At 37.4% G+C, this 72,089-nt stretch overlaps 1 pseudogene; it reads right to left on the minus strand.

Annotated features, from left to right (window-relative positions):
• Positions 1–31,670: 31,670 nt before the first annotated feature.
• Positions 31,671–32,549, minus strand: LOC103351999 (succinate--CoA ligase [GDP-forming] subunit beta, mitochondrial pseudogene; annotated as a pseudogene).
• Between the last annotated feature and the right edge of the window lie 39,540 nt (positions 32,550–72,089).

Below are 72,089 nucleotides of genomic sequence, written 5' to 3' on the forward strand. Positions count from 1 at the left end.
TCTGACCTACCCATGGACTCAGCATATAAGGCTTAAAACATATAATTTAAACAATAATTTTATGTATTTTAGAGACTGAGAGAGAGAGAGAACTCCTATCCTCTGGTTCAATTCCATGATGCCTGTAACAGCTGAACTAGGGGCCAAAGCAAGGAGTTGGGAGCTCAACCCAGGTCTCCCAGGTGGGAGGCACGGACTCAAGTGTTTGAGCCATCATTGCTGCCTCCTAGGGTCTGCATTAGCAAGAAGCTGGAGTTGGGAGCTGGAAGTGGGAATTGAATCCAGGTACTACCATATGGGATGCAAAAGTCTTAATGGACATCTAACCCTAGGTTAATGCCCACCTGTTAAACGGCTTTTTAAATCCCACTTTTTACAAACTTTTTGAATCACTCTTATGTGTCAGATAGTAGGAGGCTCAGGAAACCATCTCAGTACTTGGGCAATTGGTTCTCACAGATGGCTGAAGAGATTATATTTGGGATACTGTGCAACCCTAGTGTACCCTAAGAAGCTCTACTAGTAAATAACTCTTTAAAAATCTTTATTTATTTATTTGAAAGGCAGAGTTACCAAGAGAGAGAAAAGGAGAGACAGAGAGAGATCTTCCATCCACTGGTTCGCTCCACAAATGGCCACAATAGCCAAGGCTGGGCCACACTGAAGCCAGCAGCTTCATCCTGGACTCCACGTGGGTGTAGAGGCCCAAGCACTTGGGCCATCTTCCGCTGCTGTCCCAGGCCATAGCAGAGAGCTGGATTGGAAGTGGAGCAGCTGGGACTCAAACCAGCACCCATATGGGATACCAGCACTGGCAGCTGGGGCTTTAGCCCACTGAGACACAGCACAGACCCCAGTAAATAATTCTCATGATCAGGTTCTGCCTTTCGCTTTTACTTTCTCCTGCCATGATTCTATTTTTATTGTTGCTAAATGCTATCAGCTCTCAGCTTTGTGGCTTTCTGCTGCCTTGTGGATTCTGCTCCTGCCTATTCTTCATGTATCTTTCAGACTCTATCTGTGCTGTCTCTTGACCCTTTCCTCGGTATTTGGAATTTCAAATCTCCAGGTAAGAGAATGGCGTCATCTCAGATCTGAACCGTTGATGGTGCCATCTGTCCAACACAAAACTCTCCTGATCTGCCAAGCTGTCTTGGTACTTGTCAATAGGCTGCTAGTCTCTCTGGAAGTCCAGCTGCTTCTGGGTCAGGGTCATGATCTGTTTAATCAGTGTGGTCGGGTTGCAGTGTGATACAACACAAAACATGGAGGTTTGTTCAGAGGAAATTTCCTCTGGCAGTTTTGTTCAGAAGAAGCTGGCATGTAGCAGATACTTTAGAATATCAGACCAGAAAGGCTGGGAGTGGGGGTCAGCAGTTAAGAGACATATGATATGCCCCCATCCCACACCAGAGTGCCTTATTGAGTCATGGCTTTACTGCTTCTGATCCAGATTTCTGCTAATGTGCACCCTGTGAGGCATTAAGTAATGGCTCAAGTAGTTCTGTCCCTATCACCCATGCAGGAGACACAGATTGGCTTTGGTCTGACTCAGCCCCGGCTTTTGCAGACATCTGGGAAATGAAGTAAAGATTTTTTCTCTCTCTCTCCCTTTCTCTCTTTCTCTCTCTGCCTTTCAAATAAAATGAAAAGATAACTAAGTAAAAAAACAAAACAAAACAAAAAAAGCCTTAACAAAAATGAGACCAGCAAATGTGACTCAGGATTATTCCCTTCCCCTGTCCCTTCACCTCTCTTAGAAGTACTCATTCATGATATGGTGTCATGCTTTCTTCTTCTCCCTGTACTACTTCCTCTTGGATTTTCCTGTTTCAGCTGACCATCCAACCCTATACATGTCAAGCAATGAGGTTACCCATACCCTCCTCCCTATCTATATAGTATGATTAGCTGCCATTCCATTGTTTCCATTTTCACTCCCTGATCATGACCACTCGTATTCTGTAGGCTAAATATGCCCAAAGGGGAAGTATGACCAATCACTGAAAATTGTTATAGGTGCACTAATATTTGGGGAAGATCTAATGCTTATTTAGTAATGACTGTGTGCCAGGCATTGTACCAGGTGCTTTATGTGGTAGGAAAACAGCTATCATGTTTGTCCAGTTTTTCTGTGAAAAAGTGATCACGCTGAGCATTTCAGCAAGATTTTTTATGATTATTATTATGATTATTTTTGTTTTTTTGTGTTTATAAATAGGATTCATTTCTCTTAGGAGCAGTAAAAACATTTTCAGAATGATACTACTATGATATTACAGTTATCTGCTTTCCTAGTCACTTTGGACACTGAATTTTTTATTCCTGTTGTTTAAAAATGAGGGAGAAGGCCGGCGCCGCGGCTCACTAGGCTAATCCTCCGCCTAGCGGCGCCGGCACACCGGGTTCTAGTCCCGGTCGGGGCGCCGGATTCTGTCCCGGTTGCCCCCCTTCCAGGCCAGCCCTCTGCTGTGGCCAGGGAGTGCAGTGGAGGATGGCCCAGGTGCTTGGGCCCTGCACCCCATGGGAGACCAGGAAAAGCACCTGGCTCCTGGCTCCTGCCATCGGATCAGCGCGGTGCGCCGGCCGCAGCACACCGGCCGTGGCAGCCATTGGAGGGTGAACCAACGGCAGAAGGAAGACCTTTCTCTCTGTCTCTCTCTCTCACTGTCCACTCTGCCTGTCAAAAAAAAAAAAAAATGAGGGAGAAAAGAGAGAAATCAAGGTAAATAGTCTTAGTGTAGTTATTTTTCCTGCTACCTTCTCTGATTTAGTTTCTGATAACATCGTGAATGTACAAGGTGCTGAAATGAACATGCATTTTCTAGAGGAGTTATATTGTGAAGTAATTAAAACATCCAATTTTACAATTTAAAAAAATTGTTTACAGTGCTATAAAGGCTAATTTCCGGACAGAAATTGGTTGAAGAAAATTTACTTTTAGAAAATAAGAAAAAAGCTCCATCCCAGGAAGAAGGTAGGTATTCTCATGCTGATTGGTAAGACAAAGGAAAGAGGATGGAGATAAGACAATTTATAAGTAAAGCAGTATTTGTCTCAAGGCGATTTTAAAATAACTACACAATTCATTTCTAGTTTTATGTCTGACTGTCTATTTTTCATTCTACTGTATTATGGTATCTGTCACTAAGACAGAGATATAAACCTGAAATTGCATTATTGAAGTTGCTTTTTCAATTATCTTTCTAAGATAATTACCTTTGTACTAGAGAGCTTTAAAAATCAATAGCATGTTCTTGGCAATATTCAGTAAGAGTTAATTAATAATACAACTCATGTTAACAAACATTTATTCTGCTTAGCAAAAATAACTGTGCTTTTAATGTCTTCAACTAGTAAGAAAATAATCTAGAATAAAGTATATTTCTTTTTTTAAAGAAGAGACAGAGAGAGAGAGAGCAATCTTCCATCTGCTGGTTCACTCCCCAGATGACCACAATGGCCGGACCTGCACTGATCTAAAGCCAGGAGTCAGGAGCTTCTTTGAGGTCTCCCACGTGGGTGCAGGGGGCCAAGGACTTGGGCCAACTTCCACTGCTTTCCCAGGCCATAGCAGAGAGCTGGATCAGAAGTGGAGCAGCTGGGACTTGAACCAATACCCATATGGGATGCTGGCACTGTAGGTGGGGGCCTTACCTGTTATACCACAGTGCCGGACCCTAAAGTTTATTTCTTTTTGAGGGATATAATTTTAAAAGACTGCTCATTCTTGTAGAATTGAGAGTAGTTTCCATAAATGCCAGAGATTTCAACTTAAGGTAACAATGAACAATCATTAATTATTTTAGTTTTTTATTAGATTATTTGTTTTTATTGACACAAAATAATTGTACACATTTATGGGGTACAATTTAAGATCTTGATACATGCTTACATTTTAATGATCAAATTAGGATAATTGGCATCCATCACTTCATATATTCAAGATTTCTTTGTAGTTTGAACATTCAGAAGTCTTTCTTCTAGCTATTTAGAAATGTACAATATGTTATAGTTAACTATTTTTACCCTACTGTGCAATAGAACACCAGAAAGATTATTTTTACAATGAGAAAAAAATACTTAATTCAATAAAATTAAACCTTTCTGAGGTTTTTTTTTTTCTTTTTAAGCATTCTTTTTTTTTCTGAGAACCTTAATTAATTTTGAAGAGGAATCCAAGAATGGTGCATCTTTTGCAAACACTTAGACATTTCTATAGCTGATGAGGCATAAAAATATTCTCCACTTAATACATTAAAATGAGGTAAATCTTTGTGAAAAAGTTTTACTGTTAATTCACATAATCCAACTCCAACTCTTTGAGGACTTTGCATGGGAACTTAGTACACAGTGACTCCTGTTGTTAATTTAACAATTAAGGGGGCTGGCGCCGTGGCTCACTTGGTTAATCCTCTGCCTGCGGCACCGGTGTCCCATGTAGGCACTGGGTTCTAGTCCCAGTTGCTTCTCTTCCAGTCCAGCTCTCTGCTGTGTCCCGGGAAGGCAGTGGAAGATAGCCCAGGTGCTTGGGCCCCTGCACCAACGTGGGAGACCAGGAGGAGGCACCTGGCTCCTGGTTTTGGATTGGCACAGTGCCGGCTGTGGCGGCCATTTGGGGAGTGAACGAATGGAAGGAAGACCTTTCTCTCTCTCTCACTGTTTAACTCTGTCAAATAAAAAAAAAATCATAATAATAAAAATAAAAATAAAAAATAAAAAACAATTAACACTCTTATGTATGGTATCAGTGATCACCTGAGGCTCTGTTCAAGTCATTGCTTCTCAAAGTGTCAATTTCACTGCTACAGATTGCCTTTAAGTGCTCTATTAGTTATCACAGGGCAGGGAGAACATATGGTGTTTGTCCCTTTGGAACTGACTTATTTCACTAAGCATGATGTTTTCCATTTTCATCCATTTTTTTGTGATTGACTGGATTTCAGGTTTTTTTTTACTGCTTTGTAGTATTCCATGATGTACATATCCCATAATTTCTTTATAAACACTTCAGCTGATAGACATTTTGGTTGATCCCATGTCTTAGCTATTGTGAATTGAGCTGAAATAAACATGCTGGTACAGATAACTCTTGCATATGCTGAATTCATTTCCTTTGGGTAAATTCCCAAGAGGGATAGCTGGGTCATTTGGTAGGTCTATATTCATATTTCTGAAGTATCTCCATACTGTCTTCCACAGTGGCTAGAACAGTTAACATTACCACCAACAGAGGATTAGGATACCTTTCCCCCCAACATCCTCACCAGCATCTGTAGTTTGTTGATTTCTGTATGACAGCTATTCTAAGGAGTGTGAGGTGAACCTCACTGTGACTTTGATTTGCATTTCCATGATGGCTAGTGGTCCTGAGCATTTTTTCTAGTGTCTGTTGGCCATTTGAATTCCCTCTTTTGATAAATGTCTGTTTAAGTCCTTTGTCCATTTCTTAAGTGAGTAGTTTGTTTTGTTGTTGTTGAGGTTTTTTTTTTATCTCTTTATATATTCTGGTTATTAATCCTTTATCAGTTTTATAGTTTGCAAATAATTTCTCCCATTCTATAGGTTGCCTCTTCACCTTGCTATGTTTCTTTTGTACTGCAGAAGCTTCTCAGCTTGATGTAATCCCATTTGACAATTTTGGCTTTGATTGCCTGTGCCTCTGGGGTCTTTCCCAAGAACTCTTTGTCTATGTTAATGTCTTGCAGACACCACAAACTCGGGCGGCATTGGCTACTTGATGAGAGACATTGCATAGGAATCTGAGCTTACACTGAGGACTACACAGATACTTTGTGTGGTGCTTGGGACAGAGTAGATGACTATTATACCCAAGGGGGTTAGCGCTCAGGCAGTGATTGCCATCAAGGAGAAGAGCTCAGCTGAAAGGAATTACTTCCCTTTTGAATAAAAAAAGAGAGAAAGAAGATGTACCATGCCAATCCTGGATGTGCCACATTTGGCAGACCCTTAACGCTGAAGAACTGAATAGAGCTCTCTGGCCACACCCATCACAAGCCTCTAGAGATTCACCAAAAGCAGGCAATCCACTTAATATAGAGTCATAGTATAACAAGAAAAGCCACCACAGAGAGAAAAAAAAAAAGGAAGAATCCAAAGAATATCTCCACAATGACAAACAACAAATGCAAAATCCGAGGAAACAAGAACAAGGAAGAAATCATGATGCTCCCAAATGAACATGACACTCCATGATGAGATAGAAGAAATGCAAGATATGAAATTCAAAAATATTATGATAAGAACATTTAGAAGTTCTCAAAAACAAATGCATGAACTACAGAAATCCATTTAGGACAGGACAGAAAATCTCTCTTATGAAAATGAAATCTTAAGGAGGAATCAAAATGAAATGAAACAACTAGTAGAACATGAAATTGAGATATTAAAGAGAAATCAAAATGAAATGAAGAACTCAATAGAGAAAAGAAAAGCATATTTGAGAGCCTTAAAAACAGAATCTGTGAGGTAGAAGAGAGACTATCGGACTTAGAAGACAGAGCACAGGAAACTATACAGTCAAACCAAAGAAAAGAAGGGGAAATTAGAAATCTGAAAAATGTTGTTGAGAATTTACAGGATACAATTAAAAAACCCAAGATTCAGGTTCTAGGAGCTCTGAAAGCATGGAGAGAGAGAAAGGATTAGAAGGCCTTTTTAGTGATATACTAGCAGAAAACTTCCCAGGTTTGGAGAAGGAAAGAGACATCCAAGTACAGGAAACACATAGAACCCAAATAAACATAACCAAAAGAGATCCTCACCACGACATATTGTAATCAAACTCACCACAGTGAAACATAAAGAAAAGATTCTAAAATGTGCGAGAAACGTCAGATTACTCTCAGAGGATCTCCAATTAGACTCACAGCAGACTTCTCATCAGAAACCCTACAGGCTAGGAGGGAATGGCGAGATATAGCCTAGGTACTAAGAGAGAAAAACTGCCAGCCCAGAATATCATATCCTGCAAAGCTCTCATTTGTGAATGAAGGTGAAATAAAGACCTTTCATAGCAAACAGAAATTGAGAGAATTTGTCGCCACTTGTCCAGCCCTGCAAAAGATGCTTAAAGATGTGTTACACACAGAAACACAGAAACACGGTCATCAATATGAAAGAAGGTAAAGGAAGAAAAACTCCCAGTAAAAGATCACAGGAATTTCAAAGTATATACTATAAAATATCTTTGGGAAAATGGCAGGGAAAAGTTACTACTTCTCCTCCAATTTTTTTTTTTTTTTTTACAAGCAGAGTGGACAGTGAGAGAGAGAGACAGAGAGAAAGGTCTTCCTTTTACATTGGTTCATCTCCCAATGGCCGCTGTGGCCGGCACACTGCACTGATTCGAAGCCAGGAGCCAGGTGCCTCTCCTGGTCTCCCATGCAGGTGCAGGGCCCAAGGACTTGGGCCATCCTCCACTGCACTCCCGGGCCACAGCAGAGAGCTGGACAGGAAGAGGAGCAACCAGGACAGATTCCAGCGCCCTGACCAGGACTAGAATCCGGTGTGCCTGCACCGTAGGTGGAGGATTAGTCTGTTGAGCCACAGTGCCAGCCAAAGTTACTACTTATCAATAGTCACATTGAACTTTAATGGCCTCAACTCTCCAGTTAAAAGACACAGACGGGTTGAATGGAATAAGGAACAAAACTCATCTATTTGTTACTTACAAGAAACACATCTTTCCAACAATGATGCATGCAGACTGAAAGTGAAAGTTTGGAAAAAGATATTCCAAACCAACAGAAACCAAAAAAAAAGAGCTGGTATATCCCCAAACAGGGAATTCTATCAGAAATGGATAGATTCCTGGACACATGCAACCTACCTAAATTGAACCAGGAAGACATAGAAAACCTAAACAGACCCATAACTGAGACAGAAATTGAAATGATAATAAAGGCCCTCCAAACAAAGAAAAGCACAGGACTGGATGGATTCACTGATGAATTCTACCAGACATTTAAAGAAGAACTGACTCCAATTCTTCTCATACTCTTTAGAACAATCAAAATAGAGGGAATCATCCCAAATTCTTTCTATGAAGCCAGCATCACATTAACCCCTAAGCCTAAAAAGGATGCAGCATTGAAAGAAAATTACAGACCAATATCCCTGATGAACATAGATGCAAAAATCCTCAATAAAATTCTGTCCAATAGAATGCAACAATACATCAGAAAGATCATCCACCCAGACCAAGTGAAATATATCCCTGATATTAAGGGATGGTTCGATGTTCACAAATCAATCAATGTGATAAACCACATTAACAAACTGCAGAAGAAAAATTATATGATTATCTCAATAGATGCAGACAAAGCATTCGATAAAATACAGCACCCTTTCATGGTGAAAACTCTAAGCAAATTGGGTATAGAAGGAACATTCCTCAATACAATCAAAGCAATTTATGAAAAACCCACGGCCAGCATCCTATTGAATGGGGAAAAGTTGGAAGCATTTCCACTGAGATCTGGCACCAGACAGGGATGCCCACTCTCACCACTGCTATTCAATATAGTTCTGGAATTTTTATCCAGAGCCACTAGGCAAGAAAAAGAAATTAAAGGGATACATATTGGGAAGGAAGAAGTCAAACTATCCCTCTTTGCAGACGATATGATTCTTTATTTAGGGGATCCAAAGAACTCTACTAAGAGACTATTGGAACTCATAGAAGAGTTTGGCAAAGTAGCAGGATATAAAATCAGTGCACAAAAATCAATAGCCTTTGTATACACAGGCAATGCCACAGCTGAGAAAGAACTTCTAAGATCAATCCCATTCACAATAGCCACAAAAACAATCAAAAACCTTGGAATAAACTTAACCAAGGACGTTAAAGATCTCTATGATGAGAATTACAAAATCTTAAAGAAAGAAATAGAAGAGGATACCAAAAAATGGCAAAATTTTCCATGCCCATGGGCTGGAATAATCAATATCATCAAAATGTCCATTCTCCAAAAAGCAATTTATAGATTCAATGCAATACCAATCAAAATACCAAAGACATTCTTCTCAGATCTGGAAAAAATGATGCTGAAATCCATATGGAGACACAGGAGACCTCGAATAGCTAAAGCAATCTTGTACAACAAAAACAAAGCTGGAGGCATCACAATACCAGATTTCAGGACATACTACAGGGCAGTTGTTATCAAAACAGCATGGTACTGGTACAGAAACAGATGGATAGACCAATGGAACAGAATGGAAACACCAGAAATCAATCCAAACAGCTACAGCCAACTTATATTTGATCAAGGATCCAAAACCAGTTCCTGGAGTAAGGACAGTCTATTCAATAAATGGTGCTGGGAAAACTGGATTTCCACATGTAGAAGCATGAGGCAAGACCCCTACGCTACACCTTCACAAAAATCCACTCAACATGGATTAAAGATCTAAATCTGTGACCTGACAGCATCAAATTATTAGAGAACATTGGAGAAACCCTTCCAGATATAGGCACAGGCAAACACTTCTTGGAAAAGACCCTGCAGGCACGGGAAGTCAAAGCCAGAATTAACTGTTGGGATTGCATCAAATTGAGAAGTTTCTGTACTGCAAAAGAAACATCAGGAAAGTGAAACGGCAACCGATAGAATGGGAAAAAATATTTGCAAACTATGCAACAGATAAAGGATTAATAACTAGAATATACAATGAGATCAAGAAACTCCACAACAACAAAACAAACAACCCAATTAAGAGATGGGCCAAGGATCTCAATAGACATTTTTTCAAAAGAGGAAATCCAAATGACTAACAGACACATGAAAAAATGTTCAAGATCACTAGCAATCAGGGAAATGCAAATTAAAACCACAATGAGGTTTCACCTCACCCCGATTAGAATGGCTCACATAGTGAAAACAACCAACCACAGATGCTGGTGAGGATGTGGGGAAAAAGGGACACTAACCCACTTTTGGTGGGAATGCAAATTGGTAAAGCCACTATGGAAGTCCGTTTGGAGATTCCTCAGAAACCTGAATATAGCCCTACCATATGACCCAGCCATCGCACTCCTTGGAATTTACCCAAAGGAAATTAAATTGGCAAACAAAAATGCGGTCTGCACCTTAATGTTTATTGCAGCTCAATTCACAATAGCTAAGACCTGGAACCAACCCAAATGCCCATCAACAGAAGATAAAGATATTATAGGATATATACTCTATAGAATACTATATAGCAGTAAAGAATAATGAAATCTGGTCATTTGCAACAAAATGAAGGAATCTGGAACACATCATGCTGAGTGAAATAAGCCAGTCCCAAAGGAACAGATATCATATGTGCTCCTTGATCAGTGACAACTAACCTAGCACCAAAAAGGAAACCTGTTGAAGTGAAATGGACACTATGAGAAACAATGACCTGATCAGTCCTTGTCCTAACTGTCGAGGAACAACTTACTGCTTTATTCCTTTTAGTATTTTTTGTTCTACTTAATACCATTGGTTGAACTCTTTAATTAACACACAATTATTCTTAGGTGTTTAAATTTAACTGAAAAGTTATCTCTGTTAAATATAAGAGTGGGAATAAGAGAGGGAGAAGATGTACAATTTGGGACTTGCGCAAGCTGACTTACCCCTAATGGTAGAGATAGAAACATGCCAGGGGATTCCAATACAATCCCATCAAGGTGGCATGTACCAATGCCATCTCACTCGTTCAATGATCAGTTTCAGTTCATAATTGACAAAAAAGATAGGATTAAGAGTCAAAGGGATCACATAAACAAGACTAGTGTCTGCTAATACTAACTGATAGAATTAAAAAGGAGAGAAGGTTCCAACACGGGAAGCAGGATACACAGCAGACTCATAGAATGGCAGATGTCCTAAACAGCATTCTGGCCTCAGAATCAGCCCTTAAGGCATTCGGATCTGGCTGAAGAGCCCATGAGAGTATTTCAGGCATGAAAAACATTGTGGCAGAAAAAAAAACACCTAAATGAAAGATCTCTGTGAGTGAGATCCCAGCAGAAAGAATGGGCCATCAAAGAAGGAGGTACCATTCTCTGAAGGGAGGAGAGAACTTCCACTTTGACTATGACCTTGTCTGAGTAAAATCAGAGTTGGCGAACTCAAGAAGTTTCCATAGCCCTGGCAGCTCATGACAAGAGCCTCGGGTGATTACTAATATCATAAATAAGAGTGTCAATTGTTAAGTCAACAACAGGAGTCACTGTGCAACTACTCCCCATGTAGGATCTCTGTCCTTAATATGTTGTACTATGTGAATTAATGGTATAACCAGTACTCAAACAGTACTTTACATTTTGTGTTTCTGTGTGGGTGTAAACTGTTGAAATCTTTACTTAGTATATACTAAATTGATCTTCTGTATATAAAGATAATTGAAAATGAATTTTGATGAAGAATGGGATGGGAGAGGGAGCGGGAGATGGGATGGTTGCAGTTGGGAGGAAGGTTATGGAGGGAAAAAGCCGCTATAATCCAAAAGTTGTACTTTGGATATTTATTAAATAAAAGGTAAAAAGAAACCACAAAAATTATATAAGTAAACTTGATGGAATTGCAAATACCACTTCCCAACTTATGTTGGTTTAAGATTTTGTACTGCACAATGGTATGAATGCAATATGTACTCATCCAATACAATCATACGATCATACTTCAGCTTTTTAAAAATTGTCCTTGCAGTTGTGTTTTTAAAGATTTGCCTTATTTATTTGAAAGGCAGAGTTTGGAGGGGCAGAGGGAGAGAGAGAGAAATCTTCCATCTGCTGGTTCACCCCCCTTTGGCTACAATAGCCAGGGCTGGGCTAGACCAAATCAAGCAGCCAAGAGCTTATTCTTGGTCTGGCATGTGGGTGTAGGGGTCCAATGATTTTGGCCATCCTCTGTGCTTTCTCGGGTGCATTAGCAGGGAGCTGGATTGGAAGAGGAGCAGCCAGGATTTGAACTGGCACCCATATGAGATGCTGACATTGTAGACAGCTGCTTTACCTACTATGCCACAACGCTCAAATTTTGATCTTTTTCCATGCTAGGGATATGTGGTAAAATCCTGTCTCAAGATACTGGGTAGTGACAGTTAGCAGAGCTTCCAGTAAACCATGAGATCATGAGGAGGAAATATTTAATATCTTTTTTTTTTGACAGGCAGAGTGGACAGTGAGAGAGAGAGAGAGAGACCGAGAGGTCTTCCTTTGCCGTTGGTTCACCCTCCAAAGGCTGCCGCAGCCAGCGCACCGCGCTGATCCGATGGCAGGAGCCAGGTGCTTCTCCTGGTCTCCCATGGGGTGCAGGGCCCAAGCACTTGGGCCATCCTCCACTGCACTCCCGGGCCATAACAGAGAGCTAGCCTGGAAGAGGGGCAACCGGGACAGAATCTGGCGCCCTGACTGGGACTAGAACCCGGTGTGCCGGCGCCATAATGCCGAGGATTAGCCTAGTGAGCCGCAGCGCCGGCCAAAATATTTAGTATCTTACAATGTGCTGTATTGTCAGTGTTTTTTTGGGTATTGTGTTTTTGTAAACTATTATGTATGTAAAATTCTTTTTTATGTCTGTACATGAGTTATTCAACATTTTATTGTAAAAATAGGCTTTGTGTTAGATGATTTTTCCCTCCTGGAGTCTAATGGAAATATCCTGAGCATTTTCAAAATAGGATAGGCTAAGCTATAATGTTCAGTAGATTAGCTGTAATAAATACATTTTCAACTGAAAATATTTTTAACTTGAATAAATTTATTGGGATTTATCCCAATCATAAGTCAGGGAGCATCTGTAATGTCATTGTACCATTTATAATGATATAAATAACCATTTCAAGTCTTCTGAGTCTTCTTAGTAGTAATTATCTGATAATAAATGGTCCAAAGATGTCTATATGTAATTTATCTAAAGTTTTTCAAATCCAGAGTAGAGGTAGATGCTGAAAAATATTATTTAGATTGATATATGGAATAACTGAATTACTCAGAAGTTTGCAAATATGAACATTCTGTGATTGATATTAATAATGATTTTAGATAGACACTCATAATTGTACCTTTGGATGAATATTTTGTGGGTTGATTCCTCCTTTATATCAGAGTTTGCTCAAACCTTTTCAAAACAGCTCCCTGTTCATTGACATCTTTAGTTCTATTTGACAGAAAGAGTCAAAACCTTTCCTTCAACAAAGTGTTCAGTAACCTTCACCAAATAACCATCAATTAAGCAATTAAAGTAAATTTAAGGAAAAAACAATTTTGAAAGGAGAATAGAATTAACTCAAAAGGTAGTTTAAAAATAGTTTATAGCACTTCAGTCATTATTGACCAAAAACTTCCTAGGGGATATTAACAATGTATTTGATAGTTGCCAAGGAAACCTTAACCTTTCCTGAGAATGTCTGCCCTTCTGCATTGTACCTGATTGTCAGCATAACTTCAGCAACTGATTATAACTGAGCCATTTTCACCATCAGGCTTTTTCTTGTCAATCCCTTTTCAAAGTACAAGCTCAAGTATTCAGGATATCATGCTCTGCATCTGTATTTATGTTCCGGAGGATTTGTACTTCAAATATGGATGTTCTTTATAATAATTTCGCCAATCAGTCCTCACCAGCATATGAGATAAATCAATCCTAATTTAGAGACAAAGAAACTGAGACACCACAGTATATTTATTGCGTGAGAATGTTTTTATCATAAAGCTTGTTAGCTTCTTTTGTTCAGAGCACAGCAACTAAACAGGTATCCATTACTCTTGAAAAGCCTATGTTTTCATGTATGACCATAAGCCAGGACTATGAATATCTGTGGTGGTTGAAAATCACAAGATAGGGGGTCAAAAACTTCGTTATATCAGTTAGCATGTGCGATCTTTGCCATGCTAATTAATCTTTCAGTTGTTTCATCTTTTAAATTGCCATACTATCAATCTCAACAGGATGTTGGAAGAATTAAATGATATAGTGTGTGCAGAGCATATGGCATGGTTAATGTACTAAGCATTCAAAACCTAGTTCCTATTATTATGATTATTATTATTACTTAAAGAATATATGCTGTATTAGTACATACTTGTTTTCTGAATACCAACTTGAGGATTATGACCTAATGAAATGTTTTTTGGGGTTAGGAGAACAGCATATTTAATATTGGAATCATACTGGAAATGACAAGATATATGACCATCACAGACTTAACACTGCATGGGCAGGATGGGAAGTGATTATTATTTCCTTATTTAGAGCACCAGACACTGTGCATTCGATTATCTCATTAAGTCCTCACAACCTAATGAGTTAGGTGGTGTTATTATCTCCACACACGTAACATTAGTAGGCTTGAAAACAAGAAAGGAAGGGAGCACAAATGTATTCTTTTGGGGAAACTGGCAGAATTAGTTTCCTTGGTAATAGAGCAAATTAACAATTTATATCCATGCAAATTTTGCAAATCCCTGTATAAGTGCACACATGAGGTGGTTAATAACAATGGGGAAAGAAAAGTAGGGAGAAGTGATAAAAGTACGTGGATCATTGCTTTGTATGTTTGTGAAGATTCAAGATGAGATGAAAGCATTTCCTCATCTTCAATATTTTGGGAAGGTGGGGATAGATTGGTGTTAACTTTTCTTTACATGTTTGAGAGAATTTATGAGTTAAGTTATCTGGTCCAAGGCCTTAATTTGTTGGGTGGTTTGTGATTACTAATTAAATCTCCTTATTAGTTATAGGTATATGCATATTTTTCATTTCTTCATGATTTAGTCTTGACAAATCATATATAAATTGGGGATTTGTCCATTTCATCTAGGTTATCCAATTTGTTGGCATACAATTGTTCGTAGTACTCTTTTAGACTCTTTTTTGTTATTTTTGTAAAATTTGTAGGAATAGCTCCTCTTTTTTGATTTTAGTATTTGAAGTCTCTTTTTTTCTTAGTCAAACTAGGTAACAATTTGTGTACTTTATTGATCTTTTGAAACAACCAATTTTTGAGTGCCTTAATTTTCTCTACTTTCCTATTCTCTTTTAAATTTATCTCTGTTCTTTATTATTTCCATCCTTCTGCTAGTTTAGTTTTAGTTTGTTGTTTTTCTACATCTAGTGGTTTAAATTTGGTTTGTTGTTTTGAGATCTTTCTTCTTTTTAGTGTGTTTATAGCTATAAATTGCCTTTTTAGCACTTCTTTCTCTCTTTTTAAAAAACTTTTATTTAATGAATACATTTTTCATAGGTACAACGTTAGGAATATAGTGATTCTCTCCCCCATACCCCCCCTCCCACCGCACTCCCATTCCCATCTCACCTCCTACTTCCTCTCCCATCCCCTTCTTCATTATGGTTCCTTTTTAGTTTGATTTTATATACAGAGGACCAACTCTATGTTAAGTACAGATTTCAACAGTTTGCACACACACACACATGCACACAACAAATAGAGTTCAGTTTGAGAGCAAATTTTGCAGTTAATTCTCCTAGTAAAACTCATTAAGGATGGAGGTCCTACATGGGGAGCAAGTGCACAGTGACTTCTGTCGTTCCTTTAACAATTAACACTCTTATTTATGATGTCAGTGATCACCCGAGGTTCTTGCCATGGGCTGCCAAGGCTATGGTAGCATTGCTTTCACTGCATACCATATGCTTTGGTATGTTGTATTTTCATTTTAATTTGTTTCAAGGTATTTCATAACTTCCCCTGTGATTTTTTTTTAACCTTTGATTGTTTAAGAGTGTGTTGTTCAAGAGCATTTCAGGCATGGAAAGCCAAGACACTGTGGCAAAAGATGTTCTACCTGAAGGATCTTGTGGATGAGACCTTAGTGGAAAGAAGGGGTCATCAAAGAAGGATGTACTTTTCTCTGAAGGGAGGAGAGAGCTTCCATTTGCTTATGGCCTTGTCTAAATACTGATGGAGTTTGTGGATTCAAAAGGCTTCGATAGCCTAGACAGCTCATATCAAGAGCCTCGGGTGATCACTGACATCATACATAAGAGTGTTAATTGTTAAATTAACAACAGAAGTCACTGTGCACTAACTCCCCATGCAGGACCTCTGTCCTCAATGAGTTGTATTATAATTATGTCTAAGTGCTTGCAAAAGATGTATCATTCTTAGGGGCTTGTTTAAAATTGATTAAGTTTCTAAAAATGAAGTGAAATTAACTTCAAGATGCAATGACTGAGCAGCCCTTGTATTGACTGTTGAGGAACAGGTTTTTTTTTTTTTTTTTTTTTTTTTTTTTTTTTTTTTGGTGCAAATTGTTGAACTCTTTACTTAGTATAGAGTTGGTCTTCTGTGTATAAAATTAATTGAAAATGAATCTTAATGGAGAATGGGACTGGGAATGGGAGAGGGAGGAGGAGGAGGGGTGGGAGTGGGGGTGGGAGGGCAGGTATGTTGGGGAGAATCACTATATTCCTAAAGTTGTACTTATGAAACCTTAAATAAAAGGTTTCTTTGGGGGGAAAAGTGTGTTGTTTAATTTCCACATATTTGTGCAGTTTTCAAATTTCCTTCTGCTGTGGTTTGGTACTTCTATTCCATTGTGGTTGGAAAAGACACTTTGTATGATTTCAGTCTTTACATTTTTAAAGACTCTGCTCTTTGGCCTAACATATGGCCTATTCTTGAGACTGTTCCTTGTGCACTTGAGAAAAATGCATTCTGCTCTTTTGGGTGGAGTGTTCTGAATATGTCTGTTAGGTCCAGTTGGTTTGTAATGTTCCAATCCTCTGTTTTCTTATTGATCTCCTGTCTAGTTTTTCTGTCCATTATTCCAAATGGAGTTTTAAAGTGTCTAGTAATTATTGTAGTTTGTATTTCTCTTTATTGTCACAATACTTGTTTTATGTATTTTGCAATTCTGATGTTTGATTTGTATACTCATATGTTTATAATTGTTTTATCTTGGTGAATTAACTCCATTATTAATATTCTGTCCATTTATTTGTCTCATGTAATAGTTTTTATGTTTAAGCCCACTTTTCTTATGTTAGTATAGCCACTTTGATCCCTTTAGTTACTATTTGTATCTAATATTTTTCTACCTTCTTCACTTTAACTTTGTGTTCATAGGTGAAAAATTAGTCTCTTGTGACAACATTTGATTGATCACATTTTATCTATTCTGCGGATTTTGCTTCTTGATTGAAGGATATAATCTATTTACTTTTGAAAAAATTACTAATAGGGAAGGACTTACATTTTCTGTAAGTGTCTTACAAATTTTTTGTCCCTCATTTCTTCCATTTATGCCTTTCTTTGTGTTTGGTGATTTTTTTTTTCTAGTGACATACTTGTTTCCTTTCTCATTCCATCTATGCCTTTCTTTATGGTTGGTGATTTTTTTTTTTCTAGTGATTCCTTTCTTGTTCCCTGTCTTTTTTTTTTTTTTTTTGACAGGCAGAGTGGACAGTGAGAGAAAGAGAGACAAAGAGAAAGGTCTTCCTTTTTTCTGTTGGTTCACTCCCCAATGGCCGCTGCGGCCAGCGCACTGCGCTGATCTGAAGCCAGGAGCCAGGTGCTTCTCCTGGTCTCCCATGCGGGTGCAGGACCCAAGGACTTGGGCCATCCTCCACTGCACTCCCGGGCCACATCAGAGAGCTGGACTGGAAGAGGAGCAACCGCAACAGAACCGGTGCCCCAACCGGGACTAGAACCCAGTGTGCCGGTGCTGGAGGCAGAGGATTAGCCTATTGAGCTGCGGCGCCAGCCTCATTCCCTGAATTTGTATATTCAATGGAAATATTTTGTGCTTACCTTGGAAATTACATATACCATTCTAAAGTTATAGCAAACTTTTTTGAATTGACACCTTTACCTTTGGTTGAATGCAAAAATTACGATCTTTAACAGCTTACCCCACCACTGTGTTTTTGATGTTACAAATTTGTATACCAATTAACATAGAATTTCAGTTATTTTTATGCATTTGTCTTTGAAATCCTATAGGAAACAAAAGGTACAGTTACAAACCAAAATTAAAGTGATACTCTTTTTATATTTTCCCGTGTATTTACTTTTACTACAAAGCTCTATAACTTCATATGGCTTGGAGTTACTGTCTAGGTTCTTTCATTTCAACCTGAGGGACTCTGTTTAGCATTTCCTGCAGGGCAAATGTAGTGATAATGAATATCCTCAATTTTTGTTTTCCTGTAAATTTCTTCCTCAATTTAAAAGAAATTTTAAACGAATTATAGTTTTTTATTTATTTGAGAGAGAGAGAAAGAGATGGTCCATCTACTGATACATTCATACATTCCCCAAATGACTGCAAGGGCCCTGGCTGAGCCAGTCAGAAGCCAGGAGCCTGGGACTCCATGTGGGTGGCAGGGGCCCAAGTATTTGGGCAATCATCTGCTGCTTTCTCAGGCATATTAGCAGGGAGCTGGAGAGGAAGCAGACCAACCAGGACTCAACCGAAGTTCTGATAAGGGCTGCTGCTGTTACTGCTCCCCAGTACTGGTTCCTTGTCTTCATTTTTGAAGGACTATGTTTTTACTTATAAATTTATTGGCTGTCACTGTAAATATGTTATTTCACTGCCTTCTGACCTTTGTTTTATGTTTAGCTATCAGCTAATAATATTATGGAGGAGCTGTTATGTGATGAGTCACTTTTCTCTTGCTGCTTTTTAAGATTCTCTTTTGTCTTTGTCTTTTGACTATGAGCTGTTTTAGTGAAACTTTTTGGGTTTTTTCTACCTGGAATTTATTTAACTTCTTGGAATTATGAATCCATGTCCTTTGTTAAATTTAAGAAGATTTTAGCTATTACTTTTTCAGATATGCTCTCTCTTCTTTGTATTGCTTCTACTGAGAGTTCCATAAAGTATATATTGTTACTATTCATTGTGTCCCATAAGTCATTGGGCTTTGTTCTCTTTTCTTCATTTTTTTTTCCTTTTTTTTCCCTCAGACATGATAATTTCAAATATCTTATCTTTAAGTTCAACAATTCTTCCTATTCTCTGCCAAAACCTGCTATTGAAGGTCTTTAGTGAGTTTTTCAACTCCATTACAATATTTTTCTACTCAAGAATTTCTGTGTTATTCCTTTTCAAAATTTCTCTTCTAATGTTGATATTCTCATTTTGTTTATATGTCATTTTCCTTATTTCATGTAGATTTTTTGTTCATGTTTTCTGTTGTTCTTTGAGAATATATAAGATAGTTGTTTTAAAATCTTCGGTAAGTCTAATGCCTGTCATTCTTCAGGGGTGATTTCTGCCAATTTATTTCCTCCCTTAGAATTAGTATGTTTTCCAGTTTTTTTTTTTTTGCATGCCTTGCAATTTTTGTTGGTGTTATTCTTAAAAAATGGACTTTTAAAAGTGGAACAACTCTGTGTAATTAGCTTGGCGTGCTCCAAGCATGTGTGATCAGACTTTGGTGCTAGCTTAAGGTCTTTTTAGGTCTCTTCTGTGTGTCTTGCTTGGGGCTGTGTGTGGTTTTTCTAAATCCCCTCTCCACACAGCTGATTTTTGAATATCTTAATTTTTCAAAGAATCCCACCCTAGTTTCCCCTGAGGGCTGTAGGTAGTCTATTTTATATCTCCACCATTAATCTCTTGCCTTAGAGAAATCTACTGTAGTTCTGCAGCTCTTGAAAGACATATCTACTACTGTGCCACATGAGCTGTGAATTAGGAGAACAGAGACCAGTCCTTTAGGCAGATCCCAAACAAATTAGAAGATTGCAAATAAAAGTTTCTCTGCCGGAGACAATTGGGAGCTGGGCTACCAAATCCTCTAGATCAAGATCTTGCTGTACCAGGGAAAAGTGGGACAGGAGCAAGCAGAAATGCCATAAAGTTTTCTACTATTTTGAATGTGTCTTTTCTTTGATTAGACTTCACTTGATTTCTGTAAATCTTGTGTTGTCCAGAGATTCTATAAGGTTGTACATAATAGTTTCTGGTTGTTTTCTGATGTTACCAACTGGAGACAAGGGATTGGAGCTCCTGATCTACCATTTTTGCTGATGTTGCTCCAGATTTAGCTATTCAGAACTAGAAGAATGTGATCTATACTCTAGGCATTAAACTTTTCTCAAATTTTATGCTAAGAAGCAGAACAAGATAAAAATATGAATGAAGTCCAGATATATCAAAGAGGGAATTCTTAAATCATGACTGATGGATCTTTAGGGACCCTGTGGGTAGATTTTAAGGCTTCTATGAACCATGCTGAAATTCTACATGCGATTTTGTAATTAGTTATTAGTCGTGCCATTAGGAAAGTGTCCACAGCTTGAATTAGATTCTTAAAGAAATACATTCTTTTTTTTCCTGGTTAAGAAAGTAGCTGACTTACCTCAAATGGTAGAGTTAGAAACATACCAGGGGATTCCAATTCAATCCCATCAAAGTGGCATGTACCAATGCCATCTCACTAGTCCCAGTGATCAATTTCTGTTCACAATTGATCATAATGATAGGACTAAGAGTCAAAGGGATCACATAAACAAGACTAGTGTCTGCAAATACTAACTGATAGAATCAAAAAGGGAGAGAATGATCCAACATGGGAAGTGAGATACACAGCAGACCCAGAGAATGGCAGATGTCCTAAACAGCACTCCGGCCTCAGAATCAGCCCTTAAGGCATGTGGATCTGGCTGAAAAACCCATGAGAGTATTTCAGGCAAGGAAAGCCAAGACACTCTGGGGAAAAAAAAAAACCTAAATGAAAGATCTCCACGAGTGAGATCCCAGTGGAAAGAACGGGTCATCAAAGAAGGAGGTACCTTTCTCTGAAGGGAGGAGAGAACTTCCACTTTGACCATGGCCTTGTCTAAATATGATCAGAGTCAGTGAACTCAGGGGGCTTCCATAGCCTTGGCAGCTCATGACAAGAGCCTAGGGTGATTACTGATGCCATACACAAGAGTGTCAATTTGTTAAGTCAACAACAGGAGTCACTGTGCACTTACTCCTCATGTAGGATCTCTGTCCTTAATGTGCTGTACATTGTGATTTAATGCTATAACTAGTACTCAAACAGTATTTTTCACTTTATGTTTCTGTGTGGGAGCAAACTGTTGAAATCTTTACTTAATGTATGCTAAACTGATCTTCTGTATATAAAGAGAATTGAAAATGAATCTTGATGTGAATGGAAGGGGAGAGGGAGTGGGAAAGGGGAGGGTTGCGGGTGGGAGGGACGTTATGGGGGGAAGCCATTGTAATCCATAAGCTGTACTTTGGAAATTTATATTCATTAAATAAAAGTTAAAAAAAAATAAGTAAACTTCAGATTAACCTGACATGTACATATGGGTGAAAACAGCATAGATACTTATGTATATCTCCTGTCAAAATAATTTACATTCTCTCAGACACTGAATTAATCTGTTTTGTGGGTTAGCCCAAGCTGCAGCAGTTACACTATATCTATCGTTATTTATTATTGTATCTCCGACTTTGTCCTTAACCATCACCATTTTCTTTCTTTTCACCCAATTGTTAGAAGAACTTCCTGCATCCCTTACAGCTAATTTTTTCTAATTTATGTCAACTTTCAAAAATAATCCCTCTTTACAACACATTTATAATCTATACAGTTTATTCTTCCAATTGCTTTTTTGTATTGTTTTCAGTTTTATATTTTTATTAAAATTTTTATTTTTAAGGTGAAAAAATTTCATGTATTTCATATGTACAGATTTTGTTTATTGATTATTTTTAGGGTAAACAATTTCATGTATTTCATATGTACAAATTTAAGAATTTAATGATATTCCAACCTATCCTCCTTCCTTCCTTTCTCATTCTTTCTTTTAATTTTTACAGTGACATACTTTCACTTTATTTTATAATCATAAGATTAATCCAATTGCTATTTGCTTTATATGTGATGCTATAAAATGTATTTTTCTTTGACACCTTAAAGATTGATTATTTTTATTAATTTCCACTCTAATAGAGTGGGGCTATGCTAAGATAATTCTAATTCTATATGTGAATTTGTATGTAGCATTCATCTGTTGTAGGTATGTGTGCCTGTGTTCATGCACACATCATTGTCTCTCATAAACTTCCTACCTTTCTTTAGATCTTCAGTTTTCAAAAAGTGAATAACAAGTTTAGATGAATTGTCTTCTTTTCCAAAAAGTTGTCCCCTCCACTCAGTTAAGCACTACTAGTTGACTAAAAATAATTAATGAATAACTGGTAATCTATGAAGATTTTGAAGAAATTTTTGAGGACCATTGCCATAATTTCCACAAATTGTCTCTGGATACCTTGATACAAATAGAACCTTCGATGGAATATACCATAAGACCATCCCAGAATATCTTATGTTTTATTTATTTTTAAATGTTTTTATTCTCTTAATTAATTTCCTTTCTTGGTGTGGAGACTTTTACAGTAATTTCAATTGTTCTAGATAAAGCAGAAACTTAAAAAAAAAGATTTATTTATTTATTTATTTATTCAAAAGGCAGTGTTGAGAGAGAGTGAGAGCGAGAGCAAGAGAATCTTCCATCCTTTGGCTCACTCCCTAAATGACTGTAACAGCTGGAGCTTGGCCGGGCCGAAGACAGGAGCCAGGAACATCTTCCGGATCTCCCACATAGATATGGGGCCCAAGGACTTGGGTCACCCTCCACTGCTTTCCCAGGCACATTCACAGGGAGCTAGATCAGAAGTGGAGTGGCTAGGACACTAATTGGTACCCAAATGTGGATGCTAGCATGGCAGGCTGCAGCTTTACTTACTGTGCCACAACACCAGCCCCAAGTGGAATCTTTTTAAAGGTACTAAATTTAGTAAAATGTGACCTTGTGGTTTTAAGATGCTATGTATGGGACTAGTGCCATGGTGCAGTAGGTTAATCCTCCGCCTGCGGCGCCGGCATACCATAGGGGTGCTGGTTCTAGGCAGGCTGCTTGGACTACTTAGTGAAATAAGCCAGTCCTAAGAAGACAGGTATCATATGTTCTTCCTGATCAGAGGTAACTAAGAGATTACCTAAAATGTAATGTATTGGAGTGAAATGGACATTTTGACATTCGATGATTATTTACAACCCCTGTCTCTTCTGTTGAGGAACAGTGTTTTTTTCTTTATACTATTTGTTGAACTCTTTTACTTAGTGTAAGGTTAACTTTACAATCATTATGTAAATTGAAATTAGATGTTGTAAAAATTAAAGTGGGGGGCCGGTACTATGGTGCAGTGGATTAAGGCCCTGACCTGCAGGATCGGCATCCCATATGGATGCCAGTTCAAGTCCTGGCTGCTCCACTTCCAAGCCAGCTCCCTGCTAATGTGCCTGGGCAAACAGCAGAGAATGGCCCAAGTATTTTGGCCCCTGCACCCATGTAGGAGACCCGAAAGAAGCTTCTGGCTTCTGAAGATCAGATCTTTAGATCAACTCAGCTCCAGCTGTTGTGGCCATGTGGGGAGTGAACCAACTGATGGAAGACCTCTCTCTGTCTCTACTTTTCCCTGTAAATCTGTCTTTCAAATAAATACAATGAATCTTAAAAAAGAAATTAAGAGTGGGAGAAGTAGGAGGAAGAAAGTTTGGAGCATGGGCGGGAGGTAAGTATCACAATGTTGCTAAATCTGTATTTGAAATACATGAAACTTATATAACTTAAATATTTTTAAAAAGCAAAACAAAATAATCTAACTATATCAATAATCGCTTTGAATGTTATCACTGTAAGTACACAAATTAAATGATACACAAATGGATAAAGAAAGACCCTCCCTTTCCCCCATTCTTTCCCTTTACTGTCTTCTCTCAATTTCTCCTCTTCCTCAACGCTGGGAGACTAAGAACAACCATCTCTTTGGAGTCAGATGACTGCTTTTTTTGGTCAACACCACAGACCAGCTTCTTTCTCTGCCCAACCATGTTCCTTTCCTTTCTCCTATACAGGATTGAGAGTATTCCCTAAATAAACATTCCTCACACTCATATCTGTTTCAGAGTCTGTTTTCTGGGGAAACAGTTCCCAAGCAGTATGTATCTTTGTGTCCAGGATCAGAGTATTAATGTGTAAAATACCAAACAATTGTGTATTTGCATTGTAACTAGATATTATTTCCACCTAACAGTATGCAATAAATATCTTTCCACTGTCTAAACATCCTTTTACAACATTATTTAGGATGGGTATATTGTATTCCATTGTATTTGCCATCATTTATCTAATTTGCCTCTAAAATTGAAGTATTTCCAGATATTTGGTTCTAAACAATTATTTACATAGTCTCACAGTATGTTACACAAGATGCTTGCTAATTATTTCATAGGAGAGAAACCTGGCCAACACCATTTTAACAAAATGATTTATGTTAACACTGCCAGTAATGAGAACAATCAATAGCATGTGCTCTATTGATAATATGCATCAAGAATTCAGAATTGCTTCTTTGGCATTTCTGCTGAAGATGCTTAACCTCAAACTAATCATGAGAAATATTAGGTATGCCCAAATGAAGGGCCATTCTACAAAATTACAGGCCTATATGCTTTAAAATGCCAATGTTGTGACATACAAGTAAAGGTTTAGTGAATTTTCCAAGTATATGTGCTGCTGAAGTGAGCATTAGTGAATTTTCCAAATAAAAGACAGCCAAAAAGAAATTACAACTGAATAGAAGACATGGGCATGAATTTCCTTTTGCTATAAAACCCTTTATTGGGACAATTGGCAAAAACTCAATAACATCTTAACAGTAGATAATAATATCAACATCAAGTTACTGATTTTATAAGTGTGCTGTGATTATGTCAGAGAATCTTTGTTCTTGGGAAATGTACACTAAAGTATTTAGAGAGAAGTGAAAATAACATTCATAAGTCACTCTCAAATAATTTAGAAAATTTAAGATGGTGTGTGTGTTTGAGTATGTGTGTGTGTCTGTGCGAAGAAGGAATGAGAGAGATGGGAGAAGAGAACTAATTTGGGGTGAAAAGTGGAAGGAGACAAGAGGAAGCTATAGAAGCAAACAAAGGCAGAGAATAATGACATTTACAGTGTCTGGGTGAGGCATAACAAGAATTTTGTGTTTCATGCTTAGTCTTTAGGACTGAAATTTTATACTTAAAAAGAGTATTAACCCTTTTTCATATATGTTGCAAGTTTTTATAAGTATGTAACTTACATTTTGCCTATGATTGCTATTAATATATAAAAGTTCTGTTTTGTAGTCAGGCCTACCAAAGATTTCCTATATAATATCTGACTTTGGTGCCATCCTCAGAAAGAGTGTCAGCTACTGATTATACAGATGTTTGCTTAGAATTTCTTCTAGCATATTTGCATTCTTTGCTTTAATTTTTTTAACTTTTATTTAATGAATATAGATTTCCATAGTACAGCTTATTGATTACATTGGCTTCCCCTCCTCCAATGACTTCCCTCCCACCCGCAACCCTCCCCTTTTCCGCTCTCTCTCCCCTTCGATTCATATCAAGATTCATTTTCAATTTTCAATATATACAGAAGATCAGTTTGGTATACATTAAGTTAAGATTTCAACAGTTTGCACCCACATAGAAACACAAAGTGAAAAATACTGTTATAGCATTAAAAAATACTCGTTATAGCATTAAATCTCAATGTACAGCACATTAAGGACAGAGATCCCACATGAGGAGTAAGTGCACAGTGACTCCTGTTGTTGACTTTACAAATTGACACTCCTGTTTATGGCATCAGTAATCTCCCTATGCTCCAGTCATGAGTTTTTTTGCTTTAATTTTAAAGTATATTTAATGTTGAATTTAGATTGAACTTATTCTGAGACTAAATTTAATTTTATTAGAGCTAGTCAGTGTTTCTGATACCATTTACTGATATTCTGCACTTTTGTCATTAGTTTAAAATATCGTATATGTTACATTCTAGTTTCTTATGCACCTCTGTTTCATGATTTGAACAGAAAGCATAGAAACCATCTACTCTGATGCCACATTTTTAAAAGAGTTTTAGCTAATACTTCTAATAGTTTAGGGTATAAGTTCACCCTGAAATAACTTGGTCTTTTTCTAATTATTTTCTTTTTTTTCTTTTAACTTTTATTTAATGAATATAAATTTCCAAAGTACAGCTTATGGATTACAATGACTTCCCCCCCCATAACTTCCCTCTCACCTGCAACCCTCCCCTCTTCTGTTTCCTTTCCTCTTCCATTCACATAAGGATTCATTTTCAATTATCTTTATATACAGAAGATCAGTTTAGCATATATTAAGTAAAGATTTCAAGAGTTTGCACCCACACAGAAACACAAAGTGAAAAAGAATGTTTGAATACTAGTTGTAGCATTAAATCACAATGTACAGCACACTAAGGACAGAGATCCTACATGAGGAGTAAGTGCACAGTGACTCCTGTTGTTGACTTAACAAATTGACACTCTTGTTTATGGCATCAGTAATCACCCTAGACTCTTGTCATGAGCTGCCAAGGCTATGGAAGCCTTTTGAGTTCGCCGACTTCTATATTATTCCGACAAGGTCATAGTCAAAGTGGAAGTTCTCTCCTCCCTTCAGAGAAAGGTACCTCTTTGATGACCTGTCCTATCCATTGGGATCTTACTCGCAGAGGTCTTTCATTTAGGTTGTTGTTGTTGTTGTTTTTCGCCAGAGTGTGTTCGCTTTCCTTGCCTGAAATACTCCCATGAGCTTTTCAGGCAGATCCGAATGCTTAAGGGCTGATTCTGAGGCCAGAGTGCTGTTTGGGAAATCTGCATTTTTATGAGTCTGCTGTGTATCCTGCTTCCCATGTTGGATCGTTCTCTCCCTTTTTTATTCTATCAGTTAGTATTGGCAGACACTAGTCTTGTTTATGTGATCCCTTTGACTCTTAGTTCTATCATTATGATCAATTGTGAACAGAAATTGATCACTTGGACAAGTGAGATGGCAAAGTAGCAAGATATAAAATCAATGCACAAAAATCAACAGCCTTTGTATACACAGGCAATGCCACGGCTGAGAAAGAACTTCTAGGTCAACCCCATTCACAATAGCCACAAAAACAATCAAATACCTTGGAATAAACATAACCAAGGATGTCAAAAATCTCTACGATAAGTATTACAAAATCTTTAAGAAGATGTAACTATTATAAATGTATATGCACCTAATAACAGGGCACCGGTTTATTTAAAATATATGTTAAGGGACTTAAAGGGAGACTTATATTCTAATACAATAGTACTGGGGGACTTCAACACTCCACTCTCAGAAATAGACAAATCAACCCGACAGAAGATCAACAAGGAAACAGCAGATTTAATCAACACTATGCCCTAAATGGATCTAACAGATATCTACAGAACTTTCAATTCTACATTTAAAGATTTTACATTCTTCTCAGCAGTGCATGGAACCTACTCTAGGACTGACCACATACTAGGCCATAAAGCAAGTCTCAGCAAATTCAAAAGAATTAGAATCATACCATGCAGCTTCTCAGACCACAATGGAATGAAGGTGGAAATTAGCAACTCAGGAATCCCTAGAGCATATGCAAACACATGGAGACTGAACAACATGCTCCTGAATGAACAATGGGTCATAGAAGAAATCCAAAGAGAAATCAAAAACTTTCTGGAAGTAAATGAGGATAACAACACAACATACAAAATTGATGCGATACAGCAAAAGCAGTGTTGAGAGGAAAGTTTATAGCAATAGGTGCCTACATCAACAAATTGGAAAGGCACCAAATAAATGAGCTTTCCACGCATCTCAAGGATCTAGAAAAACTGCAGCAAACCAGACCCACATCTAGTAGGAGAAGAGAAATCATTAAAATCAGAGAAGAAATCAACAGGATTGAATCCAAAAAATCATTACCAAAGATCAGCCAAACGAAGAGCTGGTTTTTTGAAAAAAAAAAAAAAAGAATAAAATTGACACAACATTGGCTCAACTAACTAAAGAAAGAAGAGACAAGACCCAAGTCAATAAAATCTAAGATGAAAAAGGAAATGTAACAACAGACACCACAGAAATAAAAAGAGTCATCAGAAATTACTACAAGGACTTGTATGCCAGCAAAGAGGGAAGTCTATCAGAAATGGATAGATTTGTGAACACATACAACCTACCTAAACTGAACCATGAAGACATAGAAAACTGAGACAGAAATTGGAACAGTAATAAAGGCCCTCCCAACAAAGAAAAGCCCAGGACCAGATGGATTCACTGCTGACTTCTACCAAACATTTAAAGAAGAACTAACTCCAATTCTTCTTAAACTATTCAGAACAATCGAAAAAGATGGAATCCTCCCAAATTCATTCTATGAAGCCAGCATCACTTTAACCCCTAAGCCAGAAAATGATGCAGCACTGAAAGAAAATTACAGACCAATATCCCTGATGAACATAGATGCAAAAATCCTCAATAAAATTCTGTCCAATAGATTGCAACAACACATCAGAAAAATCATCCACCCAGACCAAATGGGATTTATCCCTGATATTCAGGGATGATTCGATGTTCACAAATCAATCAATATGATACACCACATTAACAGACTGCAGAAGAAAAACCATATGATTATCTCAATAGATGCAGACAAAGCATTCGATAAAATTCAACACCCTTTCATGGTGAAAACTCTAAGCAAATTGGGTATAGAAGGAACATTCCTCAATACAATCAAAGCAATTTATGATAAACCCACGGCCAGCATCCTATTGAATGGGGAAATGTTGGAAGCATTTCCACTGTGATCTGGTACCAGACAGGGATGCCCACTCTCACCACTGCTATTCAATATAGTTCTGGAAGTTTTAGCCAGAGCTATTAGGCAAGAAAAAGAAATTAAAGGGATACATATTGGGAAGGAAGAAGTCAAACTATCCCTCTTTGCAGACGATATGATTCTTTTTTTAAGGGGTCCAAAGAACTCTACTAAGAGACTATTGGAACTCATAGAAGAGTTTGGCAAAGTAGCAGGATATAAAATCAATGCACAAAAATCAATAGCCTTTGTATACACAGGCAATGCCACGGCTGAGAAAGAACTTCTAAGATCAATCCCATTCACCTTAGCCAAAAAAACAATCAAATACCTTGTAATAAACTTAACCAAGGACATTAATTATTTTCAATTGACACATAATTGGAGATATTTATGGGGGACAGTGAGATATTTTATATTTTTATTTGGATAATTAACATGTCCATATCGTTTCAAACATTTATCATTTCTTTGTCGAAAACAATTAAAGCATTTTCTTCTACTCATGTTCAAATTAACAATAAATTATTGTGAACTTAAAAATCTCTTCAGGTATCTGAAGATACCATCCTCATTTCTAATGTTGTAAATTTAATTTTTCCTCCTTTTTCTTGATTAAAATTATCAGAAATTTTTCAAAGAATTAGTTCCTGGAATTATTTATTGAGCCTACAGTTTTCTAATTGATTTAATTGTAGCTTATATGTTTATAAATTCCCTCCTTTTGCTTTGCTTATTGTTATGTTATTTTTGTTATAGATTGCTGTATTTTTAATTTAAAAATTATTTGTAAAACAGTGAGACAGACACAGGGAGACAGACAGACACACACACACATACACAAAGATGGAGAAAGATAGATCTCATTTGCTAGTTCACTCCCCAAATGTCCACAATAGCTGGAGCTGAGTCTGGCCAAAATAAGCAGCCAGGAACTCAATCCAGGTCTCCCACGTGGATGGCAGAGACCCAACAATTTATGCCATCCTTTGGTGCTTTCGGGATATGCATTAAATGGAAGCTGGAATCAGAAGAAGAGCAGAGATTTGAACCCAGGCTCTTCCATATGGCATAAGGACATCCCAAGCTGTATCTTAACCACTGCAGCAAATGCCCATCCCCTTTTGTTAATTAGTTATCATGGTGTTACTGCTCTATAATTAAAGCAATGATAATAAACTAACATTTACAAGACACTGCCATAACTCACTAAGATTTCTTTCTAACTGTTGCTTTTTAAAACATCTTTCTAGGTAAGTTTGTCTTTGCAATCAGAATCTATAAAAGAAAACAAAAAAGCTGATAAATTTGCAAACCATACTGCTGGATGCATTTTAATTTCAAATAACAGCCACTATAAAGCTATTATTGGGAAGGGATTTTTTTCAAAGGAAGGTATTCATCTGTTTGTCTATAAGAACATGTATGAGCTCATAAGTATATAATTAAATGGTCATATGGGAGGTTTAACTTTCTGTGGCATATATGCTATATTGAGAAAGGGCATGATTTGCATTTGAAGATGAACATTTATTCACCACATAAGAGGGATCATCAAAAAGTTCATGGAAATGAATATTATGAAAAAAATGCATTTTTAAAAAGTTTTGTGTCAAAATAAACTTATTTTTAAGGATTACAAAATATAAGATTTTATCTAAATTTTAATACAGATAAAAGCTTGCCAAAATTTAGACAGATATCTATTTCAAATTCTTTCACAATATAAAAATGGGCATTATGGTAAAAAGCACATTCTACTCAATTGCATTTTCTCATGTTTCTACTACAGTTGGTAGATTTAGGCAGGGATGGGAGATACAGAAGAGGAGAGAAGACTCTGACACTCAACACAATTATCTTCAGTGTTGTCTCATCCCAAAATTATAAGAATCAGAATCCTTGAATTATGACATTAAAATGAAATCATCTCAGCCGGCGCCACGGCTCACTAGGCTAATCCTCCACCTAGCGGCACTGGCACACCGGGTTCTAGTCCCGGTCGGGGCGCCGGATTCTGTCCAGGTTGCTCCTCTTCCAGGCCAGCTCTCTGCTGTGGCCAGGGAGTGCAGTGGAGGATGGCCCAAGTACTTGGGCCCTGCACCCCATGGGAGACCAGGAGAAGCACCTGGCTCCTGCCTTTGGATCAGCGCGGTGCGCCGGCCACAGCGCGCTGGCCACGGCGGCCATTGGAGGGTGAACCAACGGCAAAGGAAGACCTTTCTTTCTGTCCCTCTCTCTCTCACTGTCCACTCTGCCTGTAAAGAAAAAAAAAAAGGAAATCTTCTACCCTAAAATCACAAATAAAACTTCTGGCTTTACTCTTAGTGTGAACTAAACAGAATGTTCAATATTAAGGCAAATGGAAAAACACTTGCATAGTTTGCCAATTTGGACCTGCCATTGTAAAATATATTTTGAAAGATTTATGATATCTCAGACATGTGTTAGAACCAGAAACTTGTAGAAAGTGTTGCATAGTGCAATAGTGATTTGCTTAAATGTTGCAGTTGTACTCTTTTGGTAGCTAATATGTTAAATGTAATCATGTCTGAGTTTTTTGTGGACTGTATTTTTAAAAATTATTATATAGAATTAAATGTCTACCAAAATTCTTGTCAATGAATCAGGGCCTAATTTTCATATTCTGTATACATGTCCATAATTTGGCCACATAAGCTGCTTCTCAAAGTTGGCAAAACACTGCCTACTAAGCAGACTTAACTGTGATATAAAAAAAAGTATGAGCACACGGGACAGAATTCTTATAAAAACTCTGAATTGAAACAAATATGGATTTATACAGTGATTTTTGCTCATTCTTCTCCCCCTTTTTCCTCATCTGAGATCACCATTTCCTTCACATTGATGAATCATCTCTTCAATGCAAACATGGCCTTCATCTCCAGGAGATCAGGACAGAGGAATCAGTTCTTGGCCACACTGGCTGCAGCTTTCTTGGCTGCGTAATTTAGGTCAATGATCAAAGTGATGGGGAGCCTACTGTGTTGAGTATTTTCTGAGCCTCTTGGACATTTGTTCATTCAAGATAGACCACTAAGAAGTACCTTGATCTCTAGTTCTCAACAGGCTTTGGTGATCCCATTGGCAATGATGGCACAGTTAACCATGACACCAAAAATGCTGACAAGGATGGCTTCAACCTTAGGATCAGAGGTGAAGAATTTGAATGCCTGATAGACTTGAGCTACCATTATGCCACTACCAAAGTCCAAGAAGTTGGCTGGCTTCCCTTAATTAAGGAAAATTATGTCACAAGTAGCCACAGTGAACCCTGCACCATACATAAAACAGGCAATGTTCCCATTCAGTCCAATGTATTTTAGATTATATCTGGCAGCTTCATTTTCAATGGGCTCATTTTCTTATTTGTCATCCATCCATAGTAAAGATGTCCTTTTGTGGAAACTGCATTGTCATTGCCATCAAAGTTTACCTTGGCATCAAACAGACAACTTGTCCTTCTGGAGTTTCACCAAAAGGATTCACTTCCACCTGAGTAGCATCAACTCTCCAGGAAGAGACTGTGTAGCTTCTTAATTTGATCTGCAGCCTGGTGTTTCAAAGCCCCAAGGAAGCCTAGATTTTTTTGCCACCCACTGAGCTTGGCTGTCTTTTATCCCTTCAAAAATGCCAGTTTTCTCCTCAAAAATAAGTTGTGGATTCACAGCTGCCACCTCTTCAATTTCATCCCCTACAATGGGGGCTGCCCCCAGCACTGGGCCATTGTAGAATCCATCCATGTAGAAGACCAGGAATGAATTTTTGGTGCCTTGCTTTGACATATTTCAGTTCTGGCTGTTGGAGGCATTTTGGAAATGAATTAGTAGATGGGAGATCTTTCTGTCTGTCTCTCTGCCTTTCAAACTTTTTTTAAAAATTAATTTGTGCAACAAAATAAAATTTCTACTACAAAATATGCCAAACTCATTCTAAAAATATATGACTCCAAAATATTGCTTTATTGAATCGTACAATGTACATGACAATATATCCTTCTTTCCCCATATTATGATCACTGTCACGAATCCCTCAGTTTTATATGAGTATCTCAATTTTCAAAAAAAGTAGTATATACATGTGCATATGTAATGTCTAAACTTGAAGTGAATGTGGCAAAAGATTAAAAAATTAAGTTTTAAAACGAAAAAAATTAACTTTTTTAAAAAAATATTTATTTATTTATTTGAAAGAGTTATACAGAGAGAGAAGGAGAGGCAGAGAAAGAGAGAGGTCTTCCATTCACTGGTTCACTCTGGCCACAACAGCCAGAGCTGTGCTGATCCAAAGCCAGGAGCCAGGAGCTTCCTCTGGGTCTCCCACATGGGTGCAGGGGCCCAAGGACTTGGGCCATCTTCCACTGCTTTTCCAGGCCATAGCAGAGACCTGGGCCAGAAGTGGAGCAGCTGAGTCCTGAACTGGCGCCCATATAGGATGCCGGCACTGCAGGTGGCAGCTTTACCCACTATGCCACAGCACCAGCCCATGAACTTGTTTTTAAAGCACAAAATTGGCCATGTTTTGTGTCACAGTAGGTTAAGCTACAAAATGTGATGCCAGCAGCCCATATTGTAGTGCTAGTTAAAGTCCCAGCTAATCTACTTTCAATCAAACTTCTTGCTAATATGCCTGGGGATGCAGTGGAAGATGGTCTAAGTCCTTGGGCCCCTTCCACCCACATGGGAAGGGAGACCAGGATGAAATTTCTGGATCCTGGCTTTGGCCTGGCCCAGCCACAGCTGTTACAGTCATTTTGGAGAGTGAACCAGTAGATGGAAGATCTCCTCCTCTCTCTATCTCTCCCTCTCTCTCTGTCACCCTGCCTTTCAAATAACTAAATGAATATTTTTTAAAAACATGCAAAATTGCCAAGGTATGGTTATGTTTATTTAAAAAAATTCTTCTTTATCCTAGAGCTTTTTCTTCTGCACTGAAAAAATTGTATTTTTATTTATTTGATTTTATAATAGATTGATTTTATATATTATATATATCATATATAGCCTTTTTTACTACCAGATATCTAAAAGAACAATTACTACTCAAAAATTGCAAAATTCATTCTTATACTCTTACTGTGGCAATGAAAATGAGAAGACTTTCCATAGGAAAATATTTTATGATCTTAGTTGAACTCTTAGGCAGTTCATAGAAACCATACATTCTTTATAAGCACTTTGGAATATTATTCAGCTGTAAAAAAAAGAATGAAATCCTTTCTTTTGCAGCAAAATGGTTGCAGCTAGAAAACATTATACTTAGTGAAATAAGCAAGAAACAGTCAAGACAAGGAATGTTGAGGAATGTTTTTTTTTTCTTACTATTTGGTGAACTGTTTACTTAGTGTGGGATTAATCTTATGGGTATAAAGTAAACTCAAAATAGATCTTTGTAAAAATTAAGAGTGGGAATAGGAGAGGGAGAAGGAATAAAAGTGGGAGTATGGGCAGGAGGGAAGATAGGGTGGAAAGTATCACTACGTTCCTAAATCTTTATATATGAAATACATGAAATTTGTATACCTCAAATAAAATTTAAAAACTAAAAAAATCTCTACTGTCTTTTTTAAAAAATTATTTATTTATTTGAAAGGCAGAGTGACAAGAAGAGAGGAAAGAGACAGAGAAAGATTCAGAAAGAGAGAGAGAAATCTTCCATCTGCTGCTTCACACCTTATATGACTGCAAAAGCAGGTCTGGACCAAGACACAGCCAAGAAACCAGATCATTGTCTGGGTCTCCTACATGGTTGGAAGTAACCCAAGTACTTGGGCCATCTCCTGTGGTGCATTACATTTTTAGGTAAACGTATGCTTTTCCTCACTTTGAATTTAAACTTTTGAACAGCATGCTATAATGGAGAAACAAGATGCAATTTAGAGACAGGGATCAGTCCTACTTCTGATGTTTCATTTGTTTCTTGTGCTTGGATAAGTCACATAGTTTCTCAGAGTTCTGGATTCAACGAAACTAATTTATAGGTCTTATATGCAGTTTTAGTACAAATATATGTCAAAGTGCCTCATAAACCATAAAGAGTTAAAGGAATATAAAGTGTTTTTACTACTTTGTTTATAATATTTGCTTAAATAACATAATAGCCCATTTTTGCTGAAACACAAATGCAAATTTATAGAAAACCACATACAAATGTACTTTGTATGGAGACACATGAGGAGGAATTAAATCTCTTTTAATAAAGCACTTTCCCACTCATGCGAAATTTAGAGAACTTCATCTCATAGATGTAGAGAGGAGAATATAGGTTACCAGAGGCTGGGGAGAGATTGGTTGACATGTAAAACGTTAAAGTTACATAGGAGGAATAAGTTCCATGCTCTAATGCATAGTAGGTCGACTATGGTTAACATTGTAATAAATATTTCAACATAGCTAAAGGAGAGGACATTTTGAAAGTTGACATCACAAAGAAATTATAAATATATGAGGTGACTGATACACTAAATAAATTTGATTATTACATAATGTACACATGTATCAAAATATCACAATATACTTCATAAATATGTAGAATTGTTATGTGCCATTTAAAAACAAAGTAAAAGATAGCAAATAAAAGCAGTGGTTAGGTAGTTAGGTTAATCAATTCAAAGTATAAATGCATGCTTTATGTTTAAAGAGGCTTGAGTTAGCCTTTCTTCATTCACAGTATAAAAAGCAACTCTGTTCTCCTCATTCTCCTTTCTTATAAACTTCCTGCCTTTGAATTTAAAATGAATTTATAAAGAAAAACAGTTTTCTATTTCACAAAGACAGCTATGTTTCAATCATGAAAACTTAATACTATTTGTGCCTCTAGGAACTTATTTTTCAGGGAAAACTGGTGTAGATAACTGTATATATCTGATGCTCTTGTCCACAGTCAACTTTATTCTTTTTTTTTTTTTTTTTTGACAGGCAGAGTGGACAGTGAGAGAGACAGACAAAGAGAAAGGTCTTCCTTTGCCATTGGTTCACCCTCCAATGGCTGCAGTGGCCAGCGCGCTGCGGCTGGCGCACTGCGCTGATCTGATGGCAGGAGCCAGGTACTTATCCTGGTCTCCCATGGGGTGCAGGGCCCAAGTACTTGGGCCATCCTCCACTGCACTCCCTGGCCACAGCAGAGAGCTGGCCTGGAAGAGGGGCAACCGGGACAGAATCTGGCGCCCCGACTGGGACTAGAACCCAGTGTGCCGGCGCCGCAGGCGGAGGATTAGCCTAGTGAGCCGTGGCACTGGCCAACTTTATTCTTGCTATTTATAACCTCAAACACTGGATGTGTAAAAGGGAGAACACCTGCCCTTTTTCATTCTTAACATTTTTTGATAAGATAAAATAAATTCTTCCATTAACCTTGGCCTCATTAATCCATATAAAATGAGCTTTTATTTTTATGTTCTAATTTTATTTAAGTTATGCAATTTTCATGTATTTCATACATACAGATTTAGGAACACAGTGATACTTCCTACCTTACCCTCTCTCCTGCCATACGCTCCGACTCTTCTTCCTCCTCCCTCTCCCATTCCCACTCTTACTTTTTTACATAGCTCTACTTTCAGTTTACTTAATGATAATAAGGATATGGAAGTTGGACATCTGGCTCTTGGGTCAATCAAAAGGATTTTTAAAGAATTAACAATCAAGTCATCAAATAATCCTTGGCACATCTGTATTAGCTATAAAGTTTATTTGAGAAGATTTGATCATATGAGAACTTGTAGTCAGCCTTTGGACAAGTCAAGACCAATCTTGGCATGTGGAATTCCTGAGATAAGAAAGTCATATACTCCCATCCTGAAGGAGGATAATGATCAAGAACACTCTGTTAAAATTATCTGTGTTACCGGAGGCCCGATAAGCTGCTTGCGTATGTTGCTTCTTTGAGCTGTAGCTGGTTATGTATAAATATCGCTGAGACACTGGAATAAATGAGCCTTGATCAGCCTAGTTGTCTTGGCTCCATTATCTGTGCCTTTGTCCCTCTTTTCATTCCCACTCCCTCCTTCAGGTTGTGTTCAACTTGTGCGGCAGGCCCGCACAAGAACTCAAGTTTCAAATTCAGTACAGTGACAGCTATCTTTGTTCATGTAGAATCACTTGAACACTCATCAGAACTTTCAGGAAATACATGATATGAAACTATTTTCAAAATGTAAATTCTCATTTATGCTGAACATGCCTTCCTCTTCTCACACAATGCACACATACATACAAACACACATGAGGGCACATCCATGCATACACAAAAATTGTGCTCACTTGATTTGATTAAGTGATACCATGTAATTTTATTTAATTTCATACAAGAACATGTCTTCCTCTTAATCATCTCTTTAACATCTAAATTTTTTGATATCATTCATTTATGGTTTCCAACTTAAGCTACATACTCAGTCTGGTTTTGTCTAATCAACCTCACCAAATGTAATGGTTCTGCTACATTTAGGTATAGAAACTAAAGAAGGAGAATCAGATCTCTCAGGAGCTTGATGTAGCCCTAGGGCTTCCTCCTCGATGTGGTCATCCAAATAGACAGACAGAAATCTAAATAATGGTGACAATGAAAGACTTAAACCATACCTTATTGTCCATAATGGCTCTTCCTTTCTGCCCCTTATCATTCATATGATGTGAATACCAAAAAGGTTTAGCCCTGCAAAAGGGAAGATATCTATATACTCTGAGTTAAAAAAAAATCACTTCCCATAATTTATTATTCCTTCTTCTCTTTACAAGAAGAGCTATAAGTAGAAGTCATCGTTAGATAAAGAGTAGGTTACCACACCATTCTTAAAAGTATCTGAAACCATAAGGAGTCATTTTGAAATGTTGATGGTATTCTTGAATTTCTTTGTTGTTATATATAGCATTTTTTTAATTTGAGAGGTAGAGTTATAGACAGTGAGAGGGAGAGATAGAGAGAAAGGTTTCCTTCCATTGGTTTACTCCCCAGATGGCTGAAATGGCCGGAGCTGTGCCAATCTGAAGCCAAGAGCCAGGTTCTTCTTCTAAGTCTCCAACGTGGGTGCAGGGGCCTTAGCACTTGGGCCATCTTCTACTGCTTTCCCCATGCCACAGCAGAGAGCTGGACTAGATTTTTGGAATTTCTATTCTGTTCCATTGCTCTACAGGTCTATTTTTGTGCCAGTATCAGGCTGTTTTGATTATAACTGCCCTGTAGTGTGTCTTGAAATCTGGTAGTGTTATGACTCAGGCTTTGTTTTTTTTGTTCTATAAGACTTCTTTAGGGCTTCCTCCAAGATGGCAGAATAGGGAGGGAGCACAATGATAGTCCTGGAAAAGATAGTTTAATTAAAGTGGAGATCTTGAAGTTTCAGGGAAGAGTTAGGGAAAAAACTGCAGAGGAAACTCTTCTGGTACTAGTGGGACATGGTGGACCTAGAGGAGGGCACGGGCACCCATGGCTCAGGACCCCAGCCACCAAGTCTACATACCAGCGCTGGAAAGGGTGGAAAGGGAGGGGCCAGAGCTCAGACAATGACTGCCTTCAATTATGATAAGCTGTGGGGAATTACTTCCCTTCTGAATAAAAGAGAGAGAGAGAGAGAGAGAGAGAGAGAGAGAAGATTTACCATGCCTAACCTGGGTGTGTCACCTTTGGCACACCCTTAACCCTGAAGAACTGAACAGAGCTCTCTGGCCACACCCATCGCAAGCCTCTAAGGATCCATTAGAAGCAGACAGTCCACTTAATCTAGAGTCATAATATAACGAGAAAAACCACCACAGCAAGGAAAAAAAAAAGAAGAAGAAACCAAAGAATATCTCCACAATGCATACCAACAAATGCAGAAACCAAGGAAACAAGAAACGAGGAAGACATTATGACACCCCCAAATGAACAAGACACCCCAATACAAGATTATGAAGATGATGAGATAGAAGAAATGCAACATATGGATTTCAAAAAAATTATGATAAGAACATTTAGAAGTTCTCAAAAACAAATGCATTATCTACAGAAATCCATATAGGACAGGACAGAAAATCTCTCTCATGAAAATGAAATCTTAAGGAGAAATCAAAATGAAATGAAGAATTCAACAGATCAAATGACAAACATATTAGAGAGCCTTAAAAACTGAATGAGTGAAGCAGAAGAGAGAATATCAGACTTAGAAGATAGAGCACAGGAAAGTATACAGTGAAACCAAAGAAAAGAAGAGGAAATTAGAAATCTAAAAAATATTGTTGAGAATTTACAGGATACTATTAAAAAACCCAAGATTCAGGTTCTAGGAGTTCTGAAGGCATGGAGAGAGAGAAAGGATTAGAAGGCCTTTTTAGTCATATACTAGCAGAAAACTTCCCGGGTTTGGAGAAGGAAAGAGACATCCAAGTACAGGAAGCACATAGAACCCAAATAAACATGACCAAAAGAGATCCTCACCATGACATGTTGTAATCAAACTCACCACAGTGAAACATAAAGAAAAGATTCTAAAATGTGCGAGAAAAGCCAGATTACTCTCAGAGGATCTCCAATTAGACTCACAGCAGACTTCTCATCAGAAACCCTACAGGCTAGAAAGGAATGGTGAGATATAGCCTAGGTACTAAGAGAGAAAAACTGCCACCCCAGAATATCATATCCTGCAAAGCTCTCATTTGTGAATGAAGGTGAAATAAAGACCTTTCATAACAAACAGAAATTGAGAGAATTTGTCACCACTCGTCCAGTCCTGCAAAAGATGCTTAATGATGTATTACACACAGAAACACGGCCATCAATATGAAAGAAGGTAAAGGAAGAAAACTGCAGTAAAAGATCACAGGAAGTTCAAAGTATATACTAGAAAATATCTTTGGGAAAATGGCAGGGCAAAGTTACCACTTATCAATAGTCATATTGAACGTTAATTGCTTCAACTCTCCAGTTAAAAGGCACAGACTGGCTGAATGGATTAAGGAACAAAACTCATCCATTTGCTGCTTACAAGAAACACGTATTTCCAACAAAGATGAATGCAGACTGAAAGTGAAAGGTTGGAAAAAAATATTCCAAACCAACAGAAACCAGAAAAAGAGGTGGTGTAACCATCCTAATATCAGACAAAATAAACTTTAACACAAAAACTGTTAAGAGAGACAAAGAGGGGCACTATATAATGATTAAGGGATCAATTCAACAGGAAGATATAACTATTATAAATATATATGCACCTAATTACAGGGCACTGGTTTATTTAAAATATATGTTAAGGGACTTAAAGGAAAACTTAGACTAAAATAAAATAGTACTGGGGGGACTTCAATACTTCATTCTCAGAAATAGACAGATCAACCAGACAGAAGATCAACAAGGAAACAGCAGATTTAATCAACACTATGCCCTAAATAGATCTAACAGATATCTACAGAACTTTCAATTCTACATTTAAAGATTTTACATTCTTCTCAGCAGTGTGTGGAACCTACTCTAGGACTGACCACATACTAGGCCATAAAGCAAGTCTCAGCAAATTCAAAATAATTAGAATCATACCATGCAGCTTCTCAGACCACAATGGAATGAAGGTGGAAATTAGCAACTCAGGAATCCCTAGAGCATATGCAGACACATGGAGACTGAACAACATGCTCCTGAATGAACACTGGGTCATAGAAGAAATCCAAAGAGAAATCAAAAACTTTCTGGAAGTAAATGAGGATAACAACACAACATACAAAATTGATGCGATACAGCAAAAGCAGTGTTGAGAGGAAAGTTTATAGCAATAGGTGCCTACATCAAGAAATTGTGAAGGACCAAATAAATGAGCTTTCCACGCATCTCAAGGATCTAGAAAAACTGCAGCAAACCAGACCCACATCTAGTAGGAGAAGAGAAATCATTAAAATCAGAGAAGAAATCAACAGGATTGAATCCAAAAAAAAAAAATTACAAAAGATCATCCAAATGAAGAGCTGGTTTTTGAAAAAATTAAAAAATTGACACCCCATTGGCCCAAATAACTAAAAAAAGAAGAGAAAAGACCCAAATCAATAAAATCTGAGATGAAAAAGGAAAAGTAACATCAGATACCACAGAAATAAAAAGAGTCATCAGAAATTACTACAAGGACTTGTATGCCAGCAAAGAGGGAAGTCTATCAGAAATGGATAGATTGCTGGACACGTGCAACCTACCTAAACTGAACCATGAAAACATAGAAACCTAAACAGACCCATAACTGAGATAGAAATTGAAACAATAATAAAGGCCCTCCCAACAAAGAAAAGCCCAGGACCAGATGGATTCACTGCTGAATTCTACCAAACATTTAGAGAAGAACTAAATCCAATTCTTCTCATACTCTTTAGAACAATTGAAAAAGAGGAAATCCTCCCAAATTCTTTCTATGAAGCCAGCATCACATTAACCCCTAAGCCAGAAAAGATGCAGCATTGAAAGAAAATTACAGACCAATATCCCTGATGAACATAGATGCAAAAATCCTCAATAAAATTCTGTCCAATAGACTGCAACAACACATCAGAAAGATCATCCACCCAGATCAAGTGGGATTTATCCCTGGTATTCAGGGATGATTCGATGTTCACAAATCAGTCAATGAGATACACCACAATAACAAACTGCAGAAGAAAAACCATATGATTATCTCAATAGATGCAGACAAAACATTCGATAAAATACAACATCCTTTCATGATGAAAAATCTAAACAAATTGGGTATAGAAGGAACATTCCTCAATACAATCAAAGCAATTTATGATAAACCCACGGCCAGCATCCTATTGAATGGGGAAAAGTTGGAAGCATTTCCACTGAGATCTGTACCAGGCAGGGATGCCCACTCTCACCACTGCTATTCAATATAGTTCTGGAAGTTTTAGCCAGAGCCATCAGGCAAGAAAAAGAAATTAAAGGGATACATATTGGGAAGGAAGAACTCAAACTATCACTCTTTGCAGACGATATGATTCTTTTTTTAAGGGGTCCAAAGAACTCTACTAAGAGACTATTGGAACTCATAGAAGAGTTTGGCAAAGTAGCAGGATATAAAATCAATGTTAAAAAATCAACAGCCTTTGTATACACAGGCAATGCCGCGGCTGAGAAAGAACTTCTAAGATCAATCCCATTCAAAATAGCCAAAAAAACACAATCAAATACCTTGGAATAAACTTAACCAAGGACATTAAAGATCTCTATGATGAGAATTACATAATCTCAAAGAAAGAAATAGAAGAGGATACCAAAAAATGGCAAAATTTTCCATGCTCCTTGATTGGAAGAATCAATATTATCAAAATGTCCATTCTCCTAAAAGCAATTTATAGATTCAATGTGATACCAATCAAAATACCGAAGACATTCTTCTCCGATCTGGAAAAAATGATGCTGAAATTCATATGGAGACACAGGAGACCTCAAATAGCTAAAGCAATCTTGTACAACAGAAACAAAGCTGGAGGCATCACAATACCAGATTTCAGGACATACTACAGGGCAGTTGTAATCAAAACAGCATAATTGATCATAATGATAGGATTAAGTGTCAAAGGGATCACATAAACAAGACTAGTGTCTGCTAATACTAACTGATAGAATTCAAAAGGAGAGTACAATCCATTTGGGAACAGGATACACAGCAGACTCATAGAATGGCAGATGTCCTAAACAGCACTCTGGCCTCAGAATCAGCCCGTAAGGCATTTGGATCTGGCTGAAGTGCCCATGAGAGTTTTTTAGGCATGGAAAGCCAAGACACTCTGGCCAAAAAAAAATTTCCTAAGTGAAAGATCTCTGCGAGTGAGATCCCAGTGGAAAGAACGGGCCATCAAAGAAGGAGGTACCTTTCTCTGAAGGGAGGAGAGAACTTCCACTTTGACTATGACCTTGTCTGAATAAGTTCGGAGTTGGCGAACTCAAAAGGCCTCCATAACCTTGGCAACTCATGACAAGAGCCTAGGGTGATTACTGACGCAATAAACAAGAGTGTCAATTTGTTTAGTCAACAATAGGAGTCACTGTGCACTTACTCCTCATGTGGGAGCTCTGTCCTTAATGTGTTGTACAATGTGAATTAATGCTATAACTGGTACTCAAACAGTACTTTACACTTTGTGTTTCTGTGTGGGTGCAAACTGATGAAATCTTTACTTAATATATACTAAATTGATCTTCTGTATATAAAGAGAATAGAAAATGAATCTTGATGTGAATGGAGTGGGAGAGGTATTGGGAGATGGGAGGGTTGTGGGTGGGAGGGAAGTTATGGGGGGGAGGGGAAAGCCACTGTAATCCATAAACTGTACTTTGGAAATTTATATTTGTTAAACGAAAGTTTAAAAAAAAGACTTCTTTAGCTATTTGTGGGCTCTTCTTTTTCCATAAGAATTTTAGCATCATTTTTCTGGGTGTGAGAAAAATGTTGTTTGTATTATAATTGAGATCGCATTAGGTCTGTAATTGCTTAGGGTGGTATGATATTGATTTTTCCAATCCATGAATATGGAAGTTTTTTCAATTTTTTAATGTCTTCTATTCCTTTTTTTAATGTCTTATGCTTTTCATTGCAGGTGTCTTTGACTTCCTTTGTTAAATGTATTTTGTGATAGTTATTTCTTTTTGGAACTACTGTGAATGGGATGGACCTTAAAAGTTTTTTCTTGGCCGGCATCATGGCTCACTAGGCTAATCCTCCGCCTGCGGTGCTGGCACACCGGGTTCTAGTCCCGGTTGGGGCACCAGATTCTGTCCCGTTTGCTCCTCTTCCAGTCCAGCTCTCTGCTGTGGCCCGGGAGTGCAGTGGAGGATGGCCCAAGTGCTTGGGCCCCGCACCCCATGGGAGACCAGGAGGAAACACCTGGCTCCTGACTTTGGATCAGCACAACACGCCTGCCATAGCAGCCATTTGGGGGGTGAACCAACAGAAGGAAGACCTTTCTCTCTGTCTCTCTCTCTCACCGTCTAACTCTGCCTGTCAAAAAAAAAGTTCTTTCTTCATCTCTGTGAGATCCATTGAAAAGAAGGGACCATCAAAGAAGGAGGTGCCTTTCTCTGAAGGAAGGAGAGAACTTCCACTTTGATTTTGGCCTTGTCTAAATAAGGTAAGAGTTTGTGAACTCAAGACTCTTCCATAGCCTTGGCAGCTCATGACAAGAACCTCAGGTGGTCACTGATGTCATACATAAGAGTGTCAATTGTTAAATCAACAGGACTCACTGTACACTACTCCCCATGTAGGATCTCTGTCCTTAATGTGTTGTACTATGCGAATTAATGGTAAAACTAGTCTTCAAACAGTACTTTATACTTTGTGTGTCTGTGTGGATGCAATCTGTTGAAATATTTACTTAGTATATACTAAGTCGGTCTTCTATATATAAAGATTTTTAAAAATGAATCTTAATGAAAAATGGGATGGGAGAGAGAGTAGGAGATGGTATGGTTTTGGGTGGGAGGGAGGTTATGGGGTGAAAAGCAGATATAATACAAAAGTTGTACTTTAAAAATTTATATTTATTAAATAAAAGTTTTAAAAAAAGTTATTTCTTAGAACGGGCCATCGAAGAAGGAGGTACCTTTCTCTGAAGGGAGGAGAACTTCCAATTTGACTATGGCCTTGTCGAAATAAGATCGGAGTTTGTGAACTCAAGAGGCTTCCATAGCCTTTGTAGTTCATGACAAGAACCTCGGGTGATTACTGATATCATAAATAAGAGTGTCAATTGTTAAATCAACAATGGGAGTCACTGAGCACCTACTCCACATATAGGATCTCTGTCCTTAATGTGTTGTACTATGTGAATTAACAGTAAAACTACTACTCAAACAGTACTTTATACTTTGTGTGTCTGTGTGGGTGCAAACTGTTGAAATCTTTACTTAGTATATACTAAGTTGATCTTCTGTATATAAAGATAATTGAAAATTAATTTTGATGAAGAATGGGATGGGAGAGGGAGAGGCAGATGGGAATGGTTGCGGATGGGAGGGTGGTCATGGGGGGAAAAGCCATTATAATCCAAAAGTTGTACTTTGGAAATTTATATTTATTAAATAAACGTTAAAAAAAGTTCTTTCTTAGCAATAGAATTGTCTGTGTATAAAAAGGCTGTTGATTTTTCTGTGATGATTTTATATCCTGCCGCTTTACCAAACTCTGTTATGAGTTCCAGTAGTCTCTTGGTGGAGTCTTTTGGACCCCCAGAATATAGAATCATGTCATCTGCAAATAGGGATAGTTTAATCTCCTCCTTTCCAATTTGTAGCCTTTTGACTTCTTTTTCCTGCCTATTGGTTCTGACTAAAACTTCTGGGACTATATTAATAGTATTATATTAATATTAATATTAATTCATATTAATAGAAATGGTGAGAGTGGGCGTCCTTGTGGGGAATGCTTAAAACTTTTCCCCCATTCTATAAGATGCTGGCCATTGGTTTATCATAATTTGCCTTGATTGGGTTAAGGAATGTTCCTTCTATACCCAATTTGCTTAAGATTTTCATCATGAAAGGATGTTATATTTTATCAAATACTTTTCTCTGCATCTATTGAGATAATCATATGGTTTTTGTTCTCCAGTTTGTCAATGCAAGTATCATATTATGGACTTGTGAATGTTGAACCATTCCTGTGTACTGGGGATAAATCCTACTTAGTCTGGGTGAATGATCTTTCTGATGTGTTACTTGAGAAGAACTGGAATTAGTTCTTCTTTAAATGTCTGGTAAAATTCAGCATGAAGCCATCTAGTCCTGGGCTTTTCTTTGTGGGGGCGCGTCTTTTTTACTGATTCAATCTCTATCTTGGTTAGAGATGCGTTTAGGTTTGCTGTGTCTTCACGACTTAATTTAGGTAGACTGTATGTGTCTAGGAATCTATCCATTTCTTCTATGTTTCCCAATTTGTTGGCATACTGCTCTTTGTCATAATTCCTGATGATTCTTTTTATTTCTATGGTATCTGTTGTAAATTTCCTTTAATTCAAGAAATTCTTGAATTTCTACATTTATTTTTAGGCTATTGTGAAAATACTTATTGGTTTTTCCTCTGATGGATTTTATCTTTGAACTATGCCTCTATGGCTGAGTGGAATGTTTGCACTTCAGTGAAAACCAAGAGGTGTTTGTTGGCTGCAACCAGGGAGCTCTTGTCAATGCTCGAGGGTTGGTTGAGTAACGAGGGTAACACCCAAGTTGGGCATGGTAGATCTCCTCTTGTTAAGAAAGGGGGTATATTGGGGCCAGCACTGTGGTGCAAATGGGTTAATGCCCTGGCCTGAAATGCCGGCATCCCATATGGGCGCCAGTTCTAGTCCTGGCTGCTTCTCTTTTGATCCAGCTCTCTGCTATGTCCTGGGAAAACAGTAGGAGATGGCCCAAGTCCTTGGGCCTCTGCACCCATGTGGGAAACTCAGGAGAAGCTCCTGGATCCTGGCTTCGGATCGGCGCAGCTCTGGCCTCTGCAGCCATCTGGGGAATGAACCAGTGATGGAAGACCTCTCTCTCTGTCTCTTCCTCTCTCTGTAACTCTTTCAAATAAATAAAATAAATCTTAAAAAACAGAAAAGGGGTGTATTGTCACATCTGTTGCTGTGATTACACTCACACCTCCTCTCCTCCAAGGTGATCAATCTCAGGTGTTAGCCCCCAGTGGGTGCAATGCTCATCCATGCTACCATGTGACCCAAACAAACGGTCTGTGCTGTCCTCACTCCAGGCACAGATCCTGCTGCAATGACTCACCCCAGGCAACCAGGGAGCTCTGAGCACATGGAATCACATAAAATGATTGCCCAGAGACCCAGCTACACCCTGAACACTCTTGTGCAGCCACTGAGTCACCCCAGTCTCAGCACACAAGGCTCCCACAGTTGCTTGGAAGAGAGGTTCTGCTCTGCCCTGCCAGTCTGTCTGGTCCACAGAGAGGCAGATGTTTCCCAAGCCAGCTATCCGTGGCTGCCCTGCCTAAGTGGCTTAAGTTGTGGAGCCTGTGGTTGGTTGGGAGGTTTGGGTGCCTCACAGTCTTAGATGGGTGCCCAGCTGCCAGTCAATCCTCCCAGCCAGGCTCAAAGTCAGTGGAGACCATAGATTTTTCCCTCCGCTACAGTCTCTGGATCACGTGCATACACAAAAGCCACTGGCTGAATGTTGCCCTTTCACCACCACTGCTGCCAATGCTGCTGAGAAGATGGCATCCTGTCTCAGCCAGTTGCTGTGCGTATGAACAAGGGTTTCTGCAGCTGCTGCCTAAGCCTAAAATGTTGTCCACCCTCTCTCAGCCATGTACCGGGCATTGTTGTAAGAAGAATGAGGTGAGAGGTACGTGCCCTTTTTACTTGCAGTTGGTCCACAGGTACCTGCTAGTGCTAGGTCTCCAGGCCAGACTCACGCCATGCTCTCCCTCCAACTATATCACTACAGGCTGCTGCAATTTGGTCTCACACCTTCTCCAACGTGCTGCCTGCTCTGGCTCTGGTTGCTTAGTGTGTTGTGTTCATGCTTGTATGGTACATTCACACCTTCCACACAGGTCCACAGCGTTCCTCTTCCTTCTGTAGAATTTCCATTGTAGTTTTCTCTCTAATTCTCCCCTGAGAGTGCACTTCTTACACTTTTTTATTATTGTTTTTAATATTGATCCCTACCCTAGCACAGTATATTGTTCCCTATTCTGCCATATTGGAATCCTCCAGTTGTATTATTCAGGGAGAGTTTTTATAACTACACAACAATTAGACAATGTATGCAGACTGCACCTGGGAGAGCACTGTGAGTTTGGGCTAGCTGTCTCTCTTGCAGGCAGCTACAACCTTTCCAATATTTTGGGGATTAAGTCCATGAAGAAAGGATAGAGTGGTACAAAACAGCATCCACAACATGCGCCGTAATGTAATTACTGACTATTTCTATTTGTTTTCTGGCCTGTATATTTTACAACTGTTCATCAGTAAACATGGATAGGTTTTTATAGAGACAGATCAGCTAGAGAAAACGGATGGGCTGCTTTGGAAAAGAAGTAATCTGTATGATTGTATCCTAGGGCATGAATATTTCTTTATAGGTAGTGTGGTATAATAAGCTTTAGCGCTATGTAAAATTGGTTCATATTCATTCTACTTTATGACCTTCAGCTTTATCCCTTACTATCTTACTTAACATCCTCGAGTTTTAGTTCCTTCATTTCTAGTGGGGTAAAGCTAAGTGTGTGGTAGTAGTGTAAGAGGAATAGCTAGTACCTATCTTGAAGAAAGGTTATGAATATGATAATTAGATATAATAAGGCTGAAATGCCTGCGACATATTAATTTGTCAATAAATAATAGCTATTATTTTTTCATTTGTTTAGATTATATATTTTGTTAAGACCTCTGTATTTTTCTATTTGTTTAAAAATGATATCTATAACTTAAATATCTTCCCAGCAATTCTCTCTCCATTAATGGCTTGAACACCTAAAAATAAATGTTTTTCTCCAAAGTATTTAATTTTAGAATATCTCAGGAACAGAGGCAAAGCATTCTTTAGGTATTGGTTTAACCCTTCATTTTCAACTATATGTTCATATGTCAAGCAGTTTTATTCAATATTATACTTTATTTTAAAATGTCCCTTTAATACCATATTTCAGACATTGTAGTATAATCAACCATGTGCATAAAATTTGAATCCTCATGACTTGAAAAATTATTAAGAAAGCACAATATGGTCAATTAAAAGAAAATGATTTGAATGTAGCTTTAGGTAACTGGGCAGTATTAATTGCAATTAAAGCTTAGAAAATTTTATTGTTATTTTTATACCATGCATTCCTTGCCACTCTGTCTCTGAGAAATTTCTAGCTTAGTTTTCATTCCATAAATTACATTTTCTCTTCAATGCACTTAATTCTCACTCTAAGTCATTGATGTGAGCTGATGAAAAATAAAAATAAAATTTCACATTTGTATCACTTTATTGCTCTATTTTTCTGATACATTCAACAATGTTCTTTGATACTGTTGTAGGATTAATAGCAGGAAAGATTGTTCATAGACTTTCAAGCCTAGCACTATATATTGATGATCTGTTTTGGGAAGCTTTGCCCCTTTTTAAAGTTACTAGGCTGTTAACATTCCAGTCAATTTAACATAGACACAACTGCTTGTTTAGAAAGGACTTGGCAATTAATGTAGTTGAACAACTGGGCACTCTGTTAAAAAACAAAGTCAAACAATACTAAAGTGAAAATCCATACCCAAAATCCTCAATCAAATTGATTTATTGTTATTACATTGAAATATAAAACATTCTAATGTGTTTTATAATTCTAATCAATTATGGTAGCATCATACATGCACAGTATAATATTTTACTAGTATTTGTTTGCAATGGTTAATTCTGTGTGTCAACTTGACAATGGGAAGTGACGCCCGGATAAAACAATATTCTGGTTGTGTCTGTGAGGGTGTTTTTATGAGATTAACATTTGAATTGACAGACTGAGTAATGCAAATTGCCCTCCCCACTATGGATGTGCCTTATCCAGAAAGCATGAATAGAAGAGAAAGACAGAATTCTTCCTGTCTGACAGTCTTTGAACTGAGGCATTAGATTGTTTCCTGCTATTAGACTTGAACCAAAATATCATCTCTTCCTGGATCTACAGCCTACTGGCTGTTGAACTGGAAATAAACCATAACTCTCCTGGCTCTCCAGCTTGCTCACTCCAGATTGTGGGCTTTGCCAGACTCCAATATTGCAGGAGTCAATTCTTTATAATAAATCTTACCCCACCTCTGTTTCTATGTATGTACATATGATATATTATATATCTCTTTCTATACCAACTCTCTCTCTATCAGGACATTATAGTTTCACTGCTGAATTCTACCAGACATTTAAAGAACTAAGTCCAATAATTCTCAAGTTATCCAAAACAATTGAAAGGGAAGAAATCCTCCCAAATTCTTTCTATGAAGCCAGCATCAATTTAATTTCTAAACCTGAAAAAGATGCAGCAGAGAAAGAGTATTACAGACCAGTTTTCCTGATGAACATAGTTTAAAAATCCTCAACCAAATTCTAGCCAATCAAGGGAATTTATGACAAACCCATGGCCAGCATCCTATTATATGAGGAAAAGTTGGAAGCATCCAACTGAGATCTGGAGCCAGACAAAGATGCCCGCTCTCAACATTGATATGCAACATAGTCCTGGAAGTTTCATTTTTTGGTTTTTCTTTCTACTATTTGTTGAACTCTTTACTTAACTAGAGTTAATCATATGTGTATAAAGTCAATTGAAAATGCATCTCAGTAAAAAAAATAAGAGTAGGAATAATAGAGGGAGGTAGAAGTCTGTAAATATAAAGCTGTAGAGTTCTGCTTACATTCCTACGGACTTACTTCTGTGGGTACAGATTAAAAAGTTGTCATCGGACTCCAAATCCCATTAAACTTGGTGATAAAAATGCCATCTTAATTGTTAAAGTGAACATCGGAGAAACCCTGCAAATTATCGGCACAGGCAAAGACTTCTTGGAAAAGATCCCAGAGGCACAGGAAGTCAAAGCAAAAATTAACAATTGGGATTACATCAAATTGAGAAGTTTCTGTACTGCAAAAGAAACAGTCAGGAAAGTGAAGAGGCAACCAACAGAAAGAGAAAAAATATTTGCAAACTATAAAACTGATAAAGGTTTAATAACCAGAATCTACAAAGAGATCAAGAAATTCCTCAACAATAACAACAACAACAAAAAAAAAAACTCTTAAGAGATGGGCCAAGGACCTCAATAGACATTTTTCAAAAAAGGAAATCCAAATGGCCAACAGACACATGAAAAAATGTTCAGGATCACTAGCAATCAGGGAAATGCAAATCAAAACCACAATGAGGTTTCACTTCAACCCAGTTAGAATGGCTTACATACAGAAATCAACTAACAACAGATGCTGGTGAGGATGTGGGGAAAAAGGGACACTAACCCACTGTTGGTGGGAATGCAAACTGGTCAATCCACTATGGAAGTCATTTTGGAGTTTCCTCAGAAACCTGAATACAACCCAGCCATCCCACTCCTTGGAATTTACCCAAAGGAAATGAAATTGGCAAATAAAAGAGCTGTTTGCACCTCTATGTTTATTGCAGCTCAATTCACAATAGCTAAGACCTGGAATCAACCTAAATTCCCATCAACAGTAGACTGGATAAAGAAATTATGGGATATGTACTCTATAGAATACTATACAGCAGTCAAAAATGACATCTGATCATTTGCAACAAGATGGAGGAATCTAGAACACATCATGCTGAGTGAATTAAGCCAGTCCCAAAGGAACAGATATTATATGTGCTCCCTGATCAGTGACAACTAACAGAGCACCAAAAAGTAAACATGTTGAAGTGAAATGGACACTGTGAGAAACAGTGACTTGAGCAGCCCTTGTCCTGACTTTCAAGGAACAACTTACTGCTTTATTCCTTTTAATAATTTTTTGTTCTACTTAATACCATTGGTGGAACTCTTTAATTAACACACAATTATTCTTAGGTGTTGAAACTTAACTGAAAAGTGATCCCTGTTAAATATAAGAGTGGGAATTATGTACAATTTGGGACATGCTCAATTGGACTTACCCCTAATGGTAGAGTTAGAAACATGCCATGGGATTCCAATTCAATCCCATCAAGGTGACATATACCAATGCCATCTCATTAGTCAAAGTGATCAGTTTCAGTTCATAATTGATTATAATGATAGGATTAAGTGTCAAAGGGATCACATAAACAAAACTAGTGTCTGCTAATACTAACTGATATAATTGAAAAGGAGAGAATGATCCAACATGGGAAGTGGGATGCACAATAGACTCATAGAATGGCAGATGTCCTAAACAGCACCCTGGCCTCAGAATCAGCCCTTAAGGCATGTGAGTCTGGCTAAAGAGCCCATGAGAGTATTTCAGGCATGGAAAGCCAAGACACTCTGGCAAAAAAAAAAAAATGACCTAAAAGAAAGATTTCTGTGAGTAAGATCCCAGTGGAAAGAAGGGTCCATCAACGAAGGATGTACCTTTCTCTGAAGGGAGGAGAGAACTTCCACTTTGACTATGGCCTTGTCTAAATAAGATTGGAGTTGGCGAACTCAAGAGGCTTCCATAGCCTTGGCAGCTCATGACAAGAGCCTAGGGTGATTACTGACGTCATAAATAAGAGTGTTAATTGTTAAGTCAACGACAGGAGGCACTGCGCACTTACTCCCCATGTAGGATCTCTGTCCTTAATGTGTTGTTTAATGTGAATTAATGCTATAACTAGTACTCAAGCAGTACTTTACACTTTGTGTTTCTGTGTGGGTGAAAACTGTTGAAATCTTTACTTAGTATATACTAAATTGATCTTCTGTATATAAAGATAATTCAAAATGAATCTTAATGTGAATGGAATGGGAGAGGGTGTGGGAGATGTGATGGTTTTGGGTAGGAGGGAGGTTATGGGGGGATAAAGCTGCTGTAATCCAAAAGTTGTACTTTGGAAATTTATATTTATTAAATAAACATTAAAAAAGATACCACTTGGGGTGTCCACGTCCCATTTGAGAATGCCTGGATTCAAGTCGCCCTTTGCTTCCTGCTAATGTGCGTCCTGGGAGGCAAAACGTGATGGCTGGTGTACTTAGGTCCTTCCCAACCATGTGATAGTGATATAACTTGATGAAGTTACAGGCTCCTGGCTTCAAAGTAGCACAGCTTTGCTGTTGAGGACACTTGGAGAATGAACCAGCAGATGGGACATCTCTGTCTATGTCTCCTCACTCCCCTTGTTTCTTTACTTTTCAAATGAATAATAAAAAAGTAATACATTGAACTGAAAGTAGAAAAATATGCCCCCATTCCCACTCCTTTCTAAAAGTATCAGGCCAAAGTAGACATTATTTTTATCATACCAGTAAGGAATACATAATCTCTACTATATAAATCTTTTCAAAGTCCAGAAAATTAATATATGCCCCCAGCTCACTTTATAAAACCATAATAGCTTATTACTAAAAATTAAAGCAAGTATAAGAAATATAGTGCCTTCTATATTATGAATATAAATGCAAAACTTCTAAATGAAGCATTAGAGACTTGAGAGAAATCTGACAATATCTAATAAGATTGAAAGTGTCCGTAACTTATAACTCAATACTTCATGGTTAGAGATTTAACTTAGAGAAATTTGTGCACATATACGCAGCATTGCTTGCTAAATAAAATTTTAAATCTTTATGATTTAAATGTTTATGATAATTAATTGATCAATCATAATTTCTTGATGAAATGAGCTATTATATAACTGTTAAAATAAACTATATCTTTATATAATTACCATGAATATGTTGGTATTAAATAATGAGCTAGATCTTTATCAAAATGGATTGATTTCAGAACTGGAATGTTGAGTGAAAAATGGAAGTTAAAGCATGATGCTTGTGATATTTAACTTTCTTGTAAGGCAACCGAAATTATACTGTGAGATGTTTAATGGATAAATACCTGTAACATAGAAGAACACAATGAGAAAGATACACACCAAATTGAAGATAATTGATGTTTCTGTGTAATGAGGGAGAGAAATTGGTTTGAGAAAGTATACAAAATGACTTGAACTCTATCTGTATTTTTCATAAAAAGAAAACTTGTCACATAATTGTAACAATATTGGCATTTACTATTTATAGAAGATGGATAATTACACTCATGATTTATTTTCATTTATGGTTTTCTATATTGTTTAATAACTTTCCATAACAGAGTTCCAAACCTAACTGGAAGATGACACTGTAATCTTTTTAGTTTAGGCAGCACTTACAGTTCATTAAAATTAAGAACATGCTGAAATCTATAGAAAAGTAGGAAAATATTTAAGAAGAACTATTTAAAATTGGAATATCTAATTATTATTCATATAAAATGAATACTTCACTAGTGGATAAGAAAAACAAATTAGAGTAATAATGAGAATACCCCTTTGATTCTTTAACATAAGACATTGAAATATTTGTGTGTGTGTGCATCTATGTATGTATGCCTTCATGCATGTCCCTAACCATCTGTCTATCCATCAATCCATCCATCCATTCATTCATCAATCTGGCCATCCTCCTCTGTTAGTAAGGGAAAACCATGCACTGTTGATGACATTGTAAAACTTTTCATGTGTGAAATTTAGTGATACTTATTGAAACTTCAAAATATTTATGCCATTTGCCTAATTTCTTTTCTACAAATTTTCCTAAGAAAATCATCAACAATGTACAAAAAGACTTATCCAATTAGTTCTAATAATGAAAAATTGGAAATTGGAAATAAATGGTCTCTAGTAAGTCGATGGTTAAACATTATAAGGTCCATTCATACTGCAGAATTCTATGTGGTCATTTAAAATGGTACTATAACCACAGATGACAATATAGTTCTAAAGAATATAATATATAAATTATATTACATATATACATATATGAGGTACTTCAAATTAGTCATGGAAATGGGATTAAAAGATAAGGTTTTTGATACAAAAAAATTTAAATCTGTGTGTATGAGGGTGTCTTAAAAAATAACAAGAAATGTGCATTATGAAAAAAACTGCTCATCCTGGCCCAGTCCCCACTATTGGGGGCATTTGAGGTGTGACCTAGTGAATGGAATATCTCTGAGTGTTTGTCTCTCTATCTGCCTTTCAAATAAAATGAAAACAAAAAAAATTTCCTTAAAAACCACAAATTTATGCAATCCAGGAATTTCACACTTAGATATTTGCTCAAAAGAAATAAAAACATCTGCATGCACCAAAAAATTATGCAAATGCTCAGAGAAACACTTATTATTACTTGTCAATAATTGAATACAGTCCAACTATATAACAATAGGTGAGTTGATAAATTATGATACATACACTAAAATATTAGCAATAAAAGAATGAGCCACCTACAATGCAATACAGATGAACAACACAGATGAATCCCAAATGCACTGTTAAAAGAAAGAAATCAGACATAAAAGGCTATATATCCTATGTTCCATATTTATGATATTCTAGAACAGGCAAAAAAGGATAGGAACAGAAAACAAGTAGTTCAGGGACTGGGGACCAAGGGAGAGAATTGACGGCAGAGGGTCACGTGTGAACTTTTGGAATGATAGAAATATTCTATATGTTGATTGAGATGGTGATTGCATGACTGGATAAATTTATCAAAATGCATTAAGCTGACCACAAAAAAGTGGTGATCTTGTTTTATGTAATAAAATATTCATTATTTAGTAAAAAAATGCATGGATTTCAATTTTTTTACACCACAATAAACTCATCTTTGAATTCCAATTTTTCCACAACCATTTTGAAGTTCCTATATGTATGTACCTGTATATATATTTATATATACATGTGTATATATATATACACAGATACAATGTGTATACCATAAAACATGTGAAACCCATGAAACACACACACACATGATAAGTACACTAAAATGTTAACCCTTGTAATTTCTTAATTTTGAGATAATGAGTGGTTTTCATAATTTTATTTGTTCTTTTCCAATTCTGAAATGTTTGTGATTAATGTATTTTAAGCAGAAAAAGAAACATGATTCTAAATGTTGTTATAAATCCTTCTCTTTTTTTAAAGAATTATTTATTTATTTGAAAGTCAGTGTTACACACACAGAGAGAGAGAGAGAGAGAGAGAGAGGTCTTCCATCTGCTGGTTCACTCCCCGACTGGCCACAATGGCCGAAGCTGTGCCCATCTGAAGCCAGGAGCCAGGAGCTTCTTCCAGGTCTCCCACATGGGTTCAGGGGCCCAAGGGATTGGGCCATCTTCTATTGCTTTCCCAGGCCACTGCAGAGAGCTGGATTGGAAGTGGAACAGTCAGGACTCGAACAGGTGCCCATATGAGATGCTGGCACTGCAGGCGGCAGCTTTATCCGCTACACCACAATGCTGGCCCCATAAATCCTTCTTTAGTACATCTGTAATGGTATATACCATGCAATACATATTGCCATTTACTGCTATTTTTCTAGACAACCATCAGCTATAATAACAAATGACTGTCTGGATTATTGTACAGTCCAACACTGTATACCCAAATCAGGCTCATTTTCTCATTGCATATCTTCTTTTGACAATGTTTAAATAATGCTGCTAAATGCTTTAGAGTCCATTAACACTCTAAGGCTGTAAATAGTGGGAAAATTCTCTCGTTCACAGCCACTGTCTGTTTTAATTGGTCATTGAGAAAGGAGATCAAATGGTCAAATTTATCAAATTCATCTAGGATACCATTTATTTCCCAGGGAAAGAGGATAATAGTGGGCTAAATTGCTGAATCTTAAAAGTCGAGTAAAATTATTCTCAAAGGCAGTACTTGAATATTTCAATAATCAGCTAGTACTCCTGCTATAATCTATCAAATTTTGGGATGGCCACTTATGGTTCTGTGAGCTGTTGGAAATTGTGCTTCAGTAAAATACACAAATAACATTTGGGGAGATTATAAGAGACATTGAGAGAAATACTGCTTTTTAAAAAAGAAAAAGAAAATGTAAGTGCTTAATAATATTGACACATGCTTAGGTATATAGTTATGTATCACTTAAGGACAGGGATGTATTCTGAGAAATGTATTGTTATTTGATTATTGCATTGTGAACATCTTAGATTATACATACATGTACCTAGATGGTGTAGGTCAGTCTGTCCACACAGCCTCTTGATGCAATCATGATGAAGTGATAAGCTTAACATTTATGAGGCGGTTGTCAAGGTAAGATGATATACTGTTTTTTACAACAAGTAAATTTCGGGGCTGGCACTGTGGCATAGTAAGTAAAGCTGCTGCCTGCGGTGCCAGAATCCCATATGGGCACTGTTCAAGTTCTGGCTGCTCCACTTCAGATCCAGCTATCTTCTATGGCCTGGGAAAGCAATAAAGATGGCCCAAGCCCTTGGGCCCCTGCACCCATGTTGGAGACCCGGAAGAAGCTCCAGGCTCCTGGCTCCAGATCGACCCAGCTCCGCCCGTTACAGCCATTTGGGGAGTGAACCAGCAGGTGAAAGATTCTCTCTCTCTCTCTCTCTCTCTCTCTGCTTCTGTAACTCTGCCTTTCAAATAAATAAATCTTTTTTTAAAAAGTAAATTTTTTTTTGAAATTTTTTAAAGATTCATTTACTTATATGAAAGGTAGAGCTACAGAGAGAGAGAGGTAGAGGCAAATAGAGAGGTCTTTCATCTCCTGGTTCACTCCCCAAATGGCTGCAATTGCCAGGGTTGGGTCAGGCCAAAGCCATGAGCTATATGGGTACAGGGGTCCAAGAATTTGGGCCATCTTCTGCTACTTTCCCAGGCCATTAGCAGGGAGTTGAATTGGAAGTGGAGCAGCCTGGTCTCGAATCAGCGCCCATATGGGATGCCAGTGCCAGAGGTGATGGCTTTACTTGGTATGCAACAGCACCAGGCCAAGTAAATTTTAGTTTTTATAAATGGAAGGTGAAGGCCTATACTCTAAAACAATGATAAAAGTATTGTTTGGTAAATACATAAACCCAGTAACATAGTTGTTTACTATCATTACCAATTATTAAGTACCATAGATGATTGTATGTGCTATGCTTTTATGTGAGTAGAAGTGCAGTGGATTTGTTTACATAAGCACCACCACAAAGTTGTGAGTAATCCATTGCTTAATCATAGCTAAGACATCACTAGATGATAAGACTTTTTCAGCTCCGTTATAATCTTATGTGACCACTGTCATATATGCAGGTTGTCATTAACCAAAATGTCAGTATATAGTGCATGACTGTGTTTTAATATATTTTCTAAAATATAATAATCTATATAAAATAACTACCCATATCTATTATTTTCTGGGATATGGTACAAGAGAACATTAGGAAAATAATCTTATTTATATTATAAGCATTTAAGAAATGGTTATAATATAGTGATGCCTCTTTTATCTAGCAGGAGATGTTCTAGTGAATGTTATCTCTTTTAATACTCAAAAATTTATTGGTTTGAACTAGTTTTTTATTCTAAAAATCTTTAACCAATATGCTGTGCACGGGGCTAGACTTGGGGAATGCACATATAAATAAGACACAATGTTTTATAATCTTGGGCTTTAATTACTGGCTTCATTCCTGCTTATCCCATTAAACTATGAGTTCTCTGAGGAAAATTATATGTTTTATTCCTTTTTATACACAGTACAGTACTACACAGTATGTAGTAGGTATTTAATAAATGGTTAATGAATAAAAAATGCCCTTTTATATTGTATTGCCTTTCTTTGCTGTCAGCTGTCCTGTCTTAGGGTTGTCTGCTATTTATCCTTCTAAACTGATTTATGTTCATTCATTTATATATCTGTGCCATTTTGTAAGATTCTGTTTCAGAGCATTGAGAGATAAAATGATAAGCAACAAATGGAACTTCCCCTCAAGGAGCTTATAAAGCTTCCTTTTTAGTTGGTGCAGTTGGGATGTAAGAAGTGAATAAAAATACCTATAATAAAAGCGTGTGATCAGTGTCAGGCACTGCTGAAAACTGGACAAATCAAATAGCCTTTTCCTAGTCCTCATTACCTTGACCTTCTGCAACCTTCGCAGGGCTTTAAAGGATGAAGAAATGTTTTTTATCAAATATAATGAAGAAGCTGGCATTGTGGAGAATAAGTTAGACATGAATCCTTCCAGCAAATATCTTCCAGGTTGGAGAGGCAGATAACACATTTACATAAATGACTAGAATAATAAGGAGAAATTGTAAATGCCATGAGAAAGGAGTGAGATAATAAGCAATGGAAACTTAGGGGAAGGAGAGATCAATTTGGGTTTTGTTCTTATAAAATAAGTGTTTTAGTATGTTTTTCTGACAACTGGCCTCCAAGAAGCCTTTTTCTCTTTTAGAGAGGTTTGTGACATATTTTCCTGATAGTTGAAGTTACTAGAAATTGGTTCTTTGAATTAGCGACATGTTACTCCGTATGCCTTTTTGTGAAAGGGGATATATTTGTGTGCAGAGGAAGAGACATAGAAGAGAGAATGAAATCTAAGAGCAGGATATGTACTTGATAGAAAAAAATATTTCTTCATGATAAAGTTTCCCCATATTTTAGAGAAGGAGATGAATCATTGGAGGTGTGAACAATTACTTCTTATGTATGAAAAGAAAAAAATCAATATGATGTAGCTGATAGAAAAAAAGCAATGTGATTTATTTCCTGTTTCACATGGAAAATGTGCATTACCTTATATTACCATTAATATTTATATTTTCTCTATGAGATATTTATACTCTATGGTTAAAGAAACAGAATAAACTGAAAGCTGTAAACTAGCCAGAATAAAGCAGTTAATATTTGGAGTATGAAGATGAAATCTTTTTAGTAAAATAGCAACCCATGAATTGATTCAAACAAGGTTTCTTTACTTCATTGTTAGAAATTATTCCTTAAAAATACTACTTTTCTGAGGGAGGGTGGTTCTTTGAGTAAAAGAATTGGTCAGGCTGGCTATTATCTGTACAGAGGATTGAGCTTTGCGAAAACAACATCTGGCACGATTAAACTTGACTGCCAAGGTAGAGTCAACAGTGAAGGATAAGAGTGTAATAAAATTTTACTCATGTAGGCAGAACCACTCTACCAGAAATAGCAAAGTGAACCAGGAGTAAGGAAATGTGAATATAATTCAGTCTAAAAAGTCAGCGAGACTGGCAAGCTACATTATCATGTGAAATTTCAAAGAACAATGTGACATAGCAGTTCCTCAAAAAATCCACACTGTTAAAGGTTCAAGATTTCATTGAAGAATGACAATGATAAGTACTAATGCACAAGGTACTGTAGGTTTATGAAATAAAGCACATTTGTATTCGAACTCCTAAAGGTAGACTACAAATGGCTATGGACTCAAGATTGTATATTTCCGTGCACCATGGTACCCACTGTCTCTTCCTTGCATTGAGAACATAAACATTTAGTAGTTGCACGGTTATGTCTGTTTATTCAGAGAGGTTCCAACAGTGATTTTTAAAGTAATAAAAAGTATAACTTATTATTTTAATAACTGTATATGAAAAATAGTTTAATTCATTAGGAAATTGCAAAATGATATAATTAATACAAAAGTCCCCTTTTGTGTAAACTAGCAACCCACAAATTGAAAACAGGTAAGTTTGCTTCGTTGTCAAACATTATTTGTCTATATATTTATAAATGTGTATATTTTGACATTAAAATTTTATTTATTTGACAGGTAAACGCATATATGTTTATATATGTTGTGTGTGTGTGTGTGTGTGTGTGCATATATACAGAGACACAGAGAGAGAGAGAGAGAGAATGTTCCTATCTGCCCAAATGTCCATAATGACCAGGGCTGGGCTGAGGTCTGATCCCTAAGCCAGGAACTCAATCCAGTTCTATCACATGAATAGCAGGAAACCAATAATTTGAGCCATTTTTGCTGCTTCCCAAGATCTGTATCAGCAGGAAACTGGAGTTGAGAGCTGGGCCTGGGAATTGACCCAAGGTACTTCAATGTGGGGTGTGGGCATTGTAACCAATAGGCAAAATGCCTGCTTTATATTTTGATGTTTTGAAAACTTTAAGGATAACAGTATAATTTGACATCCCAGACTAATTACTAGTAGTTATTACATAGTTTCTTTTCTTCCTTTTTGGGTTGAGGTAGTTTGGAAATTGTATTTATGGCCTTAAACTTTAAAGCATTTTTACTTTCTAGTTTAATTATCTTAGGAAGCTGATTTTGCTTCTTTAGGTTTTTGTTTCCTCACCTATCAAATAAAAGAATTGCAATAACAATCTCTAGGGTCATTTCCAACTCTTGCATTCTTGGTTCTATGCTCATACAAAGAGCACATTTTTTCATTAAAATACAATCTGTGAGATACAAGAGAATTTAGTTTGAAGTTCTACAGTTTAAAAGTGTCATTTCTCAAGAGCTGAAGCACCTTGTAACATTTATTACTTTATGCTGTTTTTTGTCTCCTTTCTAGAGGATTCAGAGAGCCTTGAAGGCAAGGCTATTCCACTATATTTATCGTAATGTCTGGCACATAGTAATCTTTTAATAAATGCTGAATGGATGAGTGGATGGATAAATGCATGGCTATTTATGACTTTAACTTTGGTTATTCAAGTTTGTGCCTATTTTCTCTTACAAGAATGCTGTATCTAATACAGTAATACAAATACAAATGTTGATCTGAAAGGGCATTTGAAACCTTAATCATGTTCCATTTCCTTATTATTGTTTCCTTGGTAGAATAAAAAGTTTGAGTTGTTCAAATGTTTTGAGGTTTATTTCTCTCCAGTCTACATATTTGCTAACACAATTGTTATTTTTAAAGTTTTCTTTTAACAAATTCTTTTTCTATATATTCCATGTTTCAGAGACAAATTATAGGTAGCTTTAGGAATGCTGAAATTTCCAACATTTTGAATAGAAGTTGCATTTTGAAAATTAAAGAGGAATCACCTTTTTGTGGTAGAAATTTTAATATATAACCATTTTAGTCTACTTTTTAATATGCATCCCTGGAAACTGTGCAATTATTAGGTTTTTTATTTCCAGACAAAACTGATGGAATTTTGACTATGCTTCAGTTGCATGAACTATCAATTATGAATGGCTTATGATATGATTTTAGCAAAATTGTGCATGTGTGTTACTCATAGGTGATAGAAATGAATCAGCAACTACAATGAAAGTTCAGAAGTACTGCTGTATTAATTTTCTGATTAAAAAGGACAGAAAGAATAAACATTGATAGGAATTAAAACATTTGTGTATGTATAAACACATATATACCCCGAACAATACTAATGACACATTAATGTTTAACAGGTAAGTGTTCAGATTTTAGAGATGATAATAACGGCAGGAGAACAATGAGTCTCTAGAGGGGTAAAATATTTCTTTTTTTTGTATACACATATTGATAACTACTTTATTCATACACACAAAAAGGCAGAAGCAACTCTTGTGTCCATCAACAGATGCATGGATAAACAGAATGTGGAACATATATGCAAGGGAAAATCATTCAGCCTTAAAAAGGAAGGAAGGGGCGGGTGCTGTGGTGCAGTGCATTAAGCCACCTCTTGCAATGCCGGGATCCCCTATTGGAGGTTGATTTGAATTCCAACAACTCCACATGCAATTCAGCTTTCTGCTAATGCACCTGGGAAGCAGCAAATGATGGCTCAAATACTTGAGTTCCTGCTACCCACATGAGATACCTGGATGGAGTATCTGGCCTCTGGGTTCAGCCTGGCCCAGCCCCGGCTGTTACTATTTGGGAGAGTGAACCAGCAGATGGGAGATTCTGTCTTTGCCTCTGCACCTGTCAAGTAAATAACTCTCTTGGAAAAAAAGGAAGGAGATTCTGCCATGTGCTGCAACATGGATGGACCTAGAGGACGTTATGCTGGGTGAAATAAGCCAGGCGCAAAAAGACAAACACTAGGGGTAAAATATTTCACATTCCTTATATCTGCCTATCATTTTTTGGTTATTGCAAAGAAATATTGTCAGGATTATGTCACTAATCCGAACAAACCAGATAATTCAGTTTTACTAGCATTATGAATACAAAATATCTGATTGACTGAATACGTCACTTGTCAGATGTGTATTTGGTAGGTGAAGATAGAACCTTATCTTTTAATACTAGATACTGTCAGTAATAAGGCTCTCAGTAATTAGAATTGTCCCTTCTCTGATAAGATCTTCCAAATTGTCATTGCTAGATGAAATCACATTGTAAAGCTTTTTTGGGAACTTTTAGTGCCCTGTTAACTAAAGGTAATGAATTCACAGACTTCCTAAGAATGCGTATGTATTTACTTTTGTACAAGCCATCAGAAAGGCAGAGTCACTGGCTTAGTAACAATCAGAATTGGTTATTTATAAAGTCTCTGTGGGAAGACTCCTGAGGACTGCAGATCAAAATCCAAGTCAGAGCTTTGACTTTTCCAATTATGAAGAAATGAATGTGTCAGCCTGGTGTGTGCCCTTGTAAGACACATTTCCAAAAGCAACACATCTTATATTCTCTACGGGACTCAATAGGGCAAGGTGCTTGCTTGGAGTTGGCAAAAACCTAGTGGCCATGGTTCTGGACTGATAGCCCACAGCCTTGTTCCTCACCTCTTTTATCACTTGGAGTGACTTATTTCCTTTGGTCTCTGACCTGCTGTTCTCACAGCTGCCTCACAGGGAAATATGGAGGGAGGAGAATAATTCGAAATTGTGGAGTCTTTGGTGAAGAAATATGATTATAAGTTGATATTTCAACTATAGTACTATGACTTCCTATATTTAATATTGTAAGATTTTTGATGTAACCATCTTTTTTACTTTATGTGGATGAGTTTAACTAATACTTTAAAAATTCACTACCTGATTATATAATTAGCATCAATAGAAGTTTTTTGCATGAATATAAGAATGAAATTATTTTATAATTTTTAGTTATACAATTATTTGGTATAAGTAATTTCTCCTAAGAAAAATATAAAATAGGTATTATATATTTTAGATAGATAACTTTATGAATTGCTTTCTTTTCTCCATTTATCTCTTTTAAATGTTTTTGCTCCATCATTTCTTCACCCTCACTGTCTCTTTTCTTTCCCTGCACATACACATACATAGGCCATGTATATGTGGATGTATATATACAATTATATGTATGATTATAATTCTGTATAATATCTAATGCCTTCTATTACTTTTTGTTATAATCTACCTCTCTTTCAGCTCTGCACTCTGAAAGTGAGCCCCAAAGAGTCTGAGTTGGAACCTTAATACCCAATGTAACAAATATTGGGAGGTGGGACCTATGAAAGGTGATTAGACCATCAGGGCCAAGTGAACAGATCACATTAATGCCTTTTTTTGTGGAAGTAGATTTGTTGTAGCAGGGGGAGATCAGCTCCCTTTGCACTCTTTCACCATCTCTCTGCCCTTCTGCCATGAGATGACACAATGAGAAGGCCCCTTGATCCTGGACTTCCTAGCCTCCAGAACTTTCAGCCAATAAATTTCTGTTCATTACAAATTGCCCAATCTGTGGTATTCTGTTATGCAGCAGAAAATATACTAAAACAGTCTCCCTTTCCATTTCTCTCTTCCTCTTTCATCTCTCTCCCTTTTCATTGCCTTTTTCTTTGTTTACCCCTCCCAAGGTCCATACTTCTCTCATTTCTCTCACTCCTTCCCCACACCAATCATGGGTTCTCTCCTCCTTCGTTTTTCTTCAACACTTTTCCACATTTCTCCTTTAGTAGAAACACACACACACACACACACACTCTATAGCTCCTTCTAAGACTCTCTTCCCTCTCTCCCATATTACTCTCCCTCCCTTTTCAGCTGAAGTTAATGTCTTTCTCTCTTGGTATTTCTGCTAGATTTCTGTCAGTATCATAGTTTCTTCGGGGATTTCTTTTTCTCTATTTTGTGTCTTCCTAGTTTTTTCTCTATTTTATTCTTCCTAGATTATCTGCTTCTAGGAAGTTGCAACATTTTTGTTCAGCACCCCTGAGGCTCTCTCATTTATGTCTGTTTTCCTGAGTCGGTGTGCCTTTGGCTGTGTTATTCCCTTTTCACTAAAGCATTTGCCTGGTAAATAACTCATTCTACAAGTCTGACTATATGTACCAAGGTTTCTGTACAGGTTGCCATGGTCTCCCCCCCCCCAAAAAAAATTGTTCTTTTCTGTTTTTCAGCACTAGTTCATATTTCCACAAGTGCATTTATCACAATCTATCACTTATTTATTTCGGAGTGCTACACAGAGAAATTGTTGCTAAGGCATGGGATAGTGAGGACTATGAGAAAGAGAAAACTTGGATTTAAATTCTACCTAAACCAATTTGGACAAATTTCTTAGCCTCTCTGGACTCATTTGCCTAACTGGTAATTTTAAGATAAACTTTATTATTTATTGTCAAACTGAGGCCCTCAGTGGAAGGGAGTTCAAAAAATAATTAAATATTTGTAATTATTGGAAACATTTATGAATTGACCAAGAAATGTGCTTGATTTATTAATGGATTTACAAAATAACTATGTACAGGAGCATTTCAAAATTAAAATTTTCCTACATGTAAAAATAACAAATATCTGTGAACATTGAAACAAATTAAAAGTAATTATGCTTTCTTAACACTAAAAAATGTAGACTAATCAGTTTTTGAGACTTGGTTAGATATTTTTTGCTTATGCTATTAACTTAGAGATTTTGATATTCTGAAATCCCTGCATAGTTTTTCATAGTATGACTTTTCATGGACTCTTTGAAGATATCTTATATTCATGGATTTTGTAATTTTTAAACTTCTCTTTTAAAACATTATTTTTTTAATATATATATATATATTTTGAGGGGTCAGGGAGAGAAGGAGACAGAGAAAGACACAGACACGGACAGAGTTCCCATCTGTAGTTTCACCACTCAAATTCCCACAGCAGCTGAGGCTGGACCAGGGTCGGGGCTGGGCAAAGGCCAAAGCTGGGAGCCAGTAACTCAGCCCAGGTCTCTCACATGGCTGACAGGAACCGAATTTCTTATTCTATCACTACTGTCCTCGAAAGTCTGTATTAGCAGAAGCTGGCTGGATTCAAGAACCAACACCAGGAATTGAGACCAGTTACTCTGATATGGAATGCCACTGTTTTTCCCACTAGACTAAATGCCTGCTCCCATACATGTATCTGTTAATTTCATTTCTTAAAAAAAATTTTGATATCCCCTCATATCACCTTGAAAGTGAGGATCTTGGTGCTGAAGGACGTCAGGAATTTTCTTGTGTTTGTATGCAGATATCCACATTATCCTCTTTCATTTTTGTCAGTGTTACCTAACACCCTCATTCTTCCTAGTGTCCCCCAATCTGTAAATCTTCCAACTTACCAACTTTTTAAAATAAGCCTCAAAGAGGGAGACAATTGATTAACATTCTGTCCAGAATAACTGAGGGCATCTGGGAATCTAGAAAGCTGAGTGATTCTAAGATTTGCAGCTTGTCTTCCTAATTTAGCATCCCCTTCTACTTCCAGTGACACTTTAGTGAGCCCTTAGAGGATTTTGTACATCAGATTAGATTGGCTGTTGGCTTTCTCGACTACCAATTTAGATGCATTTGTCTTGGGAACTCCTCAGCCATTTACCGTTTTCCATATACATAGTTCCTGCTTTCAAAATTTTGTCAATGTTATTTCCTTTCCCATTCTGTCCATTGTTGTGTGTTTATGCCTTTAAAATATTCCCTTGGCTTTTATTTCCTACTCTGAATTTTTCTTATTAATAGAATTTATTTTTAGAGCAGTTTCAGTTTATAGAAAATTGGACAGTAGAGTTCTCATATATCCCCGTTACCCTCACCACTGTCCCTACGCACACACAGTTTTCCCCTATTATTAACACGTTGCATTAGTGTAGCATTTACATTAGTACTGATAAACCATTATTGATGCATTGTTAACCAAAGTCTATAGTTTACCTTAGGACCCAGTCTTTATATTATGCTTTTTTCTCAAATGTATAGTGTCACACAGAATAATTTGCCCTAAAAATGCCATGTGCTCTCGCAATTCATCCTTTACTACCTCCTGTAGACCTCCTGGCAACCACTGATCATTTTCCTCTCCCTGTAGTTTTGCCTATCCCAGAATTCCATACAGTTTGAATCAGATGGTACATAGATTTCTCAGAGTGACTACATTCACCTAGCAATATACGTTTAATTTTCACTCAGGTGTTTTTATTTCATTTACTTTATAACTCATTTATTTTTTTTATCACTGAATAATATTCCACTGTATGGGTGAATCATAGTTTGCTTTACTGTTCATTTGTGGCCATAAGATTTCAACTATGTTGGGTACATACTAAGGAATGTAATTGCTGGATCATATAGTAACACTATGTTTAACTTTATAGGAACCTGCCAAACTGTCTTCCAAATTGGCTGCACAGTTTTGCATACCCACTGCATTAGATGAGAGTTCTTTATTTAAATCAAAAGGTCGTCAAAGAGTTCAGGAAAAAAATGTATATTATGAAAACACTATACATTTATTCCGATTTTTGTGCCAACTTTTTAAATTTCCATTTTCAAGAACTTTTCACTACCTTCCTTTATGACATTAGGAAATTTGCTTTTATTTTTAACAAATTTTAGCAAGACATAATTATTGTATATATTTATGGAATACAATAATGTATATCAATACATGCATACAATGTTTGCTGATCAGATCTGGGTAACTGACATATTCATCACCTCAAACATTTATCATTTCTATGTGATGAGAACATTCAAAGTCCTCTCGGCTAGCTATTAAAAATATCCAGGCCAGCGCCGCGGCTTACTAGGCTAATCCTCCGCCTTGCGGCGACAGCACACCGGGTTCTAGTCCCGGTCGGGGCGCCGGATTCTGTCCCGGTTGCTCCTCTTCCAGGCCAGCTCTCTGCTGTGGCCAGGGAGTGCAGTGGAGGATGGCCCAAGTGCTTGGGCCCTGCACCCCATGGGAGACCAGAATAAGTACCTGGCTCCTGCCATCAGATCAGCGCGGTGCGCCGGCTGCAGCACGCCAGCTGCGGTGGCCATTGGAGGGTGAACCAACAGCAAAGGAAGACCTTTCTCTCTGTCTCTCTCTCTCTCTCTCTCTGTCCACTCTGCCTGTCAAAAAAAAAATTTAGAGAAAAAAAAATCCAATTAATTGTTGTCCTACTGTGCTGCAGAAAATTAGAAGTTACTCCTCCTATCCAACTGTATTCCTATACCCATTAGCCATCCTCTTTTCTTCCCTCTTGTACACCCTTCCCATGCTTTGCTAACCAAAAATCTGTTGTCTACTTATTTTTTTTTTTTGACAGGCAGAGTGGATAGTGTGAGAGAGAGAGAGAGAAAGAGAAAGGTCTTCCTTTTGCCGTTGGTTCACCCTCCAATGGCCGCTGCTGCTGGCGCGCTGCAGCCGGCGCATTGCGCTGATCTGAAGCCAGGAGCCAGGTGCTTCTCCTGGTTTCCCATGCAGGTGCAGGGCCCAAGCACTTGGGCCATCCTCCACTGCACTCCTGGGCCATAGCAGAGAGCTGGCCTGGAAGAGGGGCAACCGGGACAGAATCCGGCACCCTGACCAGGACTAGAACCCGGTGTGCCAGTGCCGCTAGGTGGAGGATTAGCCTATTGAGCCACGGCGCCGGCCTGTTGTCTACTTATTTTTTTACTCCCATAGATTTCTTTATTTGAAAAGCAGAGTGATGGAGAGACAAAGAGAGAGACAAATAGAGAGAAATCTTTCAACCACTGATTCACTCCCCAAATGACCACACTGACTGAGGCTGGGGCAGGACAAAGACAGGAGCCAGAAGTTCTATCCTGGTCTCCTATGGGGGTGGTAGAGGCCCAAATACTTGGGCTATCTTCCAATGCATTTTCAGGCACATTAACATGGAGTTGGATTGGAAGTCAAATAGCTGAGACTCAAAAGAGCACTCTGATATAAGATGCTGGCATCTCAAGTGGTGGCTTAACCTGCTATACCACAATGCCAGTATCTGTCTATTTCTTTTGAGATCAACTTTTTATTTAGCTTCCATATATAAGTAAGAACATGCAGTATTTATATTTCTGTGCTTGATGTATTTCACTTAACTTAACGCCCCCCAGTTCCATCCATGCTGATGCAAATGACAGTATTTTGTTCTTTTTATGGTTGGATAATATTCCATTGTGTATGTATACAATATTTTCTTTATCAATTCATCCATTGATGTATGTCTAGGTTGAATCTATATCTTGGATATTGTGAATAGCTCTGCAGTAACCACAGGAGTGCAGATGTTTTTTCAACATACTTATTTCAATTGATTTGGATATATATCCAGTAGTGGGATTGCTAGATCACATAGCTGGGGACTCCCATACTATTTTCTGTAATGGCAACAATTTACATTCACACCAACAGTGTATGAGAATTGTCAAATTCTCTTCACCATTATTTGTTTTTTTTTTTTCTCCTTTGAATAACAGCTATTCTAACTGGGGTGAGATGATATCTCATTGCAGTTATGAGTTTGTATTTGTCTGATGCTTTCTGGTGTTTAGCATAGTTTCTTATACCTCTTGGGCATTTGTATATCCTCTTTTGAGAAATGTCTATTCAGATCATGCTCCCATTTTTTTAGTTTGAATGTTTTTTTGGCTATTGACTTATTTTGGTTCCATATTTATTTTGGAAATTACTCTCTTGTTGGATAAATAGTTTGAAAATATTTTCTCCCACTTTATAGGTCATCGATTCATTCTGTTGATTGTTTCCTTTGCTGTGAAGAAACTTTTTTGGTTTGAAATAATATCATTTGTCAATTTTTTTTGTCACCTGTGCCTTCAGGAAATCATATTAAAACATCACCGCCTAAACTAATATCTTGAGCTATTTCTGCTATATTTTATTCTAGTAATTTGATAGTTTTGAATTTATGTTTAAATTGTTGACCAATTTTGGGTCTAAGTTTTTGTTTTGTGCCTATGAGTATTCAGTTTTCCCTACATGATCAATTGAAAAAACCGTTTTCCCTCCAATGTATGTTCTTGCCTATATTGAAAATCAGTTGACAGTAAATATGTGGGTTTATTTCTGGATTTTTTTTTTGACAGGCAGAGTGAACAGTGAGAGAGAGAGAGACGGAGAGAAAGGTCTTCCTTTTTTTCCATTGGTTCACCCCATAGTGGCCGCTGTGGTGGCCGCTGTGGTGGCCGGTGCGCTGCAGCCAACGCACTGCGCTGATCTGAAGCCAGGAGCCAGGTGCTTCTCCTGGTCTCCCATGCGGGTGCAGGGCCCAAACACTTGGGCCATCCTCCACTGCACTCCCTGGCCACAGCAGAGAGCTGGCCTGAAAGAGGAGCAATCAGGACAGAATCTGGCACCCCAACCGGGACTAGAACCCGGGGTGCTGGCGCCGGAGGCAGAGGATTAGCCTATTGAGCCGCGGCGCCTGCCTGGATATTTTGTTCTTTTCTCTTGGGCCATGTGTCTGGTTTTGTGCCAGTACCATGCTGTTTTTGGTTATTAAAAATTGTGGTATATTTTCAAGTCAAGTATTATAATGCTCCAGCATTATTTTTTCACCCAGGATTGCTTTGACTATTTGGAGTCTTTTAGAGTTCCATGCAAATATCAATATTGTTTTTTTCTATTTCTGTGAAGAATGCTATTGGTATTCTGATAAGAACAGCATTGAATATGTAGAGTGTTTTGGTTAGTGTGGACATTTTAAAAATGTTAATTCCTTCAACCCATGAACTCAGGATGTATTTCCAGCGTGTGTGTGTGTTGTGTATGTGTGTTTGTGTGTGTGTCCTTCAGTTACTTTCATCAGTCTTCTGTAATTTTTCATTGTAGAGATCACTTACTTCCTTGGTTAAATTTATTTCTAATTAATTTGACTTATTTTACTTTTTACTTGACTAGGTTATTTCACAAGGCCTATCTTCAAGCTCAGAAATCATTTCTTTTGCTTCATCAATTCTGCTGCTGAAGCTCTCAACTATATTTGTGTTTTATAGGGTTATTTATCTCCAATATTTCTGATGAGTTCTTTTCAGTGATTTCTTCTTCTTTGCCTAATTTCTCAGTAATATTATGAATTGTCTTCCTTAATTTCATTGAATTACCTATGTGTATTTTCTTGGATTTCATTAAGTTTCATTAAAATAAATTTTTTTAATTCTTTGTCAGGCAACTTGTTGATTTCCTTTTCTTTGTGGTCTGTTGCTCTCTAGAGAGTTATTGTTTTCAGAGGTGTCACAGTACCTTACATTTGCATGCTTCTTATGTCCCTTAATTGGTTTTTGTGCATCTGGTGCATTTGATAAGTTGCCTCTATCAATTTTGTAGGGTTGCATTCATAGTAACAGACTTTCTGTTGGTGATGTGTCCAAAGGTGTTGGTTGGATATGCATCACTGACTTTGGTTCTAGGTAGACACTTTTGTGCGGTGTCTCTGAAGCTTCTTTAGCTTTAATCACCATTGGTGATGTCTGTGGGGATCTTAATGGCCTATGCTGTAGGGATTGTGGGATTGGTCTGCCAATTGGAATTTAGCTCCCTTAGAGTGAGTTTGCTGAAAATTCTGGGCACAGTGTACCCAGCTGTGAGTGTAGGGTGCTTGTCAGTTTCTGAAGGGTTATGAAAGAGTATGGTCACCCTGGTGGGCCCAAGTGGGTATCTAATAGCAAGGCGAGACACAAATCAGTGTGCCTAGTAGTAGAGTGAGGTGCTTGTCAGTGTCTGAGGGCTACCCAGGGGAGGGAATCAGGCTATACCAGTGGGCTCAGACTGGGCAACTGTTAAAGTATGAAGCCTGCTCAAGTGACTCTTCAGGACCTCTGGAAGCTGACTTGCACAGGCATATCTGCCCAGCTGTCTTCTAGGCCTAGAGCAGGTGGTCAAGGACAAGAGTCTGCTTCTCAGAGCCTCAGTGGTGAAAGCTTCTGAGAATGGGCTGCTCAACTATTCCTTGGGGTCATAGGAATGTGAGTGAGGCTACATGTTTGCTTCCCTCATCACACTGAGCCACTCAGAAAGATTGCTTCCTGAGGCTGTGGATGGGTGAGAATGCTTGTTTGCTTCTCTGGACCACTGTGAGTTAAGCCACTCAAGATAGGTTTCCTGGCTATGTTTTAGGGACAAAAGTTGGTGGGCACTTATAATATCCCTGCAGATCCTGGAATTTTTTTCTTTTTTTTTCTTTCTGGTTTTTCTTTGCTTTTCAGCTTAGGTAGTTTCTATTTCCACATCTTCTATCACTGGTTCTTTCCTAGGCTGTGTGTAGTCTACCGATGAGCTATCAAAGGCATTCTTCATTTCTGTTACTTTGTTTTTGATACCTTGTATTCTCTTTAGATATTTTCTCAGAGTTTCTTTCTGCTTACATTACCTCTCTATTCTGACATGTTACCTGTTTCTTCCATTAATGCTCTTGGTATATTAATCATAGTATAAAAATTTTTTCTGGTCTGGTAATTCCAAAATATCTATCATTTTAAAGTCTACTCATGCTTACTTTGTCTTTTCCAACTGTTGGTGTGTTTAAAGCATACTTTTTAGCATTATATAATTTTAATCATTATTATATTCAAATTAATATAACTATTTACCATAACTTAGCATGACATATTGAAGGAAACTAATTAGAGATAATTGCACCCTTAATATGAGGTTTTGTTTATCTTGTTAGGAGTTAGATTGTGTATATTATTGCTTTA

The sequence above is a fragment of the Oryctolagus cuniculus genome, chromosome X (assembly GCF_051225735.1).
Source record: "Oryctolagus cuniculus isolate XC-2025 breed Fujian yellow rabbit chromosome X, ASM5122573v1, whole genome shotgun sequence".
Taxonomy (NCBI): Eukaryota; Metazoa; Chordata; class Mammalia; order Lagomorpha; family Leporidae; genus Oryctolagus; species Oryctolagus cuniculus.